General features: G+C 35.6%; 2 protein-coding genes across 3 annotated transcripts; one reads left to right on the forward strand and one right to left on the reverse strand.

The window, feature by feature from the left end:
* The first annotated feature begins 17,299 nt into the window (after nucleotides 1-17,299).
* On the forward strand, nucleotides 17,300-34,480 carry LOC120067175 (transmembrane 50A-like protein). The gene is made up of 4 exons (XM_039018649.2): nucleotides 17,300-17,805; nucleotides 17,887-17,974; nucleotides 33,558-33,710; nucleotides 34,170-34,480. Exons 1-4 carry the CDS (start codon nucleotides 17,673-17,675, stop codon nucleotides 34,201-34,203), a joined length of 408 nt encoding a protein of 135 aa, XP_038874577.1. The 5' UTR covers nucleotides 17,300-17,672; the 3' UTR covers nucleotides 34,204-34,480.
* A 2,987-nt stretch (nucleotides 34,481-37,467) lies between these two features.
* Nucleotides 37,468-43,019, reverse strand: LOC120093007 (C-jun-amino-terminal kinase-interacting protein). Of its 2 annotated transcripts, none has more exons than XM_039051300.2 (5): nucleotides 41,405-43,019; nucleotides 40,535-41,274; nucleotides 40,355-40,444; nucleotides 37,910-38,680; nucleotides 37,468-37,818 (listed from the first exon to the last, which is right to left on the reverse strand). In XM_039051300.2, exons 1-5 carry the CDS (start codon nucleotides 41,511-41,513, stop codon nucleotides 37,687-37,689), a joined length of 1,842 nt encoding a protein of 613 aa, XP_038907228.1. In that variant the 5' UTR covers nucleotides 41,514-43,019; the 3' UTR covers nucleotides 37,468-37,686. The 2 variants fall into 2 exon arrangements, with proteins under 2 accessions (XP_038907228.1, XP_038907227.1); XM_039051299.2 differs by having other exon boundaries at nucleotides 40,526-41,274; nucleotides 41,405-43,014.
* Between the last annotated feature and the right edge of the window lie 29,070 nt (nucleotides 43,020-72,089).

A 72,089-nucleotide genomic window follows, 5' to 3' on the forward strand; every position in this document is an offset into this window, starting at 1 on the left:
TTGAGTCTATAATTCTTAGTTTATATTGTTCATGAGTTTTTCAACGACATTCTAATGGATTCGATGCACAAATCGAAGCAAAATCGGTAGATTTTGCAATTATACAATAGCGTTGTAATGTTATGCCCTAGCGTTACAACGCTACGATGAGGTGGACAAATTTTTTTCGTAGCATTGCAATGCTATGAGATGGAAAAATGAAACCATTCGCACGCGGTTCGGTTCGTGGCTCAGCTAGTTCTCTTTGTTCAAGAGGTTCGTGGGCAAATTCGGGTTTTGGGCGGTCCGATTCATGCGGTTCAAAGGCCTGGTTCACTTGTTTTGAACTGGTTTGACTACTTTTTGTAATAGTTAGTTTTTTATTAAATAAATTAATATAAATATTCTATTAATTTAATTAATAGTTTAAGGGCCCAATCCCAATCCATAAATTGTTGTTTAAATTATGCATTTGATGTATGGTTGATTGTAATTATATATGTCATAATGTATGCCATATAGTAAAATCCCACCATATGTTATACATTATTCATGCATCATTTATATTATAAATGTTATAATATATAGTTGCATGATTTAATTTTTATAGCATGCTCATGCATTATATAATACATGTATTATAATATATGCTTGCATGCATTAATAACATCGTCATGCATCATTTATATTATAAGAGTTATAATATATAGTTAGATGTATGTATGTATGTATGATATTGTTTGAAATTCATTACTTTAGTATATATGTGTTACATATGTTAAGTAATTAAATGAACATTACATGAAGCATGACGCTACTTTAGATAATTTTACAAATGTTATAATTCTATTAAGTATGTCATTCAATACAATGCATGGTTTAAATTTGTTTCATTTACAATTGTTATAATTAAATGAAATTATAATTAAAATCAATAATTCAAAATTGCATGCAAACTTAGGTTCAAATCATTTTTAAAATAGTTTTAAACTATGATTCACATAGACATAAGATCACAATATTTCTAATAATATTGGAAATTAGTTTAATCTTTTAATCAGTTTAATAGGATTAAATTGGTTTTAATTAAAAGATTAAATTTGTAGCAAATGTATCTATAAGGGACCTTTTGTCTAAGGCCAGTTCTGAAATCGCTGGGGTATTTAAGTTGACAGAAATGGAACACCCTCACCAGGAAACTGACCTAAAAAGGGAATTAGATAGATTTGCTACAAGCATGCAATTATTGATTAAAGTTTATTAAACTGTCTAATAAACACTAATCAAAGTTGTTTAACTATCCAACGTAAGTGTTAATTGTAGGAAAATTTAAACAGTCACTTAGTAAAAATAAGTGGTCGTAATTTTTCTAGGTTAAATTAACCCTAAGTAAAATACCCAGTGGAAGGAAAATGAGGTATATGATACTTTAACTTTTCTTTTCACATTTCTCCCTCAAAGTTCACACCATGAGATCTATACCCAGCCTCGATGCACCTTTGCTTGTGTCCTCATACTGTTGGTGTTTGTATAGGTCAATACCAAGGTGAATGGAAAGAGAGTTTATAATAAATGGGAGTGGGACGTGGGTCAACACATCCCACGGTCTCTCTCATTAGTTAGTAGTAAATTTTCATACTTGGCCTCGAAGCACTTTTGCTTGTGTCCCCTCTACGGATGACATTTACATGGCTCTTTACTCAAACTCCATAAATGGATAGGACTGCTTTAGTTTTTGCCTCAATCAGTTTTTTCCCTACGGTTGGCTCATTGAGGCATAACTCTATAATCTAAAATGAGATGTTACACTTATAAGAAAATGTTAAGCTAGTTAACAATTTATGGATCGAACAATGGTGACTGATATTTACAAGAATAAAGAGTTGTTCTGTATATTGGTTGAGATGGTCTCATTTTAGTGAAGGGGTACCTGATCACCCTACAGTGGCTTTTACCCTGCCTCACTAAAATATTTTCGTAAAATAGATGTCACATAGGATGTATTAAATTATTTTGCTAAATTTTATTGGTTTTTCCAAATGGGTAATGTGTAAATACTAATATAAATAAATTTCATGTTTAAACAAATTACAAAATGACTTCCGCAACTCTAAATTTACTCGTCGTCGACAAACTTACCGGCGAAAACTACATTGCATGGAAAAACACTATTAACATAGTATTAATCATCGATGGCCTAAAATTTATCCTTACAAAGGACTATCCTCCTATTCCAGCTCAAAATGTCACTCAAAATGTTCGAGAGGCTATGACTATTGGGTACAGGCAAATGAAAAGGTCTGAGTGTATATCTCAGCAAACCTTTCTGAAGTCTTGGCCAATAAACACAAACCCATAATCACTGCCCATGAGACCTGGATTCCCTATGGGGAATGTTCGGACAACCGTTCGCTCAGCTCAGGCATGATGCTCCGAAATACATCTTCGATGCCCGTATGCAGAAGAGGCATCAGGTCGAGAACATGTTCTCAACATGATGGTCCACTTTTGTTGGGGTTAATGCCCTAAATCTTGTAGGGTCCTGTAGTTTGTAATTGTATTGTACAAACATTATATTTATTTAATAAAATATGAGATGTTTGGTTTGACCTTTAGTAGCATTAAACCCACAAACCAATAAATTAACACTCAAGGTTATCATATGTCGCTTAAACATGTACGTAGAGACACATAGGTGGATTGTGTTTAAGTGATAACCTAAATGGTCTGTAGTACATGGATAAGGTTGGATACCTTATCCTGGTGACACTATGAATGCGACTTGCTTTGTAGATGTTTACAATTGTTGTAAAGGTGCTACAAATGATTTGATCCTAATCATTCATGTGGAGACATGAGAAAGAGGATATTCTATACAAAGGAGTCTGTATAAGACCAGACGACGAAATTACTAATCTCAGTATATAAGGTTGTTTATAATTGAGACTTATATTTCACCAGGATGACTGTAGGTGACATGACATGAATCTTGAATTATTTGTAAACTCTTGCCTATGAAGGTTGTCCTTTGATTTGTATGGGTGACAGTGGTCAGATCGTCGACTTGATAAGCCTACCATTTTGGGGGTTCATTTGATTAGGGAACTGGGAACACAACTACACAACACGGAATTCACTCCTTCCTCGATGTTGAGGTAAGTATAATTGCTCCCTTAAGAGCTAATTTCGGGGCATGAACAATGTAGCACCATACTCTCTCCTTGCTGAGAGGGGTTTAAGAGATCAATGGTACTAAAAAAGTTAGATGTAACTATAGGGGCAAAACGATGATTGTGGCCCAATTGTACTTACGAGCAATTTATGAAGGGTTGTTGCATTGTTGACTGGTTATATTCAATGGACATAGAAATATATCTATGGTGCGTAAAGTGCAATTGTTGGTCTTGTTGGGGTTTGTACCTTAAAGTCTCATGTCCTGTAGTTTGTAAACAACTTTGTAAGAACACTTGTGGTGTATAATATATATAATATTTACTTCACTTATTGACTTTGAATATTTAAATATTTTTTTATTTCCCCACAAACCAATAAACTTAATATTCCTGGTTATCTTTATGTAACTTAAGCATGTATGTAGTGATATACGCGTGGATCATGTCTTAAGTGACAACCAAAATAGTCTATAGTATATGGATATAGGAGGGAAACCTTATCCTGGTAACAATATAGACGCGACCCGCTTTTTGGAATTGTTACAAGTGTTGTGACTTGTCACAGATGGTCTGATCCTAATCATTCGTATAGTGGACATGCGAGCAGGGACGTCCCATACAAAGAGTTTGTATAAGACATGACCTCGAAGTGTTAATGTCTAATCATATAACTCCATTCATGACCGAGACTTCACTTCACTAGGATGACAAAAGGTAATATGACCTAAATCCTGAGTGAGTTGGGAACTCTTGCCATTGAAGGTGGTCCTGTGATTTGCATGGGTGCGAGTGGCCAGAGCGCCGACTCAAACCTACCACTTTGGGGTTTCGTCTCATTTGGGAGCTAGGAACTCAACTTCACAAGATGGAGTTCACTCCTTCCTAGAGCAGGGGTAAGTAGATAGATTGCTCTCTTAAGAACTGATCACGGGGCTTGAACGATGTGGTGCCATGCACCTTTTCATGGTCCGAGAGGTGTTCACACATAGTAGGACTACGTTGTATTGTTCGTTAGAGGGATCAATGGTACTTAAGGAGGAAGATGTAATTACAGGGGCAAAATGGTAAATTGGTCTGCTGTAATTACAAGCATCTGTGAAGGGTCATCATACTGATGATTGGTTATATCCAATGGACACAGAAATATATCTATGGCAAGAAGAGTTCAACTGTCGGTCTTTAGTGGAATGCCTGACAGTTAACGGATGGTGGATATCGTGACTAAAGAGTTTAGTTAGCTATTCATATACCGTTAGAGCTTCGAGCCATAGGTCTATAAGGTCCCTTTGGTAGCTTGGATACAAGTTGGGAGTCAGTTTTTGGGTCAGTTTGAAATGTTCAAATTGACAAGAGGGAGTTCGATTATATATGATATAATTGAACCAGTTAATTATATATGATATAATTAACTTTATGTATGAAATACATTAATTTGGAGGAAATAGGATATAAATATGATTTATGTCTAGTTGATGAAAGATACTATAATTAATATATGATATTAAATTATATGTTATGAATATGATGTGATCACATCCACTGGACGATTAAAAGGGAATTGGGACGGCGTCTATTCTGTTTTAATAACGGATGAGTGAGTTGAAAGATCACTTTGAGACGCATAAATAGCTCATGGTGTGTTAAGCATGAGATGCACGGACATTGTGTTAAAAAGTGTGTCATTGCTTAAAAAAATGTGCCTATACGATAGTGACTACACGATCGCTTACCTATACAATAGTGCTAAGCGATCACTTACCGATTACACCCTCGTGCGATATTTACTAAACGATCCTTTACCTTTTCCTAAGCTATCGTTTAGCTCCTAATATTTACTAAACGATCGTATAGACGATTGCTTAGTTTTTCCTACACGATCGTTTAAACGATCACTTACTTTTTCCTACATGATCATTTAAACGACCGCTTACCTTTTCCTACAGATCATATACTTCACCTAAATGATCAAGCATTCTGTCTATACGATAGACGAGCTCATCTCTCACTTGCTTGATCGTTGTATACGGTCTCTCTTCCTCTTTCCCTCTACCAAATCCAAACAAAGTCCACCCTTTGGATTCTCACTCCAAAAATACTGAGGGATATGAGTGGTCGTGTCATCTCCATTTTCTTCTGTTCATATGGTAACTGTTCGAGGTAGACGATTGGCTTTTAGATTTGCTGTGAAGAACAAGTCTTCAATTAGTATAATCTCTCGATCTCTTTAGCATTATGAATACATTTTAGTACGTTTGAATATATATATGGTAATTCTGTCACAATGAATTGAAAATATCCGCTTCCGCTCATAGGTACTCTTGAATAAAAATTTCTTCAGGTCTTTAGTGGAGTGTTCGACAATTAATGGATGTTGAATAATTTAATTAAAAAAGTTTAATTAATTATTCAAGTACCATTGGAGCTTTAAGCTACAGGTCTATGAGGTCCCCTCTGTAGCTTAGGAATTAAATGAGAACCAAATTTGGATTAATTTGAATTATTTAAATTAATCGAGAGAATTAATTATATATAATATAATTACTATAATGTATATCATACATTGTAATATAAAGTTTATTTGAGATGAAATAAATATTTAAATATGATTCAAATATTAATTATGTGTATTGTACTCATATAATTAAATTTAGTATAAATGGAATTTATATTAAATATCGTGCATTAATGAGAGAATGAAAACTATAGGTTATATTGTATTTGATACGATATTAAACTATAGGTTATATGTCATATGTGATATAACATAAAGTTTAATATATATTATATGATAAAGTAGTTATCATATAAAATATTTCATTAAAATAAATTTTCTTTTAATTAATTTATTTTTGAAAAATATTTTTGGGAAAGAGTTGTAACCCCCTCCCATTTTTCTCTCTATTACGTGCATGTGTGGGTGAGAGTGTATAGTAGTTGTTATCTTCTTCTTTCTCTTAAGTTCTCTGGATCTCACCCTCCCCTCCTCTCAATCTCACTCCCTTACCCAAAATACCGCAAAGCCTACACCTCTTGTAGATTCTCTTCCCCTACATAAAATACAAGAGGTTCTGATTGGTGGTGGCCAATTAGGGTTTCGAGATCGTTGCAGTTCGTGACAATTTTGGAGAAGATGATTCACACGAAGAAGATCGGATCTTCGAGGGTTTGTTTTTTCCTAATCTATTTTCTTAATTATAATTAGGTGCTGTAATTTTGATTTAATGCATAACATTCGGTTAATTCTGTAAAATTTATTATTATGTAAAAATTAGATTCTGGGACAATCCCCACTTCCGCAGTGGACATTCACCGGTTCTTTGAATTGATATCAGAGCGGTTGTTTTGGTCTCAATTTTTCCAATTTTTCAAAATTAATTTTACAGATTCATCGTGGATTTTTGCATTATGCATGTTAATGAATGTATGGAATGAGTATTTATAATTTTAGATGTTTACGAAATTAGATTTTAGTCTTTACAACTTTTATTTTTTAATAAATTAATTTGTAAGGGCCCGTGTTTTGGGCATAATTATTGTTATGGAGTCTTTATTTGTTCTGTATTGAATCGTTCATGGCTGTTCTGATGGATTTATGGAGAAAACAATGCCGAAAACGAAGGAATTTCTAAGGAGATTGCAACTATAAGGTGGCTACTGTACAGTAGCGTTGCAACATTGCGATTAGGCGAACAAAGTGTTCTATCTGTAGCGATGCAATGCTGCGAGACATAAAGAATAAACTAGTTCACACCCGATTCGGTTCAGTTGGTTCGAGCGGTTCTTGACCGATTCGAGTTCTGGGCGGTTCAGTTTGTACAGTTCAAGACCCGGTTCATTTATTTTGAACCAGTGATCGTTATTGTTATAATAGATAGTTATTTTTTGATTAATTAAATTAACATAAGTGTTATATTAATTTAATTAATAGTTTAGGAGTCCAATCTCGGTCCAATAATTATTTTTTTTAATTATGCATTTGATATATGATTTAATTTTAATTTTATATATGTCATGATGTATTCCATATAGTAAAAATCCCACCATATGTTATGCATTATTCATACGTCATTATTTATATTATAAATGTTGTAATATATAGTTGCATGATTTAATTTTGTAGAATGCTTGTGCATCATATAATATAAGTGTTATAGTATATGTTTGCTTGCAATAACATGGCCATGCATCATTTATATTATAAGTGTTATAATATATAGTTGAATGTATGTATGGATGTATGTTATTAAATAAAACATTACTTTATTATATAAGTGTTATATATGGTCAGTATTGAAATGGAATCGTATGAAGCCATGACACTACTTTAGGTAATTTATAATTGTTATATTTTTACTAAGTGTGTCAATGAATACAATTGTATGGTTTTAATTTATTTCATTTATTTTATAAAATTTATAATTAAAGGAAATTAGAAATTAAAATCAATAATTTAAAATTGCATGTAAACCTTAGGTTAAAATCATTTTTTTAAAATAATTTTAAAATATGATTCACATAGACCTATTATCACTTTTCTAATAAGATTATAAATTAAGTTTAATCCTTTAATCAGTTTAATATAATTATATTGGTACTTAATCGAAAGATTAAATTTGTAGCAAAGTATATATAAGAAATATTTTGTCTAAGACTAGTTCTGTCTAGACTGAGTATTTAAGTTGACGAAAACATAACACCCTACCTGAAAACTTACCTAAAAAGGTGAATTGGATATATTTGCTACAAGCATACAATGGTTGGTTGAGGTTTATTAAAATGTTTAATAAATATTAATCAAAGTTGTTTGACCATCCAAACTATATGTTATATCAAATATAACACATAACCTATAGTTTCATTTCTCTCAACAATGCATGATAGTTAATATAAATCATATCTACACTGAATTTAATCATATGAATTTCATCCATATAATTAGTATTTGAATCACATTAAAAAAATTCAATTCCTCTCAAGTAAACCTTATATTACAATGTATCAAATATATTATATTATTTGTATCATATATAATTAAGTTGAATTAATTATATCATATATAATTAATTTCCTTAATTAATTTGAACAATTCAAATTAATCCAAAATTAATTATCAATAATTCTCGTTGAGCTACCTAGGGGATCTTATGGACCTATTGTTTAAAACTCAAATGGTACTCAGATAATTAATTAAACACCTTTAATTAAAATATCCAATATCCTTTAACTGTCAGTCACTCCACTAAAGACCGACATTTGCACTACAAATATATTTATTTGTCCATTTGATATAACAATGTGATGACCCTTCATAAATTGCTCGTAACTACAGTTGGGCCAAAATTATCGTTTAGCCCTTGTAGTTACATCTTACTCCTTAAGTACCACACAATAAGTCATAGTCCAATTATAACCAAATCCCTCTCAAACTAAGAGAGAGTGTGATGTAACATTGTTCAAGCTCAAAATCAACCCTTAAGAGAGCTATTTATCTAACTGTACTATTTTTTCTTCACTATGGTTTTTCCCATTGGGGTTTTCCTAGTAATGTATGTTTCATGTATATACATATATATATATATATATGAGCATCTAAGGGGGAGTATTATGAATATTATAATAGAAAATAGATGCTCCGCTTAGTGTCCCAAAGGTCACGTGTCACCATTCATATTGTCCATGTGTCATGTAGTTATTCATGCTTGGTGTCCATGTAAGTCTACATCCTACTTGCCACTTGCCTACAAATAGTGACATCTGGTGGATCTTAAAAACACACCAACATTGGTGAGAATTCCACTTCCACCAATTTCTATATTATCCAATTTCATGATTTTTGTTATTTTACTTTATAATTTTAGTTTTTATTTATTTAATATTATTATATTATATTTTTCATATCTGTATTCCTGTTGTGCTCCTCAATTTTTATAACACGTTATCAGCACGAGCACTTGTCGTTTTTCCCACTAAAGGTAGGTCCTAAAGGTATGTCGATTTTTTCCTCTTCGTTATAATTCACAAATTTAATGTTATTTTATATATTCAATGTCTATTATATTTCTAACATAAGTACAATATTTTATGATAGTGCTGCCATGATAATTCTCACAAAATTAGAATTTGTCGCCCTTGATATTAATGACAATAATTATTTGTCGCGGGTACTTGATGCCGAAATCCACATAGATGCTATGAATCTTAGGGAGACTATTAAATAATGAAATATGACATCCAGTCAGAACAAAGCAAAAACTATGATTTTCCTTCGTCGTCATATCCATGAGTGATTGAAAATGAAGTATCTTACAATAAAAGAACCCCATATCTTGTGAAAAAAATTTAAAAGAGAGGTATGATCATCAAAAAATAGTTATTGTTTCTAAAGCTCATTATGAGTGGATGCACTTGAGACTACAAGATTTCAAATAAGTAAGTGATTATAACTCCGCATTATTTAAAATCCGTTCAAAATTGTTGTTATGCGAAGAGAAAATTACTGATGTTGATATGCTAAAGAAGATATTTTCTACATTTCACGTATTGAATATGCTTCTGCAACAATATCGAGAGAAAGGTTTTAAACAGTATTCTGAATTAATTTCATGTCTTATCGTGGCCGAACAAAATAACGAGTTATTGATGAAAAATAATGAATCTCGAATAAACGGAACAAATCATTCCCTAAAGTGAGTGTTGTGAATTTTTATAATAATCGTGGTCGAGGTTGTGACCGTGGTAGAGGAAGAAATAATAAATATTTTTCGTGGTGGTCGTTCTAATCATTTAAATTTCAAAAGAACCACATAAAATGATGATCACAAAAGAAAAGCTCCACAGGATAAAAATTCAAAGAGTGTTGAAAATAAATGCTTCTGATGCAGAATGACTGGGCATTGATCACAGACCTGTCGTACGTCAAAACACTTAGTTGACCTTTGTCAAGCCTCCCTGAAGGAAAAAGAGAAAAATATGGAAGCAGATTTTACATATCAGGATAATGACATATTTGACCCATTCCATACGACAAATTTGAATGTGACAGACTTCTTTAAATTTCCCGAAGAGAAGATTGACACAGTTGGTGGCACATCAAATGTTTCTTTTTACTTTGAGAATATGTTGTTTTCTTTTATCTATCTTCATGTTTTAGTAACTTTTGTATATTTTAAGTATTGTTTTTCATATGTTGGGTGTTTAAAAAATGAGCAAAGAATATCTATGTCTGGCAGACAGTGTAACTACACATACAATACTTACAAATAAAAAATACTTTTCCAAATTGACAATGCTGAAAGCAAAAGTAAATACAATATCAGGTTCTGCAAACTTGATCATAGGTTTTGAAAAAACAAATATTATTTTGCCTAGAGGAATAAATTTACAATTGACAATACATTGTTCTCTAGTCAATAAAAGAGAAATCTTCTAAGTCTTAAATACATACGTTGTAATGGTTATCATATTGAGACTGATAGTAAGAATAGTGTGGAATATCTGTATATCATATCCACTGTCTCAAATGAAAAATGTATATTAAAAGAGTTGTCTGCTTTATCTTATGGATTGTATTATACTCATATATGAGTAATTGAAACATATGCAACAATGAACCCGAAGTTCATGAATCCAGACATATTTAAAATTTGGCATGATCGATTGGGTCATCCAGGAATTATAATGATAATGAGAATTATTGAAAATGCAAATGAACACCCATTGAAAAACTAGAAGATTCTTCGATCTAATGAATTATCATGTGATGTTTGCTCTCAAGGAAAATTGATAATTAGACCATCACCATCTAAAGTGGGGACTGAATCACCCGCATTTTTAGAACGAATTCATGATGATGTATGTGGACTCATTAACCTACCAAGTGGACCATTTAGATATTTTATGGTATTAATAGATGATGCTCACGTGTATGCTTATTATCAAGTCGAAATCTTGTATTTGCAATATTACTGGCTCAAATAATTAAGTTAAGAGCACAATTTACCGATTATACAATTAAGACCATTCGTCTTAATCATGATGGTGAATTTACATCCCAAACTTTTGATAATTATCGTATGTCAATTGGGATAAGTGTTGAACATCATGTAGCTCATGTTCATACACAAAATGGTTTAGCAGAATCATTTATAAAACGTTTGCACGTAATTGCAAGACCATTACTTATGAGAGCTAAGCCTCCTTCATCTGTATGGGGACATGCTATTTTGCATGCAACATCATTTGTACGCATTAGGCCGGTAGCTTATCACAAGTACTTGCCATTACAATGAGCTTATGGTCACGAGCCAAATATTTCCTATATGAGAATTTTTGGATGTGCAGTATATGTTCCAATTGCTCCACCACAACGCATTAAGATGGTCCTCAAAGGAGGTTATGAATATATGTTGGATATTGATAACTTGTAGAAATACAAGTTATTTATGCCACTTTATTTAGATATTGCGGCCCAAAGTTAGTAATTATGCGCCAATTGTATGAAAATTAGCCTAGTATTGCAATAATTATAAATGTTTACGATTACACCCACTAACACCTAAGAGATGAAAGATAAGCGAACTTTACTCTGTTTTGCAGGAGACCAAGTCACCGCTTGCACTCAAGGCTCACGAGAGACTAATCAACGCATCTCTGTCACATTGCGCCCGTCAATCAACAATGAAGAGACGATTACAGCAATGACGGCGCAATGCGACAGTCGATCCAAGAGCTGTGCTTCAACCGCATGTGGTAATAAAAACAACCACCGCATGCGAACCTATGATCGAAAGATGCAGCTGAGCAACGTAAGAGCGGAGGATTGAGACACGTGTACAACTAACGGTTGTGCAGAATTGATGGTCTAATTATATAACAGAAGGAATAATATCCTTCCAACTTCAAAATTACCATAACCATGAGTGGGGACCACAAGGCCGGAGCCAAAGATCTGCACCTATAAATACCCCATTGATTTCAAAGAAAAGGTATGCTACTTGATACTGGGCTAAGTGCTTCTAGATTATAAAGAAAAGGCTGAGCTGAGTGTTTAAGAGAAGAAATCCAGGAAGAAGACGAGATAAGGTCGAGAGGTGAATCTTAGATCCAACCTGCCATACACCCGATCGGAAGCTCTGTGCAAAGATCCCTGCTATCGGTAGAGTAAACCTGAGAAGGAAGCTCTTCCTACCATCAAATCCATCCTATCTGACAAACAGATCTCCATTAAATATGTGCCAAGACATTGGCACTTGTTTGTATCTGTTCTATCTCTCTTTCATTGTGTATTTCATGTTTTCTTTATCTCTTCATTCACACACCATGTATCAAGCGCTTAATAGAAATATTAGATGTTTTGATAGATTCCATTTACCATTTTCTGTCTATTTCCGTTCACCCATCAATCACTTTCTCCATGATATCTTCTTAATCCCCTGATGAGCAATATGAATCACTAAGAAATTAATCTGTATTAAAGATATAAAATACGTTAAGCTCTTTACCTGTGAGAGCAGAAGTGAAGGTGTCATTATGATCTATCGAGAGAAGGTTAGAAGAATGCGTTAACTAAAACGAGTAGTACTTCCAGACATGGAAACAACATTGCGTTCATTATGTTAGTCTCTGTTTCACCATAGACATGTGGGAGCGCGGCCGATCACTGAGAGGTGTACGCCAAGAGAATAGTGGAACAGTATTTGTACCTTCAATCCAATTAAGAACTTGCGTTGTTTGTATTATTTGTATTTCTCTTTCTATTCTGTTCATAAGACTCGTTGCCGCATTCCATGTCTTTGCACAACTTTCACAGCCAACCTTAATCCCAACATCTTGTACATGAATTCTATATCTTGTATCATCTAGCTTAGGTTTACTGTATTTTTATGTTTTTATCACATCTTTACTGCTTTCCTTTATTTTATTGAAATTTATATACTTGTACAAACATACTTTTAAAGATTAAAAACCCGGTCGCATGTATCATGAACATACCATAATAACCTAAACCATTCCCCATGTTCGACCTTAGATCACACCGAGAAACTTGCGGTGAAATTACACTTGGTTCCATCGTAAGGAAACTTGTGACAATGCATGACATACTACATGAACATCAATAATTAACGCATAACTAGAAGTAGTACCGCATCATTGTGAGTAATTTATATCATCAATCCAATCCCGTTACAGACATGATTCCCCATCAATTATTAAATATCTTGAGCCCCTGATGGGTGATGTATTTACTGCACAATTTATTGCTTGTCATTTTAATAAGACAAATTTTGCCAACATTAAAGGGAGGAATTAAGAAGTTGGAAAGATAAATTACATGAAATGCATCGTCATTGTTTCATTTAGATCCCCATACATATCAATGTAAACTTGAAGTTCATAAAATAATTAATTTGCAAAATATAGCAAATCAATTACCATATGCATTTATAGATGCAACGAAAGTAACTAAGTCACATATACCACCTGCAAATGTTCCATAAAAAATTGATATCCCAATACAACAAGTTGTCACTAATGAATCTGGAACATGCCAGAAGCGTGGTAGACCAGTGGGTTCCAAAGATAAAAATTCATCGAAAATGAAAAATAATTAATAGTGAAAAATACTTGGTTGATGATGTAAATACCCATAAAGAAATCATCGACATGACTAGTGAGGAAGGTGAAATACCTAAAGATAATAATGAGATTTTAACAAACTATGTCATGATAGGAAAAAGATGGAATCGAACTGATGTAATTATCGACAACATTTTTGCGTATAATGTTGCTCTTGATATTATATTTGAAAATGTGGATCCTGAACCAACATCTGTTGAAGAATGTCGACATAGAAAATATTGGCTTCAGTCGAAAGAAGCAATAGAGGCAGAATTAAACTCACTTTCAAAATGTTAGGTTTTTGGATTTGTAGTCTAAACACCAAAATGCGTTAAACCTGTGGGATACAAATGGGTATTTGTGAGGAAAAGAAATGAAAATAATGAGGTCACAAGATATAAAGCAAGACTAGTTGTACAAAGTTTTTCGCAAAAACCTGGTATTGATTTTGGGGAGATGTATTATCCGGTGGTGGATGCAATTACATTAAGATATTTAATTTGTTTGACTGTGTATAAAAGTCTGGACATGTAACTTATGGATGTAGTCACAACATATTTATATGGATATTTTGATAACGATATTTATATAAGAATTCCAAAATAATTTAAGGTATCTGAAACATATACATCAAATTTCCGGTAATGGTATTCGATAAAGTTGCGTAGATCATTATATGGATTAAGACAATCCGGACGGATGTGACGCCTGAGTGGATATTTATTGAAAGAAAGATATCAAAATAATCTAATATGTCCGTATGTTTTTATAAAGAAATCACAATCATAATTTGTTATTATAGTTGTATATGTTGATGATTTTAATAATTGGAACTCCCGAAAAGCTTTCAAAGGCAATGAAATATTTTAAGAAAGAATTTGAGATGAAAAATATCAGGAAAAACAAAATTTTGCCTTGGTTTGCAAATTGAGCATTTAGCAAATGAAATATTTATTCACCAGTCAACTTATATAAGAAAAGTCTCGAAAAGATTTTATATGGACAAAGCACGTCCATTAAATATTCCAATGGAAGTTCGTTTATTGGATATAAAGAAAGATATATTTCGATCTTGAGGAGATAATGAAGAACTTCTTGGTCCTGAAGTACCTTATCTTAGTACAATTAGTGCACTTGTGTATCTTGCTGATAATATAAGATTAGATATTGTATTTTCAGTAAATTTATTAGCTAGATATAATACTTCTCCTACAAAAAGATATTGGAACAAAATTAAGCACATACTCCGTTGTCTCCGAGAAACAATCGATATGAGTTTGTTTTATTGAAATAAATCAAATTTTGATATAGTTTGTTATGCAGATTCTGAATATTTATCTGATCCACACAAAACTAAATCTCAAACAGGTTATATATCACATTTGGAGGAATTGCTATATCATGATGATTGGTGAAACATACTATGACGACCACTTCCTCAAATCATGCTGATTTTTTTTGTAATTCATGAGGCTAGTCGAATATGTGTATGGCTAAGTTCAATGACTTGGACATTCGTGAAACGTGTGACTTGTCTTCTAATAAAAACCTTCCAACTATATTATGTGAAAACAATACAACTTGCATGGCCCAACTAAAAGAATGATATATTAAAGGAGATAGAACAAAACATATTTCACCGAAGCTTTTCTACACTCATGATCTTGAAGAAAATAACGACATCACTGTACAACAAATTTATTTGAAGGATAACCTGACAGACTTATTTACAAATGCATTACTAATCGTAACTTTTGAAATATTGGTGCATGATATTAGAATAAGGTGACTTAGAGATCTTAAGTAATGTTTTCGTGAGGGGGAGTAAATATATTGTATTTTTTAGGAGTATATATTATGTGAAATATGTACCATTTTTCCTTCACTAGGGTTTTTCCCATTGGGTTTTCCTAGTAAGGTCTCAACGAGGCATATTTCATACATACATACATATATATATATGCCCATTTAAGGTGGAGTATTATGAATATTGTAATATAAAATAGATGCCCATTGCTCGTGTCTCAAAGGTCACGTGTCACCATTCATGTTGTCCACGTGTCAGGTGTTATTCATGTTTGGTGTCCATGTAAGTCCATATCCTACTTGTCACCTTGCCTATAAATAGTGATATTTGGTGGATCTTAAAAACACACCTACATTGGTGAGAATTCCACTTCCACCAATTTCCATATTATCCAATTCCATGATTTTGGTTATTTTATGTTTTAGTTATTTTATAATTTTAGTTTTTATTTATTTATTTATTATTATTATTATATAAAAATATTATTATACCATATTTTTCATATCCATATTCTCGTTGTGCTCCTCAATTTTCATAACAGACAGCGAATTTAAACTAATAAAAAATCTAACCACTAATTAAATACAAAAGAAAACATTTCACAAAATTCAAGATCACTCCAAACATAAGCTTCTTAATCCCATGCTTCCAAAATCAACTCTAAACACAGTTTTCAAACTCAAGTTACCTAAACCTCTCAACTTAACCTACGGACTTAATATTTCTAGGCTTAAGATTTAAAACTTGCACACCAAATGTCCCCTAAAGGTTCAACCCTTTAAAGGCTTCCAAAGAACCAGTCAAGCAAAATATTCTGCCCATGTCATAGACGATCAAACTCTTTCAAACCTTTGATCACCACTTTAGCTTCCAAAAACTTCATTCCCCCAATTATGGTGACCGAGACTATCTCTCATAATCCAGTCTAAGCCCCTTTAATAGAAATTATACAACTATGTTTGTACCTTTTTTTTACCCCTTTATCAATTCTGGACTTAAGACAACCAGAATAACGAGAAACAAAATTTTGTATATTTTTTTTTCCAGAAATAGTAATTTATTTTACCTTTTTTTTGTTTTAAATTTTCTTCTTTCTAATTTTAGACCTTTCCAACAAGCACAATAACGAAAACAAATCTTGTATACTTTTCATTATTAGTAATTTATTTTCTAATTCGTGCTCACATTTAATAGAAATTATACAAACCACTTCACAAAATTATATAGAATATGAAATATTTGGTTTTTCTTTGATCCAAACTTCATTTCTAGAATGTTCCAAAGATGATTTTTTTTTTGACAAAAGAGATTAAAGTTTTTCGAATAAAATAGAATTTAGAAATTGTTATTATAGTTATTTATTGATGAAACGTTGGATCACGTCAAAATGAACTTTTGAGAATCATAAATTTATTTTTTTAGAAGAAGAGATAATATTTTTATCTTCAAATTTAAAATTTTATCCATAATAATTATAGTTTGAATTTTGGTGAAACAAATTTATAACAACATTAAAACTTTTCCATAACAAATTAATAAATTGTGAAGGATTGAACAATAAACCACTAAGATACCCTGCAATACATGTAATTTTCATCAATTTTGATAAAACCCCCTTTTTTCTATGAAGTTCTCATTTGATAATTACTATATAGAAATCTTAAAATGTTTGTCTTAAATTTTATTTATAATAAATATCTAGCCTAAAATCTCACGCCACTCTGAAAAGACACGAAATTTAAAATTTTGTAAAGCCAGTTTTTTTAAAATAAAAATTTTTGGAAAATCTTTTATATATAGTCTTTTAAGTTTAATGGTTTATAAAACACAAAATTGTAAATATTAAAGATCTTTTAAATATACGTTTGAAATTTGAGGAAACTTGTAATTAATCCAAAAAAGAAAATTTCCAACATTTGGCAATGATATATTTCCCCGAATATGAGACACAGCTTCACGGGAAGGTAGATGGGAGTTTGAACGTTGGTGTGAGCCCGTGAGGTGTGCGATCATTCAGTTCACATCACACTAGCCTCTCTAAATCGACCCGTTTCGGACTACTTGCGTAAGGAGAAGGCAAAAGAAAGAACCCCCAAATGGATTTGGCGGAGCTGTGGTCAATTTTCGGGCCAGGCGTCGCCGGAGCTGTGTTCGGCGCCGGATGGTGGTTCTGGGTTGACGCCGTTGTCTGCAGTTCTGTTGCTGTCTCCTTTATCCACTACCTCCCAGGTTCTTTATTCTTTTGCGAGTCCACGCCATGTTTAATTTGCGCTTAGGGTTTTTGACGGTTCTCCGGTATTGGGGTTGCAGGTATTTTTGCTTCTTTTGCGGCTCTGATGTTCAATTGCGTTCGCAAAGAAGACATCGATTATTCTCCATACGAGGAGGGCGAATGGAGGTGAAGTTTATGATCTACTTAACTATCTCTCTTTCTCTCTCTTGTCGTTGCTTTCTGCATCTTCTATTGTTTAAATCTGTCACTATTCATGTCGCGGCCCTCTCTGCCTAAGCATTCGTTTCGATTGAAAGCAATGTCACAGAGTTCTTCTCGACAAGGTTATGTGGAATGTGATTTAGTACCTTGCTAGGATTATTCTCCCTGAATGTGTTAGAATCTTATGAACTCGTAGCTTGCATCTGGGTCTTAATTCTTAATTTTCAGTTTAGAACATGGAATACAGTTCGATTCAAACCTTGCGTGTTTGCAATGGAAGTTGGGTGCTAACTCTGGGGCTTGGTTGGGGCACTCATCAGGAACTTGAAATCAGTGCAACCAAACGATTGAATTCTTTGTTACTCGTCCATTACAAGTTTAGATAAGGTGAAAAATCAAACAGGCAGCACAAGGTTGGCCGTGTTTGATGTAAGATCAATTTGGAGATGCAATTTCTTCACTGAGACTTCTATACATTTTTTTTTGTCTTGCAAGCCCCATTTATACTGTACTGATTATCGATTGGACATCATATTAATCAATTCTTTTATACCCGTTTTCAACATCGCTCCAATTAAGAGGGCAGCGAAGAGAAGGAACTAAGGGATAAGAGTGAAGTTTTTAGGATGTGTAAGTACGTGTCTAGTGAGGGGAGCATTGAAAGAAGACAAATAGCATTCATGTGCTGAGATTATTAGAAATTAAAACACAGAACGCAACTTCTTGATAGAATGGTTCAAGTGATGGAAAACATTAGCAGAGGTCTGACAACCATTGAAAGTGGTGTGTTAGAGGTTGTGATGCTCAAGATTTAAGCTATACGAGTCATTATTCATCTTGCTTTTATATGCAACTAAAATTTTCATTAATTTGGAAAATATTTTTTTAGTATGCATCATTCCTCTCAATCATCATATTTTATAGGTTTGCTATCTCTGGATTAAGATGCATTCGGCGAGACAAGAGACCAAATGGGGTTGTATTAAAACAATCTAGGGACTGGGGAAGATGAAGCTTCACTCACTAAACTACAAAAGTAGATCCTCATTGGACTAGAATCATGAAAATGCTAGAATTATAATTTTTTTTTTGGCGGTTTGATCACTGCCAGGAGGCAGTAATAGTAGTATGCCGTATACTATATTAAAGTTATCTTGCAAAGCCGACTTATCAAATCCTTGGCATGTCTGTCTTCATATAAGGCAAAAAAGAGAATAACTGCACAGAATCTTTTCCTTGCCTATAAAAGCCATGCCCACAAATTTTTTTGCCAAACATAGGTCTTCTAGTCTAGGGAGATGAACTGATAACACAAATTCTAGCAAAAAATAAAAACGGTCGATACAGGCAAAGGAACAAGGAACATATGAGATTCCTCGGTCTTCTTGCTAAGACAATAAACTGAGGAGGACAAAGTCCAAAGTGGGAACTGTAATGTGTATGTGGTATTGAGATTGAAACTTCCGTAGAAGAGAGACCAAAGATGATTCACTTCCATAGGGATCATGAAATTCCTAATATAATTTGCAAAAGGGGCTTTAAAATTATCAGGCAATTTGGTAAGGTAAGATGCATTGAAGACCATTTCGCCAGACCTTGAGTAGTTGTGATATTTGTTTGAGAATAAAATTAGTAATGACTTGCAAGCTGAAATCTGGCTTCTTGGAACTCCATCAACACCCTCTTAAAAATGGAGCTCTTGAAGTGGTAATTGTAGAAATCAAATCCATATTGAGGGCCTATTGATTAATGGATGTGCTACCAAACTTGTCCGAGAATTAACCAATGAATGGTGAGATTAATTATGCTCATACCAATTGACAAATTAAGAAAATATCAAAACAGAGCAAGGTAATGACATTCAAATTATAGATTGGTCCATATGGTTTACCACCCATGAACGATTAGCTGCCATATCAAAGTGTTTTTTTTTAAAAAAAAAAAAAAATTAAGAAACATAACTTTCATTATCAAAGAGAAAGATACAAAAAGATGGAGGGATGAGGTATCCCCTAGAACAACTTACAAAAAAAGGAGCCCCATCGGTATAAATTTGGGTTAGGCTATAAATACAAAAGAATCTAGAAGTAGAGGACCAAGCAGAAGCAAAAAGAGTAACCAATTTCCAAAAAGGTTACTGTTAATTTTTTGATCACGAAAGATTATGAAGTTTTTTTTTAAACCACAACCTCCAAAGGAGGGCGAAGATCCCATTGGACCAAAGGATTTTCGCTTGAGTGTTCAATTGAGGACCTTCAACTAACTGGACATCCCTGCATTTTGGACAAGCTAAATAGTCTCCCCCAACAACTAGCAGCAAAGGGACAAGGAAAAAAGGTGCATCAAAGATTCCTCACCTTTTTACAAAGAACACGCCAATTAGAAGAGAGTGCATAATTTCGAAGGACTCTGGATTCTACAAAAGGTGTTTATCCTTTCAAAAGAAAAGACCCACAAGAAAACTTTAACTTTCTGATGTAGCCTAGGAGATAAAAGAAGAGAAATCTCCAATAATAAAATCAAAGTTTTTATTATGAATTGAAAGTTGCCAATACAAGAAGACAATCTCTTTATTTATAGAGAATTGGAAAGTAAACTAATCCTAATTCTAATTAATTAAAGAAACTAATCCTAATCTTAATTAGTCAAAGAAACTAATCCTAATCCTAATTAGTCAAAGAAACTAATCCTAATCCTAGTGAACCAAGGAATCTAATTCTAATTCTAATCAATCATGGAAACTAATCCCAATCCTAATCAATCAAGGATTTGACCATAATACCCTAACTTATCCTAATCCTACTACATCATTCTATCCCTCCAAAAAAAACTCATCATCGAGTTTTAAAACGAAAATGAAGATAAGCCACTCGAACGTACACATCTTTGAACACCAGACACCAATAACAACCATTTTTCACGAGCCACGCCAATATATCAAATATTTTATTTTTGAAAGAGAAAATTATTTCCATCCATACTATCATCAATGAATCCAAGAATTAAGTTGTTCAAAAACTCCTTTTTTGTTAAAATATATGCAGACTCCTCAAGGAATTGAGGAAAAAGATTTTCAATTTTCTTCGAATTAGGTTGCCCATGAGTATTATTTTCTTCCACACTTAAAGGATTCATATCCTCCTAGTATTTCCTTTGATATAACCTTGATCTTGGTTGTTCTTGAACAATTCTTGATAAATCTTGGACATTTTTTTGCATATAATAGGTGTTGTTGATTCTCTTGTTGTTTTTCTTGGTGGTCAAGGCTAATTTCTGTTCTTTTCTCTTACGGTAAAGGTAACTGTGGTTGGTTGTGTGGCTCAGTTAATTGATCTGACCAAATGGACACATTCTTTATAGTGGTTTCATCTTCTTCAACACCTTCTTCATTGATTTCATCGATTAATAGTTCTTCATCATCCGGTTCGAAGTGAGCAACCTCTGTGTTAGTCCCATCGTTTTTTTCTTCTTCCAATGCAATTTCCTCTTTGATCTTTCTACCTTTCTTATTCATCTCATCTTTAATTGATTTTTTCTTTTCTTCTACTTTGTTCATTTTTTGCACAATTTCACAACCCATTTGGATGAGTTCTTGTTCTTCTTGAGTGACTAAATATGATTCTTGATGGTTTCTTGAAAAATCTTGAAGATTATAATTATGCATTTCTTGAATTTTTTCCAAAACCCGAATTTCATTCTCTTTCAAAAGTCCTCTTGATAGACGTATTTATTTGAATATTTATGTTTTCTTGAAAATGTTTCGACCTCCAAATTTGTGTTGGAATGATTCATGGGTGTTCTTTGATGTTGGTGATAATAATTTCTTTCACACTCTGAATAATTTTCTGAATCATCTAACTCCTAATTCTTACGTTGATTTCTCGAGAAACCGGCTTGATTTGATTGTCGGGTTCTTTGTTGATAATGTCGTCTTGTTATTTCGTTCCAAACTGCAATTGAATCTTCATCGGAATCGCTAGAATCACTATAATTAAATTTCAAATGTGGAATGATAGGTTCTTTAAGAAAATTGAGCACGGGCAAAATTATTATGTTGGAATTCTTCTTCTGAATCACTTGAATCAGAATTTCAACATTGTTTTTGGGAGAAAATTTGACTTTCTTGCCTGTACCAACTGTTACATTTTTTCTTTGTTGTCTTCCTTGATTGGTAATAGTCCATTTTTGCAAAATCTTGAAAAAAAATCTCGGTATCTTCTTTTCTAAAATTTAGATGGTTCCCCCTATATAGATGTGGACTGTTCAACAACGAGCACAACTCACGAAGCTTCCTATTGTGATTGGTGTCGCCAAGAGTTTCCTGGTTTTCCACCGGCGGCAGTCAACGTTGGCCCAGACGGCTGCTCTGATACCAAATTGATGTAGCCTAGGAGCTAAAAGAAGAGAAATCTCCAATAACGAAATCAAAGTTTTTATTATGAATTGAAAATTATCAATACAAGAAGGCAATCTCTCTATTTTTAAAGAATTGGAAAGCAAACTAATCCTAATTCTAATTAATTAAAGAAACTAATCCTAATCCTAATTAGTCAAAGAAAGTAATCCTAATACTAATAAACCAAGGAAATTAATCCTAATTCTATAATCAATCATGGAAACTACTCTCAAGGATTTGACCATAATACCCTAACTTATCCTACTACGTCACTTTCTTAGGATGAAATTCCAAATACAATTAGGTTTTAGTTTTCCCAAAGCTTTTTGTTTCACATTGAACTATCATTTTCTAGCAACCACATAACATGCCCTCCCTGTTATTCAGTCTAAAGATCTAGAACTTGTTCAAAAGAGCAACCCAATCTTCAAATTCAACATCACTGGAATTGATTCTAAACTTTAAATCCCACGCATGAAGAGAATCAAACCAGCACTGACAAACCAAAGAACCATTGACAATCACAAGTTTAGTCTGAAAAGCCTAGGAAATTCCAAACAAAGGGGCGAGTCAACCCAACCATTTGTCCTTCCAGAACTCTCCACAAACTGCTCTAACTCTATACCATTCCTCTGAAGTGAGGATGTTTCTCATGATCCAGGGTCAAAGGCCTTTAAACAAATGAGATCCTTTCATAAAAGTTCACCAATAACTCTATTCCACTTGTATTTATAAGCATTCACTGACCTCCATATAGCATCATTCTCAATAAGAAATCTCTAACCTCATTTAGCTATAAGAGCACAATTTTTAGTGGCAAAGTCACTGATGCCCAACCCTCCATATTAGTTGTAAGGGAAATAGTCTCCCACCTAACAAGATTGACAACACTGAGCTCCTTGCTACCTTTCCAAAAGAAATTCCTAACCAACTTCTTCAACGTATCAAGCACACGAGTAGGGCAAGAGAAAATCAAGTAGTAGTATAAGGAGATGCTTGCAATAACCAACTAAGAAGCATGACCACTTTAGTTTGGCTAGCGTGTCCATATCCGATACTTTTCAGACACTTGGACACTTTGATGCTTGTTGGACACGTATTAGACACTTGTTAGTGCAATACATGTGTTAGACACTAGTTGTACAAATTCAAAATAGGACCATTTTGTAGACATGTGTCAAACACTTTGACAAAAATAATAAAATTTGAGAGCGAAATACATCAAACTAATTTCTTAAGCATAGAAATGAATGAACTTTGGTTTAAAAATGATATATATTTTAAAAAATGTATGTTTTAATAAACTTGTCCTTGTCGGTATCGTGTTTTATTCGTATCTTGTATTTGTATCTGTGCTTCTTAGATAACCGATTTAGCCAACGTAATGTTAGGTTTCTCCTCACTTGCACACAGTAAACCCAACAAGCAAACAATTTCAAGAGAACAGGGCAAACTACCTGTTGAAATGGTGTTTTAGCCCTAAGGGCGTTTTAGTCTTTTTCTCAATATCTACTGTCTAGGGTTTCTCTCTGTTTGGTTATTTATACCTGTCCTGTATTGAGTACTGTGTATCAGGAAAAATAAAAGAATAAAAATTCTCCTATTGTGGTTTTTCTCCCTGATCTAGGATTTTCACGTAAATCTGTGTTTCTTTTCTTGTCTTCTTTTCCAATATGGTATCAGAGCATGGCGACGAAGCCCTGGCCGTCATTGATGAGAACAAACCAGAGACTCCAACAGAAACCTCCATTGGAACAAAGGGATCCATGAACGCTGAAGTTGCTGCAACCATAAGAGAAGCCGTTGAGCATTATTTTCACGCCGCTATGCCTCAACTCCTAAAATCTATATCTGATCCAACCTCCAGCCAGACCCGACCTGATCCTCCAATTTATAACCAGTCGACTACCGTTGCAGACCCGACCATCGGAACTCTCAGACCAGATCGGCACACAGATCCAAGCTCATCTGGATTTTCTGCCTCAGATCCGAGTGACCCATCTGGAATTTGACAACCTTATGGATTTTCTACTTCAAACCCATCTGCCTCAGACTCGATCGGCGTCCATCTGCCTCAGACCAGATCCAACCTCCAACAAAACTCCTCAGACCCTATCGGCACCCACCAGATCTTGCCTTAGAACCCCCCGATGCATGGAAACCCTTCACCCTCGGGATATTTTGCTCAGGCCGACACCACCGCCTGTGACTGGCGGTATACAGGCGATCTCTAGCCTCCGTTTTCAAGTCAGCAGCTAGCCCTAGCGTATGTTCTAGATCGCTCGTGGATGACCTAAGTTACTTAGCCGGTCCAGCCGGCCCAGCTGAACCAACCGGTTCAACCGAATCCGATCTAGCCGAACTAGTATGGTTAGTCAATTCCCAGCCCTTCTTTTGGTCCGTCCTCGAGCCAAAATGAAGCTACTTTTCCAGGGATTTATGGGCAAAACCAACCTATGGCATATTCTAGTGGAACCGTTGGTTTTGAACAGCAGTTGGCCAACTTACAACAACAAATATCGGCCCTTAGATCCACGACAAATCCTACAACTGGTTTTCATCCACATTCAGACTTCTCTTTATGCTCAGAAACACCGGTAAATGCTTACTCTAACTTACCTGTTGCAAATATTATGTCTAGTTTTGTGGGGAACTCTGCAGGAATGTCTATTAGTGAGAAACTTAACGGTGAGAATTACTTTTCTTGGTCCCAATCGGTAAGAATGGTCCTTGAGGGACGTCACAAGTTTGGGTATCTAACTGGAGAAATACCAAAACCAAACCCCGGTGATCCCCAGGAACGTATATGGAAAGGAGAGGACTCTCTCTTTTGCTCAATTCTGATAAACAGCATGAAACCCCAAATCGGAAAGCCACTTCTGTACTCAGCCTCCGCTTGGGATATTTGGGAAGCTGTCCAGAAGCTCTATTCACAGAGGCAAAATGCCTCACGTCTTTATACCTTGAGGAAACATATTCATGAGTGCAAACAAGGGACTCTTGACGTAACGTCTTATTTCAATAGATTGTCCCTGTTATGGCAAGAAATGGACTTGTGCCGCGAGGTTGTGTGGAATTGTCCTGTTGACGGAGTTCAGTACTCAAAGATTGAGGAGGCAGATCGGGTGTATGATTTTCTAGCTGGCTTAAACTCTAAATTTGATGGTGTCCGAAGTCAGATTTTGGGACAGAGACCAATACTGTCTCTAATGGAAGTATGCTTAGAGGTCAGATTAGAAGAGGACATAACTAGAGCTATGAATGGCTCTAGCAACAACCACTTAGATTCTGCTGCGTTTGGAACCAAATCTTCGGGACCAGAGAGCGACAAACAAAACGGAAAATCCCCACCCATCTGTGAGCACTGTAAGAAACCATGGCACACCAAAGATCAATGCTGGAAGTTACACAGTCGCCCACCGAATGGCAAGCGACGGTCTGCGAATGATAAATCAAAAACCGGTCGGGCCTTTGTCAGTGAAACAGGGGATGGTACATCATCAGCCACCAACCAGGTAGAGTCCAGCATGGTTGGAACCAGCAATGTTGCTCAATCAGGTACTTCTCAGTCCTTTAGCTTCTTGGTCAAAGGGGATGAATCGTGGATCCTTGACTCAGGAGCAACAAACCACCTAACTGGATCATTTGATCAATTCCTCTCGTATGATCCAAGTGCGGGAAACGAGAGAATACGAATTGCAGATGGGTCCTTTGCTTCCGTTGCTGGGAAAGATCACTTATCTCCTATTCAAGGGTTGATTTTACAGAATGTCCTGCATGTGCCGAAGATATCTTATAATCTGCTATCTATCAGTAAAATAACCAGAGACCTGAATTGTAATGTCGTTTTCTCACCGGATAATGTTTTGTTTCTGGACCTGAGCTCGGGGAAGACGATTGGCACTGCCCGGCACAGTAGGGGCTTTACTTCCTCTCGGAGGATGCTTCATCTAGGAGTTTATCTAGCACTTGTTTACTCTCTTCCCTTACTATTTCTGAAACTGATTTCCTGTTATGGCATTTTCATCTTGGACATCCGAATTTTCATTATATGAAGTATTTATTTCCCCATTTATTTCGTAATGTTAATATTTCATCTTTATCTTGCGATGTTTGTATTCATGCAAAACAACCTCGGGTGTCTTTTACTTCCTAGCCTTATAAACCGTCCCAACCTTTCCACCTGATACATAGTGATGTGTGGGGCCCATCAAATATCACAACCGTGTCGGGTAAATGGTGGTTTGTCACCTTCATAGATGATCACACGCGTCTTACATGGGTGTTGCTTCTTACGGATAAATCTGAAGTGACTCCAGTCTTTCAGCAATTCTACACCACGGTCGAAACCCAGTTCAATACCAAAATTGCTATCCTTTGGAGTGGCAATGGCCGTGAGTTTGTTAATCAGTCCTTTCGTGAGTTTTTAAATTCTAAAGGTATCATCCACCAGAACTCCTATGCCTATACCCCACAACAAAATGGGGTGGCCGAACGGAAAAACCGTCACTTTATTGAGGTTGCTCGGGCTCTCATGATTCTTGCATCCATACCCTCGCACCTATGGGGCGATGCTGTACTCACTGCAACCCATCTCATTAATCGAATGCCTTCCCGTGTCCTCATGTTCCAAACTCCTTAGCCCATTTCAAAGAATTCTTCTCTTCTACCCGACTTTTCCCAGATTTTCCTCTTCGGGTGTTTGGATGTACGGTGTTTGTTCATAATCATAGTTCCCATAGTAAATTCGCTCCTAGGGCTCAAAAATGTGTCTTTGTTGGGTATCCGCTCCATCAACGGGGCTATAAATGTTATCAACCATCTTCTCGAAAGTACTTTGTCACCATGGATGCTACCTTTCAAGAAGACAAACCTTTTTTTTCTTGTTAGTCCTCTTCAGGGGGAGACTTCGAGTGAAGAGACTAACACGTCATCCACCTATTCCATTCCTGTAGACTTGTTTCTTGAACCAATTCCTGACACTAATCCTGGCCCTCCCATTCCGGACAATCCTGTCCTTCCTACAAAACAAGTTCCTTGGATAACCTACTATCGGAAGAATCTATGAAAGGAAATAGTTTCCCCTGTTGCTCCACGGGAAAGTGTTCAAGAGTCGGAACCAGAGACAACTCATGGTAACCATATTCTTGATAATAATAACTCTGTTGAAAGTAGTACAGTGAACACTGATGATGTAGCATCTCTTGACAAAATTAGGGAGGATGAGAACAATGAATTTCCTCCAGATGATGTTCAGGAGACTGAAAAAATGCAGCAGATGAATACAGAGGAAAAAGGTAACAAGACTAGTGAAATTGATGCCACCCTAGACTTACCAATTGCCCAGCGAAAGGGAACAAGGTCCTGCATCAAGTACTCTATGAAAAGCTTTTTATCTTACAGTAGCTTGTCAACAAGATTCAAGGCTTTTACCACTAGCTTGGACACTGTGACTATCCCGGGAAATGTGTACAAGGCTCTGGAAATTCCTGAATGGCGAGCTGCAGTAATGGAAAAAATGTGGGCACTCAAAACCAATAAAACATGGGATCTAGTTGTTCTTCCTAAAGGTCACAAAACCGTCGGGTGCAAATGGGTGTTCACAGTCAAGTACAAATCTGATGGGACTCTCGACAGATATAAGGCCAGATTAGTCGCGAAAGGGTTCACTCAAACATATGGGGTGGACTACTCAGAAACTTTCTCGCCAGTGGCAAAACTCAACACTATTCCGGTTCTTCTCTCTATTGCTGTAAACCTAGACTGGCCTCTATATTAGTTAGATGTAAAGAATGCGTTTCTAAATGGTGAGTTGGAAGAAGAGGTTTATATGACCCCTCCTCCAGGGTTTGAAGCACAGTTTGGGAGTCAGGTGTGCAAGCTAAAGAAGTCTTTGTATGGTCTGAAACAGTCCCCTAGAGTCTGGTTCGATAGATTTACTACCTTTGTCAAAACCCAGGGGTACATTCAAGGTCACTTAGATCACACCCTGTTCACTAAGAAGTCAGCATCAGGAAAAGTAGTTGTGTTAATCGTATACGTTGACGATATTATTCTGTCAGGGAATGATTTTGTAGAAATTGACAAGCTGAAATAGAAAATGGCAGAGGAGTTTGAAATTAAAGATCTTAGTTCCTTAAGGTACTTCCTAGGCATGGAGGTAGCAAGGTCAAAGGAAGGGATCTCAGTGTCTTAGAGAAAATATATGTTAGACCTTCTACAAGAGACTGGGATGACTGGATGTAAACCTGCAGATACTCCAGTTGAGGTCAACAAAAGTCTGGTAAACTTAGTAGACGACGTACCAGTGAACAAGGAGAGATATCAACGTCTTGTAGGGAAGCTGATATATCTCTCGCATACCAGACCTGATATTCCATATGCGGTGAGTTTGGTAAGCCAGTTTATGCAAGCCCCGTATGAGAGACACATGGAAGTTGTTAACCGGATTCTGAGATATCTAAAGTCAACACCTGGGAAGGGCTTGATGTTAAGGAAAAATGATAGAAGATGTATAGAAGCCTACACTGACTCGGACTGGGCCGGTTTTTCTACTGACTGGAAGTCAACCTCGGGGTATTGTACTTTAGTGTGGGGAAACCTCGTTACATGGAGGAGTAAGAAACAGGGTGTCATGGCTAGAAGTAGTGCCGAAGCTGAATACAGAGCTATGTGCTTAGGTATCTGTGAGGAAATTTGATTGAAGAAGGTATTAGTAGATCTTCATCAAGAGAGTCATGACCCGATGAGACTCTACTGTGACAACAAGGCTGCCATTAATATTGCCAATAACCCTGTTCAGCATGACAAAACCAAACATGTTGAGATTGACCGACATTTCATAAAAGAGAAACTTGACAATGGGAGTATTTGTGTTCCCTATGTTCCATCCAGTCAACAGATTACGGATGTTCTGACTAAGAGCTTACCTAGACAGATGTTTGACACTTGTATTAGCAAGTTGGGCCTCATTGATATTTATGCCCCAACTTAAGGGGAGTGTTGAAATGGTGTTTTAGCCCTAAGGGCGTTTTAGTCTTTTTCTCAGTATCTACTGTCTAGGGTTTTTCTTTGTTTGGTTATTTATACCTGTCCTGTATTGAGTACTGTGTATCACAAAAATTAAAAGAATAAAAATTCTCCTATCGTGGTTTTTCTCCCTGATCTAGGGTTTCTAAATAAATCTGTGTGTGTCTTTTCTTCACTTCTTTTCCAATACTACCCATAGCTTATATATTTACTTTCACATAAATATCCAAGGTAGTTGAAACAATTACAAGGGAAAGAAGATCGAGCTACAATATAAAAGATAACCATGAGCATAAGAAAAATCTCAGCACATTTGAGAGAGTTGAGCAGTTCTCTCCAAGAAAGCCTCAGCAGTTCTCTCCATATTCTTCACACCTGAGCATTTTTTTCACACCCTTCTCAGCCGTCCAAAAACTCTATCAAACCCCTCGCACGACCTCCTCCTCAGGCTCTTCCATCGATCCAACTTCCTTTCTTTTTTGTCAGTAACAGTTTGCCAAAGGGGGGTAAGCTTCTTAGGGCTTGTTTGGCTGAAGGTTTGTGGGGGGGCTGCTTGGGCATTAGAGGCTTTGTAACCACTGTTTGGTTGAAGAGTTTGTTTATTTACATGGGAAAATGTTTCATCACTTATACCCCTGAAACAAGCCTTTTCTTTAGGTGTCTGTAGGAATTCTAAAGAGTCTGCTGCGAATTTTCATTTTGTTGGGGATTTTTATGGGTTGTATTTGAAAGAATATATGATACTATTGATTTATGGATTTGATTTTTTTCCCTACGATTTGATTTTTATTTTTATTTGTATTTGTATTTTTGGGAGATGTTGGTCAGTTAAAAACAAATTTAAAAATCTTCTGATATTATCATGGTTTTGATTTATTTTTATGTTGGGAGATTTGAGTCCATTGAGAATAAATTTGGAAGAAAATCTCATGATACTTGATTTTCCTTTGGTTTTGGGAGATTTGGGTCGGTCTAGAAAGGATTCTAGATGGGTAATTTGATTTTAAAAAGAAAACATGGATTGTATATACTTCAAAAATCCTTTCCTATTTGGCTCACCAAAATTCCCAAATTCTGAAACCCTTCCTATTTTTGTTTGTCACTGCATCGACTAAAATCACGGCATGATAGGCGTATATTCTTTTACTAAGGAAAAATGGAAAGTTGGCCAAATGTGGGTTTTGATTTATCATGGAAAAGGGAAGTCGGCAAACCAACTTGGGTCCATCCATATCTTCAATGTATGACATGACCAAATTGATATTAACAGAATAGCTGAGAGAGACATAGAATGGCAAATTGATTGACGGGGGTTGTGGAGTTAAAAGGGAAAGGCCAAGTCCATAGTGCTGTTTGGTTTTATGGTTTCAACCCAAATTGTAGACATGACAGACGACGACGACATAGATTTCATGGAAGTTAGTTTTGAGAGTTTGATAGTAATTAACTTGGAAATAAAAAATAATAGTAAGCAAGAATTGGAGAGTGAGTGGGTAAATTAAATTAGAATATAATTGCTTAAAACTGTTTTAATAATTTGATTTAATAAACACAAATTATTTAAAACTACTTATTGAAGTTAAAGTTTGATTAATTTTATAATTTATAATTTCATAAAAACCTTAAATACATTTATTTTTTTATTTTCAGGCAATTTATTTTAGACATTCTTAATTCCCATTCCCATGCATAACCAAACATAGTTATCTTTGATTCTTTGGCAATCTATTCTTAAGTATTATTAATTTCTAGATATCTATTAAATCTTAAACCAAATATGCCCACTTACCAAGGGGCATCACTAAGTACCAACAACACAACCCCACTCCTCTGCCATTGATGAAACCTCATTACTACATATATTTAAACCTACCAACAGAGGTTTTGAGAGATTAATTTTTAAGCCTGACAACACCTAAAACGAATAATCCTGTTTTTCATATTCTCAAGCATAGGGAAATCATGGTCAGAGAAAAGTATAAAGTGTCATCAATGTGACATACGAACCCCTCCACCTCTGAGAGACAAACCCTTCAAAAAGTATTCCGTCACACCCTCATCAATCAGTGTACTAAGAACATCAGCAACAAAACAAAAGGAGCAATTGAATCACTTTGCCTTAGTCCTCTAGAAGCTTTGATTTTGCCCCGTAGTCTACCATTAATTAAAATAGAGAAAGATGTATTGGTGATGCAAGCCTTGATTCGACCAAAACACCAAGCTCGAAACCCTTTACGGTGAAGCACCTCAAGGAGAAATTTCCAGTCCATGCCATAGGCCTTCTCAAAATCGAGCTTGAGCACCCACCCTTCCTTGCTAACAAACAAAGTCATCGATGAGATCATTAGCAATCAAAATTGGGTCAAGAATTTGCCTACCCAAGATAAAAGCTGATTGGTTGCAGTTGATAGTTTGATGAAGCATTTTTTAAAGTCTCTTAGCAAGCATTTTTTTAACAATAAGCTTATGCAGAAGAGTGATCAAATTGATAGATCTGAAGTCAATTACTCTTTAGAGACACGAGCTTTCTTAAGAACAAGACGAATATAGTTTTTGTTGGTGCAACATTTCAAAATAAAAACAAGTCAAATCACTTGGTCAATTACTTTAGAGACACGAGCTTTCCTAAGAACAAAGACAAATATAGGTTTTGTTGGTGCAACATTTCACAATGCTACTTTTGAAAAAGTCATGGAACACTTTAAGAATATCACCTTAAACGATGTTCCAAACCTTTTTCAGAAATTCTCCAGTATAACCATCTTGATGAGGAGCTCTATTGGAGCTTAAGTCATTAAGAACTCCTTTGTTCTCTTTCTCAGAAAATGGTTCTTCCAACATTGCCTTACTAGGAGTATCAATGGGTTGCCACTCAATGTTGGGGGAATAACAGGTTGCCACTAGTCTGTGCATAAATTCGTAAAGAAAAACAAACTCGTTTACAATCTAATTCTCATTCAAAATACTTTCTCCTAAATCCTTTTGGATTTCTCTTACAAGGCTCTTCTTTCTTCTAGCTTTAGCATAATTATGGAAGAACTTTAAGAGTAGCTCCTTCTCTGGTGTGATCAGCACTAATGTATCGGATCTCATCAGAACTCTGCAATTAAGTGTGCTTAGGCGAGAGTAGTACTAAGTCGGTGACCACTTCCAAAAAAATGAGTAGCTTTTTCTCTAACCTCATGGTCAGAGAGCCCACTTTTTTTGCTCAGCAGCATCCAAAGAACTAATGGAGTGTATGGGGCAAGAACTCCAAGGAGTTGTGAACTTTTGGATCCGTAGTGTAAGGAGTTAATAAGGCATAAAATTGATTCTTTTTAGTCGTGGGGTCACAAACTTCTTGGCCAATCAAGTAGTAGAATTCACACCTCCACACTCCCCCGACTCATTGGGCCAAACACCCCCTATGGGCTTCGAGAATTTCCACTTTTGGGATGCCAATAATGCCAAATTTCTTCTTATTCCAGCTTTTCACCAATGGTTTTATCCTCTTCAACTTCTGCAGAAACACAACCTGACCAGCCTTGAAGATTTAATTTCTTCCATTCACAATCAAAGAATTTCATGAAGCTTTTATCACTCAACCACATTTTCAAAACGAAGTGGCATTGGTCCCCAAGAAAATTTGTTCATCACCATAGCGATGGGAAAGTGATCAGAAGTGATTTTAATATTCTATAACTATCGAAGCTCTGGATGAGGGAACTTCTCCAACCAGTCTCAAGCCCCTTCAATTGTTGTACTTCACTTAGTTTTAAAACGAGTAGACAGAGTTTCCTGCTGTGCTGACAGGGCAGTAGTAGATGTTCTGGATATCTGCTTATTGAAGGTGTGAGTTGTAGTTCATTTTTCTGATTTTTACTTGTTTGATATGCCCCTCAGTTTCGTACTAGACTGCAATTTTGGTTCATGTTGGGACATGATGAATTGATATGCTAGTTATTTGGTAATTTCTACTTGGAATATCATGAAAATAACCCTCTGAAAATATCAAGTTGTGGACCTAATAAGCAAATGGAAAATATATGAATCCTCGGATAACATTGAGAATTTGATGTTTGTGTCAATGTGGTGCTAGTGGATTGCTGTAATTAACAGTACTATCATTTTCCTTGACAACAGGTTAAAGCTTTGGCTCTTCTTCGCTTATGTGGTATCATTCGTTTCATTAGCAGCATCAGTGGGACTCTTGATACAAGATTCAGTAGTAAAAACTGGGCCATCAGTGTGGACCGGAGTTGCAGGAGTGTTGCAGTGTGTGTTTGTGTTGGTTAGGTAAATGGTCCTTCCTCGTTTTTTATTATCTTTAATTCTTATTTTTCCTATTTGTCTTTTATTGGATTTGTGCCGTCAAACATGTAGCTACTTTTTATTAGTGTTCTATCATCTACTTAAATCATTCCCTAAACGAAGTTTGCTTATAAAAATTGGTTTCTTTCTTTTATTTATTTATTTTTATTTTTTCCCTCAATGGAAATGGTTGTTTTGATTATTAAAGAAAAAAACACATAGTTTGCTTAAGCGGGGATGTTTTCTGTTTAGCAATCTGATGCTGAATCAATAGATGCCCTGAATTTGTTATTTGTTTCATTATTCCTGGAAAAAAGGGAAATCATTTGGGGGGTTTCATCACTAGCACATGAATGTCCAGGATTGCGTTTTTTTTTAGTTTCTTATAATGTTAAGTTTGACTTCTGCCCATTTTCTGTTTTTCTGAAATACTGTTTGTTGCAGTGGGTTGATTTACTGGACTTCTCACTCGGAGTAAGTTGGAAAGAATTATGCACCAAGACCTCAGAAGCTGAAGAGTTACCAACTGCATGGAGCTTCAGTGCACTGCAATGTCGAGTCGTTTGTGTCTATTGACCTGAACCCAAAAGCCTTTTTACTTCTTGTAAATGTCATGTTAATCTTAAGCTGAAACTGTGTCTATATGTCTTTATGAAATTCAATATAAGTGAGCCAGATAATTAATGTTTCAGCCATTTCAGCTTTGTGTTCATATCATCTATTTCCTTAGAAATCATATGACGATTTTCATATCATCCATTTCCTACAAAGTTTTTAGTTTTTGTTCCTTTATTCCTTCAAAATAAAAATGTTATAGCTGCAAGAGAAAAAATAAAATACAACTATGGTCATATAGAACCCATTCACTGGAAATTTAATTATTGTCATTCGAAAACAAAAGTTACCAATCCACTTACAATGCTCTTTTCATTTGGTTTTGTAAATAGATTAACCAGGGTTTTATTTTAATTGTTTTGACCGACATCAAGTAAACCTTTTGAGTTAATAGGAACTTGAGGCAGTCGAGCAATAATTTTGAAGAGTTTAGAGGATTACTTGAGCAGTAAGTGGAACAGTTTGGATTGGTCGCGTTTACATAGGATGAACAATGGTGTAATTTGGGTTTATTTTAATTGGACCATAAATCGAAATGGGTTTTGGTTGTAAATCAGTGTGATTGATAACATCGAACACGATCATCCACCCTAATCTCAAACAATCTGTTGACCGTTTTAGTCCACTCTTTACTTCCTCACGATTTAGCTTTCGATTTCCATTTTTCAGTGTTTATCGATCATTTATTCGCTCATCTTCATGGTAGTGTAACATATTCTACTTTTTACTTCGATTATTTACTGTTTCATTTGACAATCTTCTTCTTCTTGTGGTGGGACTGGGGTATTGGGGTTTGCATTTTTTTTTTTGGTTTGGTGAATAGCGAACCCGACCCCATTAACTCTCTTTTGTATGATCATCCACTCATTTTGTATTGAACTTTTTTTTCCTAAAAATAAAATAAATATTTCTGTTTTGATCGTCTGCTATTTTTTCTTTATTTTGTTTTTCAATATCTGGTTTGTGGGACTGCATGAGTATGAAGGAACTAGTAAAGCCATATGCATGAAGCTTAATCGGACAACCACGTTATACAATAAAGTTTTCCTATCAACAAAACATTATAGTGGTAGATTAATAATGTAGCATGAATATAGTTATAACAAAAATTTAAAAATTCAACGTTTTGATTCAACGTTCTAACCGATCAAACAATATAAAATCGATAAAAACATCAGTATTTTAACTGCCATCGACTTCACTATAATAACCGATAGATCGGTAAAATGAAGAAAGGGGATTATAAAATTGTTAAAGCTATCGAAGTCGCTAATGATACTTGTTCATCTGTAAAGCGGTATCTCCTCATTTCAAAGGGCAAATGACGAAAATTGAGAAAAAAAATATTTTTACTAAATATTGGGTCCCACTGCATATTCAAACGTTGGATTGAAAACCTTCCAAAATTCAATCAGATTACAATATTTTATTACGAATGGTATGATAGATCCCACTTTTAATTACGATTAAGGATGGACATGTAAACAAAAGTTAAAGTAATCTGATGAGACCCACAAATCAAATTGAGATTAATTTACACCCGTTTTTCGTGTAAACGTGACCTTTAAGCGTTTGAACATGGATGTATTTAACAAGAACTGGTATAGCCGACAGAGTGGCTGTAAAAGTGACGAATTAATCACATAAAGTAACCATTTCCTACAAAATTTAATGACTTGAACCGTCGGTTTTATTTAATAGTTCAATTATTAAGAAAATTGCAAACTAATTTTTAAAAATGAAAAAAAGGCTCTTCAATAAGTATTTTAATTGTCTGGTTAATCAGACTCCGATACTTCAATCATGATCACTTGCCATAATCATCTTTAAAAAAAACACAAAAGTCATAACTCATAAGCCTTGTTCATCACTCGATTGTTTAAATAAAAATTAAAAAAGAAGTGTCAATCCGTTTCCAAATAGATTCTGAGTCATTTTTAAAGAATGACCTCAAAAGTTGCCACGGCTTATGGAACGACACAAATTTTAAATGAATAGAATTAGTCCACATAGATTAAATTTCGAATACGAAAAACAAAATGAAGGTTAATTTTCTTTAATTTCTAAAACTTTGTTTTCGTGAAAGAAAATGGACAAAAAATTCAAATATATATTTTTTAGAAAAGTAAAATATCACATAAATTTTAAAAAAACAACTAAAAATAAAGTTACCAAAATAGCTACAAAACACAATCTAAAATACTAAAAAGTTTAAGTTACAAAATAGTTTTCAAACGTACAAGATGATTAATATGCCAAATAGTTTGTCAAAAAGTTGAGGATGAAAAGTTAGACAATCCTCCCCAGAACATCCCGACTACCCAATCCAAAATATAAGAGTTGAATTGGATTAGTTATATTCTAAAATTGGGTTAAACTTCTCCAATTTTTATTGGACTGGATCGAATCGTAGATTGGCAAATATATATATATATATATATTCAAAATTGGATTAATTTTTTGAATTTTTAATATTTTCTTTTAAAATTGTTATAATAGTTATCCTTGTTTAAAATTTATAATTAAAATCATAAATATTTGATATTTAACATTTGAATTTTAAGATTTTAGTTAATAATCATATATTTTAGATAAATTTATATATTTTTAATTAAAAAAATTATAATCCGACAACCAACCCAACTCAAATTTTAAAGATGTGGTTGGATTTTGAAGACTTTATTTAAGTCTTTTGAGTTACCAACCCAACTAACTCAAATTTTTAGATTGGTCCAAAAAATACCCAAAACTCAACCCAACCCATAAACACCCTTAGAGTAAACAATTAATCTCTAAATTTAATCCTTTTATTCAATGTCAAACAAGTCTAATATAATACTACCCAACTGTAGGAAGGTAACATCCCAAACAACAAATCAATATATACCGAACGAACGAAGATAGAAACCTTTTTCATTTTTCCATAATTTCCCAATTTCCTTTGAAGAAGCAGAAACACCTTTTTTTTTCCCCCCTTTTTTTCTAGCAACTTCCAGAATCAAAAAGCAAAATAAACCAAAAGATGCAATTTCCATACACATCTTTCAGGCGGCCTGCCAAACCTTAGCAACTGCCCTTTTTAAAAAACCGCAAAAACTCCCGCTGTAAAGGTAGGCAGCAAGGATGATTTGGGCAACTGTAACTTATTGCACTATTTGCACTGTTCAGTGTTCAATTAACATCCACCTCTTCTTCCAACCCAACTCTCATCAGCATTTCTTTAAAACCATGAAAACAAAAAGAAAGGGAAAAAAATTAAAAAGAAAAAGGAAAAAAAAAACTAACCCCACTGCCATTAAAAATTGTGAACTAGAACTTCTCATGGGTGAAAAAGAAAAAAAGTAATTCAGGCTTCCGAGTCAGATGAACTCAATTCAGAACCGGCTCCATCCTTGCTGTCCTCATGAGATTCAGATGGCACAAATATCTTTGGCTTAATGCATCGGCCCATTTTCAGAGATGGCTTCAAGTTCATGTACTGCGGTCAAGAAGTAAATTTACAACTTCATCAGCCAAGAGAGACAAGAACAGTATTTTGAGATGCGAAAGTATTAGAAGTATCAGTTTACCTCACGGTAGAAAGAATTGATTTCTTCTTCAGTAAGGCCTTCGTCCTCACCACAGTTTTCATCCCATCCAAGAGAACGAAGAAAAGCAGCCTCCTCTTCATCTAGAGATTCTGCAGCAACGTGGCTCTCAGTTTTTTCACCAGTGTCACAAGACGCACGAACCTCTTCAGAACCATCTCCATTTCTATTCTCCACAGCACCATTTTCAATAACACGAGGACTTGCAGGCATATCCGTTTCTTCCCTTGTTAGTTCATTAGAATGGCTAATTGAAGGAGATTTAACAGAAGAGCATGAATCTGAGAGTACAGCAGAACTCATTGAAGTTTTCTTCTTAATGAGGTTAAAGAAATCATTCCGGCTCTGGACTTGAGATAAGGACGGTCTTTTTTCCAAAGTTGTTCCAGATTTGAGATCTAAGCTAGCAATTTTGCGCTCCACGGAAGAAACATTTGTATTATTTGGGCTTCTCAAAGGAGCATGTGCAACTGCAGATGCAAGAGCGAACTGGCTATTTACTGCCATGCTGTTTGCATTACTAGTAGGACTTGAGACATCCTTTGCTGCAAGGGAGATACCATTTTCTCTTACAGGTTTCAAAACAAGAAACTTCCCATGAGCACTCTTTTGAGCATCAGACTTGACAAGTCCTCCACGAGATTGGTTGGCATGAACTGACAAGGGCTGTTGTTGTCCACCCTTGATGGTTACATTAAGTTCTCCAGTTCTTGATGCTAATTTGGGCTTTGATTTATCCGAAGGATTAAGCACCTGCCAAGCAAAAAACAAAAAAAATGCTAATGATTATCTAAGGGGGAAAACAGAAGATTAGCAGTTAGATATAATAATGAGAGAGATCAATTCCTAGATATGTTCAATGTGCTGAAATGGAAGATAAAATCAATATTCCGTTGTAGAAATTTACCATGGTATAGAGGGGATTATTCAAAACGTAAAAACTAACTATATGCATATTACAAGTGTGCAGAACTTCCTGGATGTATTTGTCAAAATTGTTTTTACAGACAAGTCTGCTAAAGATTATCAGTAAAGATATGGCCTGCTTTTAAATTTTCATTTATTTCTTCAGAATGTAAATATAAGAATACATATTTAAATCCATTTAAACTTTTAAAAGATTATCGATCAGATGTGAAAAAATTAATTTCGAAACCACTAAATAAAACACAACAAAATAATATACGTTTTTTTGTTCTAAAATTATTTTAAGAACTATACTGCTAAGCAAGTTTATTGCATCACCATACTGAAACTCAACAAAAATTTACATCAGCTTCAAAAAACAAAACAGAAGACAATTGAGAACCTTTCAGAAGAGGAAAGCTCAGTCAAGTTACAACTATAAATACCGAAGAGGGGCTTGCAATTAGTTAACAGAAAACTTGACTACAAAAATATAACACGTTTACAAACAAAGAATACTAGCCATCAGTGACATATTGGCTACAGCAGAACAATCTCATATGAAGAACGTTAATAATAGAAACTTTATACTTCCTTTCAAGCATATTTAATCTAACACTGGCCTTTTCCATCCTTGAGAGATGATAAAAAGTGGTTAACCAAAGATAATTCACTAATTCAGTCCGCAAAGTGTCAAAAGTAGCAAAGCACATATATGCACACTATGAAATGGGATACAAAATCAATCTGTTATCTCTGTCCTATCATCTAGTTCTTACAAATTTCCAAAAGGGGTCAAGCAAGAAAACAAGGACAAAACCCTTCGAAGGATTTAAAAATAACCAATTCCTAAATCAAGAACGCATTAGATTTAGATGGTATAGAAGCCGTCTGCCACCCCCCCTCCCTCCCTCCCTTCTCTCTCTTGTTCTGGGGCTCACTTGTATTCTGTTCTTCCAATTGTCCTTAAATTGAGTTTCTCATCCAATAGAAGGGGGAAAATGATCTAGTCATCTAGCACATTGCAAATGACTCTGAAACCTGTAACAAATGTTTTGACTTCCGCTATCTCATATAAACACTGTTCTTGAGTCAATGAGTAGGTTGAAGAGATAGAACACTTGAATAACAAACTTCCACAAAGAATTGTACAGCCCGTGAAATGTCAAAAATTTAAATCACCAGTCACCAGCCAACAACAGCAGGTGCAAAAAAATGTCAAAACTTATAGTATCTTTGTCACATAGTTTTCAATATAATTTAACCCAAAAATGACTTTTGTTTTATATACATCTCAAGTGCCAAATAATATGACACAATAGTAGCTTCGAAAAGAGTATTAGTCCCACAGCTGAAATCAGAGATTGGCACAAGTTGTCTATGTACCGTGCAGATGATTCTCAGTTCTCTTATGTTTTTAAGTATGAACCTTTACATTTTTTAATCAAACACCAAATAAATATATGGAAGTAGAAAAAGATCTAACAACAAAGATCCAACAATTGCATTAGCTCTAATTACCATAGCTTTAGTCATAGAAGGCGTCACTGGTATTAATTGCCTGGACTGTTTAATAGCCAATTCCTCGAGCCTCTGGGTCTTGACAGATAACTACCAAAGTGGAGGTAAAGGATGAGACTGTTAGATCAAAAGGAGAACATAAAATACAGCACAAGAAGGTTAGTATGGTACCTCAGATACCTGGGGAGTAGCACGAGCTCGAGATGGAGCCTGCACCAACGCTTCAGCCATATTAAGTCCGGCTGTCACACTCAGAGGCCCTGCCCCTGATGTAGCAGGAACAGTTTGTTGAAACGACGATGACCCTGTGGTGCTTCCAATCATACTGGGCACCTCAGCAAGAGCAGAGGTCCATCCCTCTCCACCAACAATTAAGGCTGAATTTCCAATAGGCAAGCTTTGAACTGGTGAGCTCAAACCAGGAGATGAAACTCTTCCAATTTCTGATGCTCCCTGCTTTTCTTCAGAACCCAGTGATGGGAAATCTTTTTCAAATACAGCTTTCTGAATGCTACTGCTGACACTAGTTCCAGAAAGAATTCCATTGCTGTTGTTGTGATTTTTTAATTCTGTTGCAGCTCTTCTATGAAACAACTCACGCTCACCTAGCTTCCTGGATACCATTGAATGGGACCGCCGCAGAGCATCCTTATCAATCTTGTTGGAAAGAATCTTTCCCAGAGGGTCAGGAGAGTCACGGTCCCAACTATCCCCAAAGTTTAACCTGTCCTTTTCTTTCTCACGGTCCTTATCACGATGACCCCTGTTAAAGCTACTATATGCATGTTTGGAAGAACCATTGCTCGAACTTCTCCTTGAATTTGATGAAGATGTCCGATCAAGGAAAGCAGAACGCGAAGTGTCAAAATCGCCAGTGGTCTTGGAAATTCTATTTCTTGATTGAGATAGAGATGGCACATCTACACAAACAACATGGGATACACATTAACAGCGTTCACAATATCAAAATTAGAGGCAAGTCAACGGTATGTGAGCACATCTTCATTGAAAGCATGCATCAACAAGAGAAGAAAAGAAAGAAAGAGGTACCTGAGTGGGAAGAAGATGACGGAAAATGGTGGTTTGAATTGCTGCCACCAGTAACGCTTCCAGTACTTCTCAACCATTCTGGAACTAATGTGGGTTCACTTCTTTCCATAAGGAATATTGAACATGATCAAAATATCAGAAGAAAAAAACACTTCTTGCCTTCTTTACCACCTCAAATTTCCAAAAACCGTACTCCTTGTGCAGAGGAATTTATAAAACCCTAGCCTGTACTTTATTATTTCAAATGCCTTCTATTTTAAGCTGGATGAACTTTCACGAGTATCCCTGACTATGCAAGTCACGGCAACAAACCGTTTGTGTCATCAACTTTATGGCATATCCAGGTTTCCAGCAAAGATAGGCATGCGCAGTGAATTGCTTCAGAGTTTCAAACTCGCCCACGGTAGTGAACCAAGAGAATGGTTCTCAAAATTTATATCCTGAATGCTACTAAAGAAGTCTATCTTCTACAACTATCCTACTTCACAGCCACCGGTATCAAAGCAAGTAGCTACCAATCTGGCTACAAGCTGAACGCATTCTGAACGGGATTTATCTTATCTTATGTGCAAAATCAATATACCTAACTCTCACACGGGAGTGGAATATCAGAGGATGAAAACAGAGGAAATAGCAAGCATAAGATGAAGCGGTTCAATTAAAAAGAATGGTAAAAAAGGAAAGGCCTCACTGTCGTCTCCCGGCCTCCGTGTTTGATTAAGTGTAGATTCGGTCAGCAAAACACGCTCAGAAAACCCTCATCTTTGAGGTCATCGGTTGAGATGCAGAAACATAAAGAAGGTATACCTCACGAATAAAGAGGTGAAGCAATTTCAAAACATAAGATTGTCCAGGTCAAAACAGTTCGATCAGAGAGAATAAAAAGAAACCCTAAAGAAACAAGAAATTGGAATAACCCAGAATCCCAACTCCGATTGAATGTGCCCCCCCAAAAAAATATATCAGAAACCCTAAACCAAATATGCACCTTCCGAAAAAAAAATAAAATCCGCAGAGGTCCAAACCCGCAAGAGAAATACAGAAGAGATAGATAATATAACCTGTGAGATATCCGATGAAGACGAAGAACTAACCCTACCCTCAAGACTGATTGACGAACCCCAGAAGGCGCAACTGTTTCAATAACTGCCTCCCAGTGGTTGCTGTATATCCCGAAAACAAAAAGGAAATGCGTCTGAAGAGGGCAACAACAGAATAGATAGATAGATAGAGCGAGAGAGAGTTTCAGAGTGTGAAAAAAGAAAGCGGCGGCGGAGAGAGAGAGAGAGAGAGGGAAAGGGATTGGGAATGAGAGAAAATGAGGCTTGGGTTGTTCGGAAGAGCGAATAGGGTTTTTGTCTGTTTGTTCGGTTCGGTTCGGTCAGCTTCAGCCGAAGTGGCGGTGCCGGTGGCGGAGAGAAGGGAAAACGGCGGAGAGGAAAGGGACGGCGGAGAGAGAGAGATAGAGAGATAGAGAGATAGAGAGAAGGAGAGATGATGAAGAAGCGAGCGTATAGAAGTGTTGAAGGGGAGACGGCGATTGTGAAAAATAATAATAAATTTCGTCTTTGGTTTCTCTTTGACACTCTGAAAATCAAACAAACGTCTCCACAATTTAATTTCCCTATTCTTTCTTAAATCTAAATATTACTCTCTCTCTCTTTTTCTTTTTTTCTTTTTTTCTTTTTTTCTTTTTGTAATATGATGATAATAATAATAATAAAATATTTATAGTAATTTTTGAATAAGACTTTGGTGATCTTTGGACTCTCAGAAAATTGAATAAGAAATTTCCCCCGATGTTGTGAACTAATTTTTCTTGGTGTTGGGGGAAGATTTGCTGTGACTCGGTGTATGGTACAGTGTAGGTAGGCCACATATTTCATATAGCCTTTAACTGACCTTTTTTTTAATTAAATTTTAATTTTATTTTGTGTGTGTGACAATTGTTTTAAAAATAGATTAAAATATTTATAAATATAGTAAAATTTCATTATAGATTATTATCGTAGTTAGACTATGATATTTTACTATTATTCGTAAATATTTTCAATAGTTTTATCATTTAAAATAATTTTTCTTTTTATCAAATTTAATTTATAGATAATACGTTGGACGGTTTTCACATATAAGAAAATCAATCAAAATATTAATTTTACTATCTAATTGCGATAGACTAATATTTGTAAATATTTTTAACAATCTTATTATTTAAAATATATTTTTTTAATACATTGTTTCAAAATACCGCGGAGAATTTACACATATTTTTTTAGGAAGATACTGCTCAATTGCTCAAAGGAAATATATATATATATAAATCACTTTTAAGGTTAACGTCTGTAATTTACATTTTATTTATTTAGAAAATCATGTTTATGGTTGTGTTATCTTTTTTTCAATTACTTTAAACTAATTATGATATTTTATTTCATTTTATTTTAAAATTATATTTTTAATAGATATTATAATCACTCATACATATGACACGATAAAATATTTGGATCTTTTTAAATATAAAAAAAATATTTAAAAATATTTACATTTTATAACAAAAAAAATTCCAAAAGTACAAGTATTTTAAAAAAAATTTAACTATAAAATGTAAATATTTTTTGGATTTTTCTATTTATAAGAATTTCCTTAAATTATTCCTAAAATGATGTGATTTTCCAAATACCAGTCTATTGCATCTTTTTTTTTTCCTTTCCATTTGCCAGTTTAATAAATGCATTTAATTTCGATGTTTGTTAATTATGTTTATTTAACATTTTACTAAACTAGTAATTTTTTTGTTCTTAATTATTAAGTATAAAATTAAAGGTAAAATCATATACTTTAAAATAATTTGACTAAGATATTGTTGGATTAAGGTTTTCTAGATGCTCAGGAATTAAGGATGTTTGAGAATTATATGTCTACTAGTAAAATTGCTGGGAATCAATGGTGACTATTTTGGTTGTGCATGAGAAAACAATGTTGGGAATAGTATATATGAGAATTAAAGATAACCGTTTTTGGAATAAGTAATACATGCGTTTGGTGTTGCATGGGAATATTATTAGATTTTACCCAAGTTAATGTTATTTTTGTTTAAACTGTGATCACTTTCAACATTTTGTGCAATTATAAAGCACACGACTAATAAAAAAAACTTGCCTTAATTGATTTTAAATAACTAATTTGTGTAGTTTTATTTTCATTATGCAATTATTAAAAACAACTTTAAATAGTTAGATTATATTTTATTTTGAAAATCAAATATAACCAATATCAAAGTATAAATACTAAACATAGACAAAATAAGCATTTATATTATGTCAATATTCGCAATTACAAATAAAAGTATAGTGCAATACTCATTCAAAATGAGGATACTTAGCAAGCACTAACATGCTAGCTCAAAATAAGGAGAGTTATTTGGTTCTTTATTCACATGTCATTGTTTGGAGTTCAAAGTTCATATATTTAGGTATCTGATGTAGTTTTTTTAATCTTTTTTATTCAATAATATACTTTTATGATTACTATTTTTGTTTTGATTTTTGTATTCAATTTTACCCATATTTGTTTGAATAAAATATAGATTTCAATTTTTCTTTTAACTTTTAAAATCTTTATTTCTTTCTTTTTTTTCTTTTCTGGGCAATGAACAACAATTAACTCATTACATTTCTTGTAGAAAAACGTTTAAATAAAATGAGAAACCAAAGCAAAATCAAAACTTTTGATTCTAGCTTAAGTTTTCTCCATGAATTTCATTATCATCTTTTTTTTTTTCCTTCTTCTTCCTATTGTTACTCTATATTTTTACCATGTCATGAATTTTTTTAATTAAATCACCACATCATCGTAACAAACGATGGAATGTCACCATGTTTCTTCAAAAATTTCACTTTCATTTTCTCCAAATTTGGAAGATCATCAGAGAACAAATTTCTATTTTTTATTAATATTTTGCTAGAAAATGTTCAAGGATTTTTTTTATATGTTACATACTTTGCAACTACATACATATTTTTCATCTAAATATTCTTAACACTAATTTGATATGTGAATTCAATTAAATAAAAATATTTTTTTTTTTACAAATTTTTACATATAAATATTGCACTTAATGTAGACAAAATAATATTTTTTTTTATATAATCAACAACCCTACAACATACTTTAACAGTCATCAGTCTTATAGTAGTCGGAAGTAGTTGTCGAAGTTGATTATCGAAGATCATTTTTGCTGGAGTTTGTAGTAAGAGGAGATTGTCGAAGCAAAGCCTGAAGTTGGTTGTCTGAAGGTATATTGGATTTGGTTGTCGAAGTTTATCATCGGAGGTGGTTTTCGAATCCCAGAGTTGGTCAGGTGAAAGTGATCATCAAAGTTGATAATCAAAGATGATTTTCGTTGAAGATTGTAGTCGGAGGTGACTGTTGGAGTCCGAAGTTAGTCACATGAAGGTGGTATTAAATTTGATTGTTGGAGTTTGTCGTTGAAGGTGGTTGTCAAAGGCCCGAGTTGGTCGTCGAAGTTGCTCACTCAAAGGTGATTTTCATCAAAATTTATAGTTGGAGTTGGTCATCAGAGTTTATTGTTGAAGCCAATTGGTCGTCGGAGTTGTAGCGCAAAGGTGATCGTTGGCGTTGGGTCACTGGAGGTGGTTGGTGGAGGCCAGAATTGGTTGTCGAAGCTAGTCATGTGAAAGTTGTCGAAGCTCGGAGTTGGTCGCCGGAGTTGTCATTGGAGATGGTTGTCGGATCCTGAAGTTAGTTCTCAGAGTGTGACAATGGTCGATGGGTAGAGCCATTGGAAACATGGGAAGAAGGTAGAGTTGGGGTGAGTTGGTAAAATATACCAACTCAACTTTACCAACATTTAAAGTTGGTGGGTCAAACAATGAGTTGGTATATCATACTAACTCAACTCAATTCATGTTGGTGAGCCAAACATCCCCAAAGTCTCCTATTACATAAAAGATACTACGATATTCCCACAATTTAAGAATGAGCGTCTTCTTGTAGAACCTCCACTATGAATTCATATCTTTCATCATGTGGAAGATTAAAGAAATAGTCAATATGAGATTGGTCTTTAGTGATAATCTTACCTGCTCTCACCCTTTATCGAACACTTAATCCATCTGCCTTTCTAATTTCACTAACTAATGAGTTTCGACGTGCTTCTCTTGTAGACTCTTGTTCAGCTACCTATCGATAAAACACAACATTTCTTGAATATTATCATTAGCACTTGAAAGATGACTACTCATAACATTCTCAAGAGTATTCATTGCCGCCACCAATGGGTCCACACTTCTTGCTCTTTTCTTACTAGACCCATTTGATGCATATGCAGTAGATTGTATATTTGTTACTGCTTCACTTATTGAGGTAGGTCCATCCACTTCTTCCCTCCAACTATTGGTGGATCAGGCACATAAAAAATATCCATTTCTCTTAAAAAAAATCATTGTTGTCCATTTCTCACTACTGCTTCAAACATGTCATTTAGACCTTTTGCACCAACTCCATGGGCTCTATCTTTTTCAGAAATAATGGCTAATTGTTCGTAGAATGGAAAAGACTTGTTTTTCAGTCCTCTTGCATTTAGATGATTCTGTGAAAATAAATATAAATAAACTTTTAATACATTTCAACAATAACATGATAACATTACACTAGCAATAAAAAATCTACATTTACCTTTACCCATACATCAAATATATCTTTTGCTACTTCGATACACTTTTCTTTATCATTCCATCTGAAGCCACTACGATTTGGGCCTAACATTTTGGCTATTGCGTTGTACAGCTTCTTCAACAGTTTAACTCTAAACTCTATGTATGGTTGAGCCTTAACTTCACAATTAGGAATTTTTTCAGCCATCCATTTCTCTATTTAATTGAGAAATCCTAGTTTGAAAGTACCATCATCATCCCTCAATGTGCCAATATTAGATAACTCCAATAAGTATTCTACTAATTTCTCATCTTCTATCTTACTCTGCATGTGTTTTGACCTACTCGAACCAACTGTAGATTATTTGTTGACGTCCATATCGATGATGCACATCACATATTAGACTATTAAAACTCAAAACTTCACATATAACATAGTTTAAAAATCAAAACATACATCACATATCATAATTATGAAATAAGTAGCAAACTAGTAGTTCATAATGTTTCATAAAAGCTTATAACAAAGTGCATGTTTACATCATAATAAAACATTCTAGTACTAATATCTAATGCTCCCACCCCTCAAACATTGCTAAGTTATCTCTCCAATTTGTCTATTCGTTTTAACTTTCAACATGTGTTATTCGATCACTATCCATGTCAAAAGTATTTGAATGAGTGTCTCCAACTTCATCTTCTTCTAATGGATCTACAGACATTTCTCTTCTTATAAGATTATGAATGAGACAACAAGCTGTAATAATACGACACTGAACTTTTACTAGCTAATAAGATTTCCTCGAAGAATAGCCCATTGACCTTTTAATAGTCCAAATGCTTGTTTTATTACATTTTCTCATAGAGGAATGCTTCATATTAAAAAATTTAGCGCGAGTTCTTGGTTGGTATCCTTGCATCCAATCATCTAAATGATATCGTTGTCCTCTGTAAGGAGCCAAAAATCCTTCACCATCTGTATAACCGACATCACATAGATAGTAACAACCTAAATATATCAATGGAATACTTGAGAATGTATGTAGAAAATGTTTCTAATCCAAACTACATACCAATCCTAATACCATACATGTTACCTTTTGAAATCTCTAATCCATTCCTCCTAGAAACAACATCTCGTGAAACTCTTGAGTCAAAAGCTGAACCTTCCCATCTAGGTAAAACATAGATAAATTGCATATATTGGGAGCAAACTCCTGAGACATCATTAGCAATTTATTTCTTCCTGGTTCAATATCTAAGTCTATCGAGAATACCCACATTGACTTTAATGTAGGTTCCATCTAATGTACCTAGATAATTCTACATATAAAGAATACTCAAAATTAATTAAATCACCTACTAATATTTAAATATGAGTAAAACTATAAAACAAAAATTACCTTAAACCACTTCCATTTTTTATCAAAGCAGTTGGCGGGAACAGGCTCAAGATGTTTAAGTAATAACTCATGTAATTGTATCACAGAGTTCAAGACTATATTAAAATGTTTACTAATTGTTTCTCTTGAACGCACAAAGTATCAACGTATAACTCTATTTTTAACATCATGTGCAAGGATATGTAAAAATATTGCAACTATCTCCTCAACTTCTACATATGTCGTGCCTCTTAATTTGCCAGTTGTTTTAAGCATATGACATAGTATGTAAAACATCTCTTATTCATTCGTGTCGTATCAAACCATGCTAAATCACTCTCATGTATTAGACAAAAAAAGTTTAGTTGTCTAATTTGATGCCTATAGAAAGAACTTCTACTCATAATTTTGTTACATGTTTGTCCTTTATACAATAATATTACTACCTATAGAAAAGATGTTTTCATTACTTGTTTTATCATCTCTAAATAGGACAACAAGACAAAAAGAATTTGTTGTTGAGTAGCTAAATATATGTCATTCATATCTACATGATAAACTAAATGTTTTATCTCATCATTAGTTAAATTACAATAAACAATTCTTAGAAATAAATCATAATGTAGCAAATCAACTCATTCAATACATCAAAAGAGAACAAAAAGACGTGCAGAATGAATATGATCCCGGTTACTTCAATTTGAAAAAAAAAATCATATTTAAACCAAGTTTAAACCAGCATCCAGAACAATTAAGAAAAGACAAACCGTTTCTCTCCAAAAAGCCTTTCATTTCTCTATTTTAATTTTAACTTTTTTTCACAATTACTCCCCATACCACTTAACTCATTTTTTCAATCACACCCATTCTGAACCCCCCTTTTTTTCCTTCTTTATTAAAATCCATTTTTATAAATAAATTTAAAATAACCAAAACATCTCCAAACTCCAACATGAGACATGCCTATTGGCTGAGATTGCTTTCCCTTCTTTACTTCAATTTACTAAAAAACTTAACCTCCAAATATCCACTCACTACTCACTCCTCCATCTTGCAAGAGATCAACCACCAAAGGAAGATCAAATTGACCAGGTATTTCTTTCGATCACCATAATCGATCATTAGAAAATTAAAATAAAAAAAACAAAGGTGGGAGTTCAAATGGAATCTTTCAACTTAGCCTAAAATATGTTCCACCCACACCCCGAGTCAAAAGAAGCTCAAAAGTAGAGAGACCAAACAATTTATTAAAAAACATGCTAGAGTTCTCGATAAATACAGAAGAAAGAAAAACAAAAGCGATGATGAAAACAGATAGCACAAATAGTAGAATAAACGAAATATGGAAGCAGAAACTTACCCCAAAACTCTATTGATGATCTAAAAGAAAAAATATACAAAAAAATCAGAAAAAGGAAGGAAGAAAAGGAAGAAAGGGGGAAGAGGTACCAACCGGAAAAAGGTCGCGTCGCTGGGAAGAAATTCGAGTAGAGTATCTCGACAAAACTAACACTTCACGACAGGTTTGTAATTCATCCACTTATGTTGATAAAAGATGCCTGGAAAATGCCTTTTCTCAAGATACATAAAGAAAATCCACCAATAAAATATGGACTTTGTAAGCCCATTCCCATTCCCATCCTCAAACCAAACGGCCCATCAGAGTAATTTCATCTCTTTTTTTCAACTTTATTCCCTGATAATGCAACAATTTAGAGGACTACGCTGCAAAACTTGCAAAGAAAATTTTCAAAAACTCTGTGGTTGGATAATTTCCCTACTGTATTTCTCCAATTGGCTGTGAAGGATTGTAATTCAATTTGCCCTTAGTGGCCTAATAAAATGAGGCAATGTTAGTTTTTTTTTTAAATAATGATAATTTGACTAAGTTTTGTTTAAAACTACATATTCCAACTTTTCATGTTAAGGTCATTCGTAAATTTTATAAGCGTGTTTAAATCATTAACTAAATTATTAATTTTATTCCAATTATTATAAAAGAAGTTAAATTAATTTTAAAAAAGAATGCTTACTATGAGACAAGTATATTATCTTCAAAATTTGTATCGAATTAAAATCATCAACCTGATATAGAAATAAAAGTTAAAGATAAAATGTAGATTAAATATTCAACACAAAAAATGTTGAGCAAAATAATGAAGAAAATAACAAAAGTAAATTAACAACATGAAGATATAGCTGCCTAAGTTTTTATAAATTGTAAAAATAAAATTAATATTTTAGTCTGATGTTTGAGAAATGATTCTAAATAGTCCCTGAAGTTGGTTAGTTGATTGACGGTAAAATGATATGACTGTCAAATGATGGATCAGACAGTTGATATGGTGCATTTTGTTAATTTAAATATTATTTTTTTAATGACATGTCATCCATCTCCTTTTCTTATCCTCCATCATATCCTTACAAGCAAACCTTTCCCTAGCATTGTCCTGCCTTTCCCATTGTAGACATCATCGGCCAGTGAATAGTTAAGGATCGCTCCCTAATGAAGAACGGGGAGAGGTTAAACAACTTCGTTCACATTTGAAATGAGAATAAACAAGATCTTGAAGAGGAGTCATTTTCCTCATTCTCCTTAGAACTCCTTGCCATATATTTCTTTTTTGAGTTCAACATAGGGGTGAGTGGATTCGAACCTCTAATCTCGAGGTTGATAGCATGTTTATGCTAGTTGAACTATATTCACTTTTGCCTTGCTCATATGACTTATAAGAGAATAAAATTTCAAATAATAATGTTTTTGTTGCGATTCAATAAAACATGTCAATTGGACTATGAAATTAGCAAATGACAATAACGTTAGGCAGTCAGATAGGTAAGAGTGTTTGTAGATGGGAACCAATGAGGAAGACATTACACCGACAAGAACACACTATTGGAAATGACATTTGGGCTTAGACCTCCCACTTTCACGCACGGTTAAGGAGAAACTACCAACAATTATCTCATAATTATTTTAATTATAAATAAATATAATAACCAACTTATCATATTATATTTATAACCTATAGTTTGAAACCATAGTCCTTTTCTCTTTTACTTGATATAAATCATATTTATATCATTTTCCTCCAATTAATGTATCTCATACATCGTGTTAACTATATCATATATAATTGAACCAGTTTAATCATATCATATATAATTAAACTCCCTCTTATCAATTTGAATACTTCAAACTAACCCAAAAACTAATTCTCAACTTGAATCCATTGAGCTACCAAGAGGACCTTATGGACCTGTAGCTTGAAGCTCCAACAGTACGTGAATAGCTGACTAAACTCTTTAGTCACGAGATCCACCATCCGTTAACTGTCGGACACTCCACTAAAGATCGACAACTGCACGCTTCTCACTACAAATATATTTATGTATCCATTGGATATAACCAGTCAACAGTACGATAAACCTTCACAAATGCTCGTAAGTACAGTTTAGCCAATTTACTGTTTTGCCCCTGTAGTTACATCTAACTCCTTAAGTACCACTGATTCCTCTAACGAACAATAATACATCATAGTCCTACTATGAGTGGACACCTCTCAGGCCATGAGAAGATGTGTGGCGCCACATCATTCAAGCCCCAGAATCAGCCTTTAAGGGAGCAATCTATCTACTTACCCCTGCTTCGGGGAATGAGTGAATTTCATTTTGTGTAGCGGAGTTCCCAGCTCCCCAATCAGATGAATTCCCAAAGTGGTAGGTTTGAATCGACAATCTGGCCACTTGCACCCATGCAAATCAAAAGACCGCCCTCAAAGGCAGAAGTTCCAAACTCACTCAGAATTAAGTCATGTTACCTATGGTTATCTTAGTGAAGTGAAGTCTTTGTCATGAACGATGTTATATAACAAGACTATACACTTCGTGGTCCGGTCTTATACAAACTCCTTTGTATAGAACACCCCGCTCTCATGTCTTCACATGAATGATCAGGATCAAACCATCTGTAGCACGTCACAACACTTGTAACTATCTACAAAGCGGGCCACATTCGTAGTGTCACCAGGATAACATTTCCCTCCTATATCCATATACTACAGACCATTTTGGTTATCACTTAACGCATGATCCACTTGTATGTCTCCACATAAATGCTTAAGTTACAACGACAATCAGGAATCTTTGTTTATTGGTTTGTGGTAAATGAAAATAAAACATCTCATGTTTCATAGACAACAGTAAAGAAAATATCTCATTACATCACAAATGTTTGTTCAATACAGGTGTTTACAAATTATAGGACTTAATGAGAATTTAAGGCTTCAACCCCAACAATCTCCCACTTGTCCTAAAGTGAGTGGGTGTACATAATGACAAGTACAAATCAATAAACTAGGGCACTAAGGCCCAGTATAAAAAAAATCTCCCACTTGCCTAGTCCAGTTGCGGGCGGTCCCGTAGACCCATGTTCTGTAGGTTGTTGGGATTGGTATCCTAATTCTCCCGGAGTCTCGTTGTTTTGTAAAGATAACATTGTTCAATGAATAAAATAAGTGTTATTTAATTCTGGCATTTACTCATATTCAATAAACAAATCTTCTTGGTTATCTTATGTGAACTTAAGCATGTATATATGATATACAAGTGGATCATGCCTTAAGTGATAACCTAAATAGATTTGTAATATAAGGATTAAGGTGGGATACCTGATTCTTGTGACACTACGGATATGGCCCGCTTTGTAGAAGCTTACAAGTGTTGTAAACTACTACAGATGGTAGATCTTGACCATCATGTGGAGATGTGGAGCAGGGGTGTCCTATACAAAGAGTTTGTATAAGACTTGGACCACGAGATGACTAGACTCTGTATATAACGCTGTTGATACTAGAGACTTGCATCTCACCTAAACGACCATAGGTGACACGACCTCAATCCTGAGTATTTTGGGAACTCCTGCCTTTGAGGGCGGTCCTTTGATTAGTATGGGTGAGAGTGGCCAGATTGCCAACTTAACATGCCTACCTTTTTGGGGACTTGTCTGATCTGGGAGCTAAAATTCACTCCTTTCCCAAAGTAGGGATAAGTAGAGAGATTGCTCTCTTAAGGGCTGATTTTGAGGCTTGAACATAGTGGCCACAACTTCTCTTTGGGACAGAAGACTCAGTCATAGTAGGACTATGACTTATGTTCATTAGAGGGATGAGTGGTACTTAAGGAGACAGATGTAACTACAAGGGCATAATGGTTATTGGCCCAATTGTACTTACAAGCGATCTGTGAAGGGTTGTCGCGCTGCTCATTGGTTAAGATGGACACATAATATATCTGTGATAAGGAGAGTTCAGCTGTCAGTCTTTAGTGGAGTGCCTGGTAGTTAACGGATGGTAGATCCCGTGACTAAAGAGTTTAGTTAGTTATTCACATACTCTTGGAGCTTCGAGCTACAGGTCCATGAGGTCCCCTTGGTAGCTCAATGGATTTAGTTGAGGATCAGTTCTTGGTGTTGATTTGAAATGTTCAAATTGATAAGAGGTATTTTGATTATATATGATATAATCGGTATGATGTATAAGATACATCTAGTGGAGGATTGAAGTAAATGAGATTTAAATTAAGTACCATGGAATAGAAAAAAACTATGGTTTATATGTTTCATGAGATGAAATATTAAAACTATAGGTTATAAATATAGCATGATAAGTTGGTTATCATTTATGTTTATAATAATATTAATCATTAGATAATTAGTTCTTTTTCTTTTAAATAACCAAAGTAGTGGGTGGTTATTAAATCATAGTAACCGTGAGTTTAAAAGGAAAATGGTTTTCCTATTTTGAGATGAGTTTTACAAAAGTTTTCGAAAAAAGGTTTTGAGTTTTCTCTCCGCGCAAAAGAAACTCACGAAGTCGTCAAGTAAATTCGGATTTACTAAACGACGACTGAGCGAGCTAAACGATTGTGCAGTATTTGCTAGACGATCGCTGGCCTAAGGTAAACAATCGCGTAGAGTCTGTAGGCGACAGATCGAGCTAAATGATGAGCTAAACGATCGCATATCTTTTGCTAGACGATCGCATAGCTTATCTAAACGATCGGGCATTGACCTATACGATAGGTCTCCGCCATATCCTACTTGCCCAGTCGTGTACGCGATCGGTGTTTCCTCCTTCGTCTGCCTCAAACCAAGTCCGAATAGAGCCCACCATTTGGATTCTCACACCGAGAATACCAAGGTAGCCTTGTTGGTGGTGTCAGACTCAACTTGACACCGTCGAGGTTTTCTATAGACCGTTCGTGGTGCTGCAGAAGAGTTCGCGCTGTTGCAGAGGAGATCGTTGAGGACGTGCGCGAAGTGTTCGTGCTATGTTTGTTGTGGTGTTGTGGTCATGTAGATTGGGTGTTCGAGGTCACTATTGTTCGAGCATTCGTGTGCAACGGAGCATGGAGATGCTTCTGCCATTGTGCGTCGAGTTTGATCTCTTTATGCATTTGTATTGTTCATGCTGTAATTTCTATGTATGAATTGTATAACCATTTGTTTGAAGTCGACTGTAAATATATGTTCATTCATGATTGTAATTTGGAATTATCTTGCTTCTGCTGCTCATGGAAATCTTGCTTCCGATTTCCTTCAATTGGTATCAGAGCCAAGTTTTCTGATATTCCAAATTACAGATCTGAATTGAACGCATTTTTCAGTCGCGGTGGGTTTCTGCATTTGTGGTTACCTGTTTTCTGCATGTGTGGATGAATATGATGAATGTTTTAGGTTTAAATTGCCTTTTTGTTAAAGCTTTTGGTATTAAAAGTGTTAATTGTAAAGGCCCTTGTGTTTTTGGGCGAAATTAACATAGCAATTGAGTCTGTAATTCGAAAAGTTTGAGTTCGTCGAGTCGTTCGTGATGAATCTTCAGCGCATGGTGATGCAGTTCTCAACGAAGAAGAAGACCAAGCGTTGGTCAGATCGTGTAGTGTTCGTTGAATTCGTGATGCAAGCTTAGAAGTGTATTGTATAAAGTAATTGGAAAAGTAAGTCTAAATGTGAATGATGCGTTGATGCGTTTGTGACGCGTTAGTGATGTGCAACAGGACACATGACACTCCTCTATAGACGTGCAAGTTTTCCTGAATCAGATCCAAGTATAAATCCAACTTAGTTTCCTGGGAAGTTCAGGGTCAAACTCAGGGATTCAGATTCAAGCTAACACAGAGCTTGCATTGTAGCAGTTGTAGAAATATCCTAAGTGAATGCAGAAATGAGTTATTTACACTAAGCTGCTGTGTGCGTGCAAGAAGATACAAAAGGGTCGAGTAGAAAATAAGGGGTCGTGTGAAAATGGAGTTTAATGCAGGGGATATGCATCGATCTAAGTTAGATGTACACGAACAAGAATATAATGTCGATGAGATGACTTGCTACAATACCCTATCTCTAGGATGTATGTGTTAGTCACAGGATGCAGTAAAACACTAATGCGTCTATCTATAGATGTACTAAATGTTTCTAACTTAATGCTGGCTTGCTTATTCTCTCGAATAATTCAAGCTTAAGCAGCTTTTACCAAGTGATTTAATTGGCTTAAGCGTTTAGAATTGGATTTTGCATGAAGTTATAGATGCATCTAACATAAAGCAAGAAATAAACAGTGGCAAAGTGAGATAGATCAAATATGTGAATTTATAAAGAAATTGATTGTCTTTACAAAACCAATACTCAATCAAATGAGATGATGAAAATGATAAGTTAGATGAAATGAAAGGATTCAAGCCGCAGAGTACAATCTCTTGTCCTCTTTGGCTCAATTCTAATTCCTGTACAACCACTTGTAGAAGAAATGGAAGAAAGTTCTCTCTCGAGCTTTGCTTTCTCCACTCCTTGATCGGCGGTGGTGGTGGTTCTCTTCCCTCTTGTGTTCTTCTTGTCACCACAACACAGCTCTAAAGTCTCATATATTCAAAATTATACAATGAGCTAAAAGATCTCTTCATCTAGTGGGATTTCTTCTATTTATAGGCATCGATCTTCTCCAACTTGATGATGGGGCATCATTAAATTCCATACCTTGGTCAGCCGCCTGACACTCTGATGCTTTTCAGATGCCACCAGCTGCAGATGCCCATGCTTGCAAGTGGTGATTTGACACAAATAGCCTAAATTAATGAATCTTTCTTGCGTTGAATCCCTCCGATGCATGCCCATGCGTTTGACATTGCCTACGACACTTAGAATATTTGTTGAAATCCTGCATATCATGCGTTAGCACCGCAGTATTTTAGTAATAAACATTCTTTTGCATGAGTTTGATAGTGTTCGAGTAATTCCATGTGTTTTCTCTAAAAAGATGAGATTTTATCATTAAAGACCCTAATTGTTCCAACTTTTGAATCACAATAACTTGTATTTCTACAAGTTATCATGTAGCCTCAGGTAAACGATCGTTGGGATTTAACTAAGCGATCATTTAATTTTCTTTAGATGATCGTATAGTATTTTCTAATCGATCGTTTAGCTAATGCTAAACGATGAGGTAAATCGTTTACCATATCGCGTAGGCGCTGGTGGTAGATGATCGTAGTGGGAGCATGCGATGCTCGTCTTTTAGTAGAAGGCGCGTGCTAGACGATCACGTAGTTAGCAAGCTTCATCGCTTAGTTACTACCTATGCGATACGGAGATGCTAGCTAAGCGATTGTTTAGGCGATGGTGCTTCGCAGCATCGTAGTCGCTTAGACGATCGTAAAAGGCGGGCGCTGTGCGGAGCGTGCTAAGCGATCGTGTACTCAGGCTTCATCGCTTAGTAAAGGTACACGATCGTGTTGTAATAGCTAAACGATCGTTTGGATATTTCTAAACGATCGTATAGTTAATGCTAAATGGTCGTTTAACTCTGGAGCGCTGGTAAGTGATAGAACGAAGTGTTTGTTTTATCATCTAGACGATCGCGAGGTGCTTAGTACACGATGGATGGTTGGAGAAGCGATGCTTTGCCCAAGCGGTTCAAGACCCAGTTCGCCTGTTTGAACTGGAGACTTCTTGTCTTTGTAATTGTTAGCTTTCTTTTTGTGTTTTTGAGGCAATTTCACTCGGTTCATCAACTTTTATTGCTTATACATATGATGTATGGTGCTTATATGTCAAAGTGTTTGTTAGGTTGTGCAATTATTCATGCATCATGTATATAATTGTTATAATCTTGCATGAAGAAATTACTTGAAAGCATGCACATACATCATGAAATATAAAAGTTATATTTTTCATGCAGTGAGCATTATCATGCATCATCCTTTTATTATAAGTGTTATAGTCTAAGGGTGAATGGAAGCATGTCTTGCTTGTTTCATTGCCGTTTTGTATAAGTATTATATAAAAGAAGTAACAATGAATGGACAGTGCATTGAGCATGACACTTAAGGCTATTTATAATCATTATGAATGCCTTGCATGTATTAGCTTAACATGGTGGGTGTTTCCGTTTATAAGCGTTATAAAGGAAATTAGACCTAAAATTGATATTCAGAGTTGCATGCGGACTTAGGGTGAACTTAAGTTTTTTAAAAGGGTTTTAAATTTGGATTGAGATAGACCTAAGTTCAAGTGGTTCTAATGAGTTTAGTAACCTAGATTAATCTTTTAAAATCGGTTTAATAAGATTAAATTAGTTGAATAAAAGATTAAATTTATTGTAAACCTATCTATAAGGGACTTTTTATCTAAGGTGGGTTCTGGCTAGGCTGGAGTTCTTAAGTTGACGGAAACGTAACACCTCTACCTGGGAACCTACCTGGAAAGGTGAATTAGATATATTTTCAACAAGCATGTGACAATTTGGTCAAAGACTCCGTTAAAGAGTTTAATGGATGATGATCAAAAGTTGTTACACTATCCAAGGTAAAAGTTACTCTTGGGAAAACCTAAAAGTCACTTAGTTAAAATCCTTAGTCGTGTTTTTTCTAAGTAAGCTAAACCCTAGGTTATAAAATACTCAGTGGGAGGAAAGGGCGTATCAAATATGTCTATGATTCGACTCACGTTTCTCCATGTATGTTCACACCGTGAGATTCATGCTTAGCTTTGAGATGCCCAGGATGCATCCCTTCGGATGGTGTTTGCATGAATCAATATCAAGGTTAATAGAGAGAGTATTTATAGTAAGTGGGTGAAGGGTGTGTGTCAACACGTCCTATGGTCTCTGTCATTGGTTCACATCGTGAGATCATTCTATACGCCATCGTGTCGCCTTCGGAGCGTCCCCTTTCAGATGGGTTTTGTGCAGTTGGTCAATATTAAGGTGAACTCCAGAAATGGATAGGGTCGCTTTAGGTTTTGTCCCAATCGGATTTTTTCCCTTCGTATTGGCCTTTTGAGATGGACCTTTAGGGCTTAAAATGACGGGTCACACTTACGGGAGATTGTTAAGTAAGTTAATGATCTCTTGGCCAAATCAATGATGGCTTGTCGTTATAGGAACAAGAGTTGTTATGGTATTAATGACTGGTTGAGAACTTCTCAATTCAGAGGAGGGATAATTGACCTCCCTTCGGCGACTTTTTTCCTAAATCTTTGAAGCGTCATTGCGAAACTAGATGTCACACGGGGTTCATGTTAGTTTTGCCAAAACATTATTAGATATTATTTTGTTTTACAACAGGTATTTGCTTAAAACCTAATGTAGGTCAATGTATTTTTCTTTTCAGTAACTCGTTAGTATTTCCGTTTAAAGCTTTTAAAAATGACCGATTATTTACAGTGGAAAGAATCGTGTGAAATGAATTTCATGACAAACGACCTCCATCCCACTACTCTCCAAAAGAGGAAACAAGACAGTAAATATGATTTATTAGTCTTGGAGACATGTCTTGTAGAGAATGATGATTCTGCCTGGATCCTTGATTCAGGTGCTACCAATCATATCAATTCCTCTTACCAAGGATTCAGTTCCTGACAAACGTTGACATAAGAAGAGATGACTCTTCGAGTCGATACTGGTGAGGTTGTTTCAGCTGTTGCTATAGGCAGGCTGAAGTTATTTGTTGACAAGGAACATTATCTGTTACTGGATAAAGTTTTTGTAGTTCCTCATATTAAGAGGAATTTAATCTCGGTTTCTTGTCTCATTGAATAAGGCTACACTGTCTTCTTTTCTGAGAATAAAGTGTTTATTTTCAAGAATGGAATGGAGATTGGTTATGGTTCAATGGAAAATAACTTATATGTACTGAGGCCGTTAGTCATAAAAGCCTTGTTTAACACTGAAATGTTCAGTATGACAACAACAGCTAAAAGACCAAAAGTTTCTCCAAAGGAAAAACACCCATCTTTGGTATCTATGGTTAGGTTATATCAATCTCAATAGGATTAAGAAGTTGGTGAAAAGTGGACTTCTAAATAGTTTAGAAGAAAACTCCTTGTCGGTATGTGAATCATGCCTCGAAGGCAAGATGACCAAACGACCTTTTACTGAAAAAGGTTACAGAGCCAAGGAAGCCTTAGAGCTTATACATTCAGATCTCTGTGGTCCGATGAATGTTAGAGCTCGAGATGGGTATGAATACTTCATCTCTTTCAGTTGATTATTCAAGGTTTGGGTATCTCTTTCTAATGCAACGTAAGTCTGAAGTCCTTGATAAGTTCAAGGAGTATAAGGCTGAAGTTGAAAACTTGTTAAGTAAGAAGATAAAAACACTACGATCTGATTGTGATCGAGAGTATATGGATCTCCAATTCCAGAACTATATGATAGAACATGGGATTGCGTCCCAACTCTCGGCCCCTGATAAACCTCAGCAGAATGATGTATCAGAAAGGAGAAACAAGACCTTGTTGGACATAGTTCGGTCTATGATGAGTTAGGCTCATCTTCCAGACTCGTTTTGGGGTTATGCAGTGCAGACTGCATGTTATATTCTGAGCAACGTTCCCTCGAAAAGTATTTTTGAAACACCTTTTGAATTATAGAGAGGTCGTAAAGGTAGTTTACGCCACTTCAGGATTTGGGGCTATCCGGCAGATGTGCTAGCGACTAACCCAAAGAAGTTGGAACCGTGTTCGAAAGTTTGCCTCTTTGTAGGCTACCCCAAGGAAACGAGAGGAGGATACTTCTATGATCTGAGTGAGAACAAAGTGTTTATTTCCACTAATGCTATCTTCTTGGAAGAAGATCACATGAGGGATCATAAACCACAAAGTAAGCTCATTTTATGTGAGATCTCAAGTGAAATTGAGACCGCTGAGGGTTCAACAAGAGTTGTCGAACAGGTCGACAGATCAACAAGGGTTATTGAGGTCGGGACGTCTAGTCAACTAGCTCAAAAGTTGAGAGTGGCTCGACGTAGTAGGAGGGTTATAAACCCACTGGATCACTACATGGGTTTGACTGAAGCCCAAAACGTCATTAAGAATGATGAGGTCGAGGATCCGTTGTCTTTTAAGAAAACAATGGAGGATGTTGACAAAGATGAATGGGTTAAGGCCATGAACTAGGAAATGGAGTCTATGTACTTTAATAACGTCTGGGAGCTTGTTGATCCACCTGATGGGGTAAGAACTATTAGGTGTAAGTGGATCTTTAAGAGAAAGAGAGGTGTAGATGGAAAGGTACAAACCTTTAAGGTTAGGCTCGTGGCAAATGGTTATACCCAGGTGAGGGAGTTAACTATGAGGAAACTTTCTCACCTTTTGTCATGCTGAAGTCTATCAGGATTCTCCTGTCCATAGCCAATTTTATGATTATGAAATTTGGCAAATGGACATCAAGACTGCCTTTCTTAATGGTAATCTTGAGGAGACCATCTATATGTCTCAACCAGAGGGGTTCATAGTTCTAGATCAAGAGCAAAGAGTTTGCAAGCTTAATAGGTCCATTTATGGGCTGAAACAAGCATTTAGATCTTGAAACATTAGATTTGACACTACTGTCAAGTCGTTTGGCTTTGACCAGAACGTTGATGTACCTTGTATTTACAAGAAGATCATCAACAACTCAGTAGCTTTCCTGTACTGTATGTGGATGATATCCTACTCATTGGAAATGATGTAGGGCATCTGTCTGACATTTAGAGTTGGCTAGTTGTCCAGTTCCAAATGAAAGATTTGGGTGAGGCACAGTATGTTCTCAGGATCCAGATTATTCGAGATTGCAAGAACAAACAGTTAGCCCTATCTCAAGCATCGTACATTGATCAAATGTTGATCAGGTACAAGATGCAGGATTCCAAGAGGGGTTTGTTACCCTTCAGGCATGGAATCGTTCTGTCTAAGGATCAATATCCTAAGACACCTCAAGAGGTTGAGGAGATGAGACGGATTCCCTATGCTTCTACTGTAGGAAGCTTGATGTATGCAATATTGTGTACTCGAACCAACATTTGCTATGCAGTAGGGATTGTCAGTCGGTCTCAGTCCAATCCAGGATTTGATCACTAGACGGCGGTCAAGACGATCCTCAAGTATCTTTGAAGAATGAGGGACTACATGCTTGTATATGGAGATAAGGATATGATCCTTACAGGATACAATGTTGCTGATCCCTTTACAAAGGCCCTCACGGTTAAAGTGTTCGAGGGTCACCTAGAAAGTCTGGGTCTGTGGGACATGCGGCATCTTGTCTAGGGCAAGTGGGAGATGATACTGGGTATGCCTTATTTTATTGTATATTGTACAGTTTTATATTGTATTGTACATTAGTCTCCCGAGTCATTAGGACAAGTGGGAGATTGTTGGGATTGGTGTCCTAATTCTCCTGGAGTCTCGTTGTTTTGTAAAGACACACGTTGTTCAATGAATAAAATAAGTTTTATTTAATTCTGGCATTTACTCATATCCAATAAACAAAGCTCCTTGGTTATCTTATGTGAACTTAAGCATGTATATATGATATACAAGTGGATCATTCCTTAAGTGATAACCTAAATAGGTCTGTAGTATAAGGATTAAGGTGGGATACCTGATCCTAGTGACACTACGGATACGACCCACTTTGTAGAGGTTTTCAAGTGTTGTAAACTACTATAGATGGTAGATCCTGACCATTCACGTGGAGACGTGGAGCGGGGGTGTTCTATACAAAGAGTTTGTATAAGACTTGAACCAAGAGATGACTAAACTCTGGATATAACGTCGTTGATACTAGAGACTTGCATCTCACCTAAACAACCATAGGTGACACGACCTCAATCTTGAGTGTTTTAGGAACTCCTGCCTTTGAGGGCGGTCCTTTGATTAGTATGGGTGAGAGTGGCCAGATTGCCCAGTTATGTACGCGATCGGTGTTTCCTCCTTCGTCTGCCTCAAACCAAGTCCGAATAGAGCCCACCCTTTGGATTCTCACACCGAGAATACCAAGGTAGCCTTGTTGGTGGTGTCAGACTCAACTCGACACCATCGAGGTTTTTTGTAGGCCGTTTGTGGTGCTGCAGAGGAGTTCGCACTGTTGCGGAGGAGTTTGTGACCGAGGAGATCGTTGAGGACGAGCGCGAAGTGTTTGTGCTATGTTTGTTGTGGTGTTGCGATCGTGTAGAACGGGCATTCGAGATCGCTGTTGTTCGAGCATTTGTGTGCAACGGAGCCTGGAGACACTTCTGCCATTGTGCGTAAAGTTTGATCTCTTTATGCATTTGTATTGTTTATGCTGTAATTTCTATGTATGAATTGTATAACCATTTGTTTGAAGTCGTCTGTAAATATATGTTCATTCATGATTGTAATTTGGAATTATCTTGCTTTCGCTGCTATGGAAATCTCACTTACTATTTTCTTCAACCCTAAAAAACTGTAGCTGTGAGAGCCTTCGTAAACGGGTCAACAATATATCTACTTACCCCTACTTTGGGGAAGAAGTGAGTTCTATCTTGTGTAGCTGAGTTCCCAACTCCCCAATCAAGCGAATCTCCAAAGTGGTAGGTTTGAGTTGGCAATCTGGCCACTCGCACCCATGCAAATCAAAGGACCACCCTCAAAGGTAGGAGTTCCCAACTCACTCAGGATTAAGGTCATGTTACCTATGGTCATTCTAGTGAAGTGAAGTCTCTGTCATGAACAATGTTATATAACGAGACTATACACTTCATGGTCTGGTCTTATACAAACTCCTTTGTATAGGACACCCCGCTCGCATGTCTTGACATGAATGATCAGGATCAGACCATCTGTAGCACGTCACAACACTTATAACTATCTATAAAGTGGGCCGCATCCATAGTATCACCAGGATAAAATTTCCCTCCTATATCAATATATGTTATAACGATAATCAGGGATCTTAGTTTATTGGTTTGTGGTAAATGCAAATAAAACATCTCATGTTTCATAGACAACAATGAAGAAAATATCTTATATTATTACATCACAAACGTTTGTTCAATACAGGTGTTTACAAACTACAAGACCCAATGAGAGTTTAAAACATCAACCTCAACACCTCAAACCCAATCGAGTCTAACTCGATCCACGAACAGATTTAGAACACTACCACAAGTGTTACCTTGGTATTCTCGGTGTGAGAATCTAGGAGTTGTGGGCTCTGTATGATCTTGGATTGAGGAAGACAGAAGGTATATGATCGAGTAAGTAGGAGATGAAAACTGTCTAACGTATAGACGACTCAGTCGTTTAAAAGACGGAAGCCTAACGTATAGACTTTGCTACTCGATCGTGTAGCAAGGATCAATGAGTAACTATTGTATAGTCAACTCTTAGCTTGATCGTGTATGCTCTTAATGCTATTGCTTAGTAAAAACATTTTTTACTTGATAGCCTTTTTCGTGAGGTTTTCCCAAATGAATCAACTCCCAATTTTGGAAAAAAACAATTTTCCTTTTATCTCATGGTTACCATAAAACTTCCAATAACCTCCCACTCAATTCGGTTATTAGAGAAAAAGAATTAATTATCATATAAGAATATATTATAAATAAATATGATCATCAACTTATCATATTATATTTATAACCTATAGTTTTAATATTTCATCATATGAAACATATAAACCATAGTTCTTTTTCTATTTTATGGTACTTAATATAAATCATATTTATATTAATTCCTCTAATTAATGTATCAAATACATCATATCAATTATATCACATATAATTGAATTTCCTTTTGTTAATTTGAACACTTCAAACTAATCCAAAATCTAATTCTCAATTTGAACCCATTGAGCTACCAAAGGGACCTCATGGACTAGTAGCTTGAAGCTCCAATGGTACGTGAATAACTTACTAAACACTTTAGTCACGAGATCCACGATCCATTAACTGTTAGTCACTCCACTAAAGACCGACAGCTGCACTCTTCGCACTATAGATATATTTATGTGTCCATATAACCAATCAACAGTGTGATAACCCTTCACAAATCGCTTGTAAGTATAGCTGGGCCAATTTACTGTGCCCCTGTAGTTGTATCTACCTTCTTAAGTACCACTGATTTCTTTAATGAACAATAAGTCATAGTCCTACTATGACTGAGTCCTCTCTTCCAAAGAGAGGGTGTGGCAACTATGTTCAAGACCTGGAATTAGCCTTTAAGAGAGCAATTTATTTACTTATCCTTGCTTCGGGGAAGGAGTGAATTCCGTCTTGTGTAGCTGAGTTCCCAAAAAGGTAGGCTTGTTGAGTTGGCAATCTGGCCACTCTCACCCATACTAATCAAAGGACCGCCCTCATAGGCAGGAGTTCCCAACTCACTCAGGATTAAGGTCATGTCACTTATGGTCATTTTAGTGAAATGTATGTTGGATTTTATGTCCTAAAACTCGTAGTTTGTAAATTGATAAACATATTCTATTTTTTTTTTCGATAAAATTGTTATCTAAATTGTAATCTTGAATCCAATAAACTAACATCCTGAGGCTATTTATAGTATAGGGATAAGGTTGGGAGCCTTGTTCTGGGGACACTATGGATGCGGCCCACTTTTGTAGTTAGTACAAACGATATAATCCTGAATCGTTCATATAGAGATATGTGAGTGGGGGCATCCTATGCAATGAGTTTGTATAAGACTGGACCACGACTTAGTCACTTTTTCTTTATAACACCGTTTACTGTATAAAATTGACTAATTCAAATTTGATGACCTAGGTAACTCGATCTCAATCTTGAGCTAACTATGAACTCCTGTTTATTCGGGATTATCCTTAGATCTGCATGGGTGAGAGTAGCTCAACAGCGCTGGCTCAATAAGCCTCCCATTTCAAGGGCAAGACTGGGTGAATAGCTGGGGACATAGGGTGCAAGACGGACTTCACTTCTACCTGTCTCTAAGGGTAGTAGATAGGTTGTTCCCTTAAGTGCTGACTTTAGAATTAGAACAAGGGGCCCCACCCTCTCATTAGGCTGAGAGGGACTCGATTTGTTGGTTGGACCACAAATCAATTGTTCTTTAGAGGTTCAGTGGGACTGAAGGAATAAGAAGTGTTCTCGGGGGTAAAACGGTATTTTGACCCAGCCAAGACCACGAACAACCTATGAAAGATTGACTTACTGGTTATGGTTATATCAGATGGAAAGAAACATATCTACAGTGAGGGGAGTGCACTTACGGAACTTTAGTGGAATGACCTGTTAGTTAACAAATGTTGATTAATTAGGTTAAAGAGTTTTATCGGTTAATCTCGAATTGTTGGAGCTCGTGATCTATAGGTCCATTAGGTCCCCCTGCTACCTCATATGGATTAAACTTAGAATAGTATGTTGGATTAATTCGAATTGTTCGAATTAGGGATAGGGATTAAAACTGACAAGTATATGCGACATCGCAATCGATTTTTTGTATGGTGCTCTATATTCAAATGTGATTTGAATTTTGAAAATATGAATGCGAATTCATGTTCGAGAGGTCAAAATTAGTCAAGAGGGTCAAAACTGTAAAAAGTCAAAGGATTGACTTTTTTGCTAGGGAAAGCCAAAGTTTGACTTTGACCAAATTGAAAAAAGACCATTTTGCCCTTGACTAAGAGTTAGTGGAATTATCCAACATTTTTGTTGGATAATCCCACTAACTTAAGTGGACTATGTGTAAACATTATAGAATGACACATAGCCCACTTTGGTTTAGTGCTTTGTGAGGTGTTGATTTTTGGTGAGTTTTTACATGCATTAGATGCATGTAATTGTTTTATAAAAAGAAAGAGTTCGGGTCGAGATTCTGCGAGGAAAAGCGTTTTTCGGGAGCTACAAAGGTTGTATTATATCCCTTTTAATTTACTGTTTTTTCCTATATTTGCATGCTATTTTCCTTTTAATTAAAAGCAATTAAAGTGTAATTAGATCCTTATTCCGCTGCGTATGTCTCGTGTTCCATCATGTGGTATCAGAGCATGCTTCAATTACACTCAATTGATTTTGGTGGGTATTTTCCCCCTTATTTCAAATGTTGAATGAAATGTGGACTAAAGTGGATTTTTTATGATTTTAGCATTGTTTTTCTTTAAATTTCTTGTGGAAATTTGTAATTGCTCACATGTTTATGAGCATTAATGTGTGAGGGTCTGTAAATTTGTTAAATTCATTAGAGTTGAAATTGAGTTGTAATTACTCGATTCTGGGAGGGAGAACATCATCAAAATTGAAGGGACTTTGCTTCTAGACCCGTTTTAGCCACCAAACCCGATGACCCGGTTCGAAGCAGCTGCATGCGCCAACCTGGTTCGCTGCCTGCCTCTTACGCCTGCGCTTTCCGTTCGAATTGACCCACCCGTGTTTCCATTGACTGTGCCAGCGCGCGTTGATCAGCCAGTCCAGATGGTCTGGACCGGTTCGTTTGACTTGGTTGAGCCGGTTTGACCGGTTCAACTTGGTTTTTTGTGTTTTTGGGCCTATTTGAGTGGTTTCTGAGCAGTTCCAGATGGTTTAAAGTGTTTGAAGCCAGTTCCAGGAAGTTGATTGCTGATTACTGTAATAAATTAGCTATTTGTTTGTTTTTAATGTCAAAATCGGTCCACTTTAGTGTTGTTTACCTATTATGCATGTGATGTATAATGTTGTTTGATTATGTGTGCATATAGTATGCCATATAGTTTTCAAATCCCATCATAGGAAAAGCATGTGACATGCATTTGTTATATGTTATAAGTATTATAAAATATATACTATGCATGGTTAGTTTTAATATAAGTGTTATATTAAAGCATCTTTGTTTGAAGGAAACATGTTATAGATGAATGCTTTAGGGTTATAATTGTTATAATTTATTTTATAATTTTTATAAAATAACATAGACTTCTAAAACCTATAATACAGATAAGATGCATGCTCACTTAGGGTTAACCATCGAGCAATCCCATTTTTCATAGAAAATAGGTCGATATCTTGTAAAACCAAAGTTACAAGAAGACTCACCTGACAAGATCTTGGCAAAAAGTCAGATAAGATGACTAAGGTTGAAGGGTTTTAAGTTGACGGTTCATGGAATACCTACTACCTGGAGATCGAGCCGGCATCTGAGTTAGGTTAAATCAGTTTTATGAGCATGCGTGAGCAGTGTGAGGTAATAAAATTTTTTTATCACCTAGACATCGTAGGTTAAAAATCCAGTATAAAAGTTATACTCGGATGAATCACCTATTCTTAGGATATGTTTAAGTTAGCAGAAATTTATCGCTAAGTATTTTATACCCTAACCTCTAGAACACTTTAGCTAGAGAGAAGTAATGTACTTTTAGCTCTAGCGTCCCTAAGAGTTCACACCGTGAGATTCATGCTTGGCTTTGGGCCGCCCTAGGAGCGGACTCCATTTGGAGAGTGTTTGCATGAGTCAATACCAAGGTGAATAGGGGAAGTTGTTCATAGTAAGTGGGAGAAGGAAGTGTGTCAACACATCCTACGGTGTCTTCCATTAGGTTGCACCGTGAGATTCCTATAATGCGCCTGCATGTCTGCCCTGGAGCGACCTTACCAATCGGAGGGCTGTATTATAGGATTTGGAACTCCACGAACTTTAGAAATTGATAGGGTCTCTCAGGTCCATTTTCATTCTTGTCTTTCCAACTTCGGGAGCATAATGATTCCAATCTTTGAGGTATGAAAATTGAGAGTCACACTTACAAGAATTACTAAGTGTTCGTAAATTCTTGACCAAAGTAGCGATAACTAAGTTACTATAGGAATAAAAGTTATTCTGGTGATAGTATCCAGTCAAGATAGTCTTGGTTCAACGGAGGAATAGTCGATCACCCCTCGATGAAGGTTATTCTAAACCGTTGAACTATCGTTTCAAATATAAATAATGATGGGTACATTATTTTTTGCTAAACTTGATTGGATTTAAAAGATTAATGTTTTTTTTACTAAAAAGGATATGTTTTTCTTTTCAGCATGACTAGCTCTTTAGTTCAACTATTTGCTTATGAAAAACTTAACGGCGACAACTACTTGACATGGAAAACAAATATGAATACAATACTAGTAATAGATGACCTGAGATTTGTCTTAACTGAGGAATATCCTCAGGCCCCGGCCTCAAAAGAAGCACAAGGTAAATATGATTTACTAGTTGCTGAAACATGTTTAGTGGAGTATGATACCTCAACCTGGATATTGGATTCAGGAGCCAGTAATCATATTTGCTTCTCTTTTCAGGAAACTAGTTCCTGGAAAAAGCTTGAAGAAGGCGAGATCACCCTCAAGGTTGGAATAGGAGAGGTTGTCTCGGCCGAAGCAGTGGGAGACTTGAAGTTGTTTTTCAACGATATATATATCATACTTAAAAATGTTTTGTATGCTCCTAAAATGAGACGGAATTTAATATCTATCACATGTATATTGGAACAAATGTATAAAATATCTTTTAAAATTAATGAAATATTCATTTTCAGAAAAGGTATTCAAATTTGTTCTGCTATACTTAAAAACAACTTATATAAGTTAAGATCAACTAAAGAAAAATTTGTCTTAAATACTGAGATGTTTAGAACAGTCGAAACTCAGAATAAAAGACAAAAAGTTTCTTCTAATGCCTATCTATTGCACCTAAGACTTGGCCACATAAATCTCAAAAGGATTGAGAGATTGGTTAAGAATGGACTCCTAAATCAGTTAGAAGAAAATTCTTTACCTCCATGTGAGTCTTGTCTTGAAGGAAAAATGACTATGAGATCTTTTACTGGAAAAGGTCTCAGAGCCATAATACCCTTAGAGCTCTTACATTCGGACCTCAGTGGATCGATAAATGTCAAAGCTCGAGGTGCGTATGAATATTTCATCAGTTTTATTGATGATTATTCAAGGTATGGTCATATTTACCTTATGCATCACAAGTCTGATTCTTTTGAAAAGTTAAAAGAATAAAAGGCTGAGGTTGAGAACTAGAGGTAAAACAATTAAGACACTACGATCAGATCGAGGTAGGGAGTACATGGACTTAGGATTCCAGGACCATATGATAGAACACGGAATGAAGTCACAACTCTCTGCACCTAATATGCCTCAGCAGAACGGTGTATCTGGAAGAAGAAAAAAAACCTTGTTGGACATAGTTCGCTCAATGATGAGCTTTGCTAAGTTATCTGATTCCTTTTGGGGACATGCATTAGAAAATCCTATGTATATTTTGAATAACGTTCCCTCTAAAAGTGTTTCAGAAACACCTTATGAGCTATGGAAAGGGCGTAAAGGCAGTTTACGTCACTTTAAGATTTGGGGATGCCCGACACACATGTTGGTGCAAAATCCTAAAAAATTGGAACGTCGTTAAAAACTATGCCTATTTGTAGGTTATCCAAAAGAAACAAAAGGTGGTCTATTTTACGATCCTCAAGAGAATAAGGTATTTGTATCGACAAATGCCACATTCTTAGAGGAAGACCACATAAGAAGTCATCAACCTCGCAGTAGACTAGTATTGAATGAAATTTCCAAAGATGCTACAGATAAAACTAGTTCATCTACTAAAGTAGTAGATAAAACTAGTACATCTGGTCAGTCACATCCTTCTCAAGAGTTGAGAATGCCTCGACATAGTGGGAGGGGGGGGTTGTTTATCAGCTTGATCGTTACTTGGGTTTAACAGAAACACAAGTCGTCATACCTGATGACGACATAGAGGATCCATCGATCTATAAACAGGCGATAAAAGATATGGACCGTGATCAGTGGGTCAAAGCCATGGACCTCGAAATGGAGTCTATGTACTTCAATTTTTTCTGGGAACTTGTAGATCAACCAAATGATGTAAAACCAATTGGTTGTAAGTGAATCTACAAGAGAAAATGAGCCCAAGCCGGTAAAGTACAAACTTTTAAAGCTCGACTTGTGGCAAAGAGTTATACCTAGAGAGAGGGAGTGGACTATGAAGAAACTTTCTCTCATGTTGCCATGCTTAAGTCGATTAGAATACTCTTATCCATTGCCACCTTTTATGACTATGAAATTTGGCAAATGGATGTCAAGACAGTCTTTCTAAACGGTGATCTTAAAGAGAGTATCTATATGGCTCAACCAGAGGGGTTTATTGCACAGGGTCAAGAATAAAAGGTTTGTAAGCTTCAAAAATCCATTTATGGGTTGAAACAAGCTTCTAGATCTTGGAATATAAGATTTGATACAACGATCAAATCTTATGGCTTTGTATAGAATGTTGACGAGCCTTGTGTTTACAAAAAGATCTCAATTCTACTATAGCGTTCTTAGTTTTATATGTTGACGATATTCTACTCATTGGGAATGAAGTAGGTTACCTAACTGACATCAAGAAATGGCTAGCAACACAGTTCCAAATGAAAGATTTAGGAAATGCACAATATGTTCTCGGGATCTAGATTATTCAGAACCGCAAGAACAGAACACTAGCCATGTCTCAAGCAACTTATTTAGACAAAATGTTGTCTGGGTATAAGATGCAAAATTTCAAAAGAGGTATGTTACCTTACATATATGGAATTCATTTGTCAAAGGATCAATGTGCTAAGACATCTCATGAGGTTGAGGATATGAGACGCATTCCCTATGCTTCCGCAGTAGGGAGCCTGATGTATGCAATGTTATATACTAGACCTAACATATGCTACGCAATAGGAGGTATCAGTCCAATCCTGGATATGATCATTGGACTGCCGTTAAAAATATCCTCAAGTATCTTAGGAGAACAAGGAACTACATGCTCGTGTATGGTACTAAGGATTTGATCCTTACTGGATACACTGACTCTGATTTTCAAACCGATAAAGATGTAAGAAAATCTACATTGGGATCAGTGTTCATTCTGAATGGAGGAGCAGTAGTGTGGAGAAGTGTGAATCAAAACTGTATTGTGGACTCCACAATGGAAGCTGAATACGTAGTTGCACGTGAAACATTAAAGGAAGCAGTATGGTTAAGGAAATTCTTGACAGATTTGAAAGTCGTTCCAAATATGCATCTGCCTATCACCCTTTATTGTGATAATAGTGTTGCAGTTGAAAATTCAAGAGAACCAAGAAGCCACAAGCGCAACAAGCTTATTGAGCGCAAATACCATCCGATCTGGGAAATTATACATCGTGGAGACGTTGTAGTAACTCAGATATCTTCTGAGCAAAACATTGCTGATCTTTTTACAAAGGCCCTCACGGCTAAAGTGTTTGAAGGTCACCTACAGAGACTAGGTCTACGAAGTTTGTAAACTAGGACAAGTGGGAGAACTTTTGGGTATATGCCCTAGTTTATTGTATTCATATGTTTGGT

The sequence above is a fragment of the Benincasa hispida genome, chromosome 12 (genome assembly GCF_027475165.1).
Source record: "Benincasa hispida cultivar pf3 chromosome 12, pf3_genome.v1.1, whole genome shotgun sequence".
In the NCBI taxonomy this organism is placed as follows: Eukaryota; Viridiplantae; Streptophyta; class Magnoliopsida; order Cucurbitales; family Cucurbitaceae; genus Benincasa; species Benincasa hispida.

Excerpts from the sequence above, each read along its gene's own strand:
- LOC120067175 (XM_039018649.2), top strand. The coding sequence starts at position 17,673 with ATGGATTTGGCGGAGCTGTGGTCAATTTTCGGGCCAGGCGTCGCCGGA. Across the intron at positions 17,806-17,886 it reads CTTTATCCACTACCTCCCAG|GTATTTTTGCTTCTTTTGCG; the intron begins GTTCTTTATTCT and ends TTGGGGTTGCAG. Across the intron at positions 17,975-33,557 it reads TACGAGGAGGGCGAATGGAG|GTTAAAGCTTTGGCTCTTCT; the intron begins GTGAAGTTTATG and ends CCTTGACAACAG.
- LOC120093007 (XM_039051299.2), bottom strand. The coding sequence starts at position 41,513 with ATGGAAAGAAGTGAACCCACATTAGTTCCAGAATGGTTGAGAAGTACT. Across the intron at positions 40,445-40,525 it reads CTACTCCCCAGGTATCTGAG|TTATCTGTCAAGACCCAGAG; the intron begins GTACCATACTAA and ends CCACTTTGGTAG. Across the intron at positions 37,819-37,909 it reads TCAATTCTTTCTACCGTGAG|TACATGAACTTGAAGCCATC; the intron begins GTAAACTGATAC and ends TCTTGACCGCAG.